The sequence below is a fragment of the Oncorhynchus mykiss genome, chromosome 23, assembly GCF_057628025.1.
Source record: "Oncorhynchus mykiss isolate SJ-2025 chromosome 23, ASM5762802v1, whole genome shotgun sequence".
NCBI classification, from domain to species: domain Eukaryota; kingdom Metazoa; phylum Chordata; class Actinopteri; order Salmoniformes; family Salmonidae; genus Oncorhynchus; species Oncorhynchus mykiss.
In genome coordinates this window covers 9549429-9621517 of record NC_143044.1, presented here as the reverse complement: position 1 = coordinate 9621517, position 72089 = coordinate 9549429, and the positions used below count along the sequence as shown (strand labels likewise).

The window sequence follows — 72089 nt, the reverse complement described above, 5'->3', positions numbered from 1 at the left end:
TTTTCTTCAGAATGTACAGTACCAGTCAAAAGTTTGGACACACCTACTCATTCAAGGATTTTCTTTATTTTTTATAATTATCTACATTGTAGAATAATAGTGAAGACTTCAAAACTATAAAACAACACATATGGAATCGTGTATCAACCAAAAAAAAGTGTTCAACAAATGAAAATATATATTAGATTATTCAAAGTAGCCACCCTTTGCCTTGATGACAGCTTTGCACACTCTTGACATTCTCTCTTGTTATTAAAAGGCACATTTTCAAGAAGGCATGTCTGAAAAAAAGCGGTAGTTCAAATGCCTCATGTGAAGCAGTGCCGTGTGTCATACGGTGAGCTTTCTGTAACGGAATGTACCACAGAATGTTGAGACAAGTATAGCTTAATATAGCTTGACTCAACCAAAGCCCAATTCAATAGAACGTTCTCAATGTCCACAGACATCTTGACAGCAGCAGCAACGAGAGACCTGATATCAATTCCCTCCAGCACAGAATCAAGGTACACACACACCAGGGTTTCCGTTAGCTGGTAATAGCCGGCTTTTGGCCAATGCAAAAAATGTACGGCAAATAAATAAAATTAGCGCTGGCCAATTGTCCGGGAGAAGAAAAAATATATACGTTTTTGGCTATTCATTGTTTGAAATACCAGTCGATAGCGCGAGAGCTGCTGCTACACTGTTCTAAATAACAGAGGTTCTAAATAACAGAGGTTCTAAATAACAGGGTAAAAACAGACGGACAACTATAAAAGCTCAAACCAAGTTTATTCACCCAATGGGTCAGACAGCTGAACAGACAAAGACATGTTCCCACCGCAACCATATACATTTCTCCTACAGATAACCTTTAACATCTGGTGTAGAAATCAGACTGTGGCCCTTCTCCTTTCCATAGGCCACCTGATGATTAACAATATTTCAAGTTTAGAAGTCAGAACCCATCACCACCAAGACTCTTCTTAGAGGTGCCTGCTCAGCCAAACTGAGCAATCAGGGGACAAGGGCCTTAGTCAGGGCGGTGACCAAGAACCCGATGGTCACGCTGACAGAGCTCCAGAGTTCCTCTATGGAGATGGGAGAACCTTCCAGAAGGACAACCATCTCTGCAGCACACTACCAATCAGGCCTTTATGGTAGAGTGGCCAGAGGGAAGCCACTCCTCAGTAAAAGGCACATGACAGCCCTACGGTGAAGCATGGTGGTTGCAGCATCATGCTGTGGGTATGTTTTTCAGCGGCAGGGACTGCGAGACTAGTCAGGATCAAGGGAAAGATGAACGGAGCAAAGTACAGATAGATCCTTGATGGAAACTTGCTCCAGAGCGCTCAAGACCTCAGACTGGGGCAAATGTTCACCTTCCAACAGGTACACAGCCAAGACAACGCAGGAGTGGCTTTGGGATAAGTCTCTGAATGTCCTTGAGTGGCCCAGCCAGAGCCTGGACTTGAACCTGATCGAACATCTCTGGAGAGACCTGGAAATATCTGTGCAGCGACGCTCACCATCCAACCTGACAGATCTTGAGAGGATCTGTAGAGAAGAATAGGAGAAACTCCCCAAATACAGGTGTGCCAAGCTTGTAGCGTCATACCCAAGAACACGCTGCCAAAGTTGCTTCAACAAAGTACTGAGTAAAGGGTCTGAATATGTTATATTTCCGTTTTATATTTTTAATACATTTCTAAACATTTCTAAAAACCTGGTATTGATTTGTTGTTATGGAGTATTATGTGTAGATTGATGAGGGAAAAAACTATTTAATCCATTTTAAAATGGCTCCCGATTGGCGCAGCGGTCTAAGGCACTGCATCTCAGTGCTAGAGGTGTCACTACACACCCTGGTTCGATCACAACCGGCCGTGATCGGGAGTCCCATAGGGCAGCGCACAATTGGCTCAGTGTCGTCCTTGTTAGGGGAGTGTTTGGCAGGGGTAGGCCGTCATTGTAAATAAGAATTTGTTCTTAACTGACTTGCCTAGTTAAATAAAGTAAAAAATATATAATAATAACGCTGTAACGTAACAAAATGTGGAAAAGGTCGAGGGGTCTGAATACTTTCCGAATGCACTGTATCTGCCAAATATATTTAAATGTATCAGTATATCTGTGTGTAACTTTTGAATAATGTTTGAAAGGGAGACAGTCCAGGTAAAAGTAGTCCTGCTGTTTGTCATTTACTGTAAAAGGGTTCTGAAGGGATGTGTTGATGTTGTATTTTATGTGCATTTCAAATGGCTGTGGTTCAATGACGTTGCATTAGTTCATGGCATGCTGCCTGAGTACCTACTGTATATCCAGAGACAATATCATGCATATGATTAAAACAAATGATTATTATTGTTATTGTTATTATAAAACTCATCAAATTGTAGGCATTATGTTGAGAGCTGGAAAAACATGGTATTGAAATGCATCAGCGCTTCCTCAAACCTGGATTAACTACTAGAAGTATTCAGCTGCGTTAATATATTTTTCTAAGAGGTAATTCTGCACTGAAAGAATCGTTTTCTTATTCCTGCAATAGTATAGGATTCCTGAGTATATCCGGCGTCTCTCTTTGGGCGTACAGTTGTGTACGAGTGTTTATGGTTGATGATGAGTCATCAACCATCAACCATAAAAACATAGCATGACTCAGAAACTGGTTCATGTTGCCCCAACCCAGTTTCCCTCGAATGGTTTGTTCCCACACTTGGGACTGACTCTCTATTGGTTACACAGATTTATGGCCTCCCATCCTATTCTAACCACCTCTCGTCGGCTATGTTATCTGATGAAATTGCTGTACAATATGATCTTGTTGCCATCTGATGCACATTCAGATGTCATAAATCAGCACTGCAGAGCTCTCCCTGTCCTGTGCCGTGCCTTGATTGTATTACTGTTGATGATGTCTGGAAATGTGCATGTACACCCTGGCCCATCTACAGTTGCTAGCCCCAATTCTGACTTGTGCTCTGATATCTGCTTCACTGATTTCTGCTCTTGTAAAAGCCTGGGTTCTCTGCACCTTAACACTAGAAGCTTATTACTTAAAATGGATCAGTTGAAAGTGTGGGTTCACAGCTCCAATTTCTAGATGTGTTGCTTATTACTGAGACGTGGTTAAGAAAGAGTGTTTTGAATGCTGATGTTAACCTTTCTGGTTATAACCTTTTTCGGCAAGACAGACCTTCCAAAGGTGTGGGAGTGGCAATCTTTGCCAAGGATCACCGTCAGTGCTCAGTTGCCTCCACCAAGTCTGTCTCCCAAAAATTAGATTTGCTGGTTTTAAGCAAATAGCTCTTTGTTGACTGTTGCTGGGTGCTATCGTCTTCCATCAGCACCGGCCTGTACCCTACCTGCCCTAAGCTCTCTCCTGGCCCCTTACACTAAGTCTGAATTTGTCCTGCTAGGTGACCTAACCTGGGACATGCTTAAACCACCTGACCAAGTCCTAAAGCAATGGGACTCCCTAAATATTTCTTAGATTATCACTAATCCCACAAGGCATGCCTCTAAACACCCAGAAAAGGGTAGGGGGCACTATTTTAGGGTAGGGGGCATTATTTTCACCTCTGGATGAAAAGTGTGCCCAAAGTAAACTGCCTGCTACTCAGGCCCAGAAGCTATGATATGCATATGATTTGTAGATATGGATAGAAAACACTCTAAAGTTTCCAAAACTGTTAAAATAATGTCTGTGAGAATAACAAGACTGATTTCGCAGGCGAAAACCTGAGAAAAATCCATCCAGCCATTACAGTATCCATTGACTTAGGACTCAAATTGCAGTTCCTATGCCTTCCACTAAATGTCAACAGTCTTTAGAAATTGTTTCAAGCTTGTATTCTGAAAAATGAGGGAGTAAGACCAGTCTGAATGACTGGACCCTAAAGTGTCAGAGAGCTTTTTCATGCGCAATCCTGAGAGCGAGCCTTTCTTGTTCACCTTTTATATTGACGATGTTATTGTCCGGTTGAAATATTATTGATTATTTAGGCTACAAACAACCTGAGGATTGAATATAAACATCACTTGACATGTTTCTATGAACTTTACAGATACAATTTTGATTTTTTTTCTGCCTGTTGTGACTGCATTTGAGCCTGTGGATTACTGAAGAAAACACGCAAACAAGGTTTTTGGATATAAAGAGAGACTTTATCGAACAAAACAAACATTTATTGAGTAAATTAATGTCTTCAAGACCTGGAGAATAAACCCTCCTCCTCACAGCTGCCGATGTCCCTTAATATTGATGATGTGGTTGTTACTGACAAAAAGCACATGGCTGAGCTTTTTAATCAGCACTTAATTAAGTAAGGATTCCTATTTGACTCAGCCATGCCTCCTTGCCCGTCCAACATTTCCTCATCTCCCACCCCTTCCAATGTGACTATCCCTGATGCTTCTCCCTCTTTTTCCCCTGCCCCACTACAAAGTTTCTCCCTGCAGGCAGTCACAGAGTCTGAGGTGCTAAAGGAGCTCCTTAAACTTGACCCCATCTGGGTCAGATGGTTTAGACCCTTTCTTCTTTAATGTTGCTGCCCCTATCATCGCCAAGCCTATCTACAACCTTTTTAACCTGTCTCTCCTTTCTAGGGAGGTTCCCGTTGCTTGGAAGGCAGCCACAGTTCATCCTTTATTTAAAGGGGGAGATCAAGCTGATCCTAACTGTTATAGGCCTATTTCTATTTTGCCCTGTTTATCAAAAGTGTTGGAAAAACTTGTCAACAATCAACTGACTTGCTTTTTTGATGTCAATTTATATTGTATTAATTAATTAATGCATTTTAATCCCAGGCCCCCGTCCCCGCAGGAGGCCTTTTGCCTTTTGGTAGGCCGTCATTGTAAATAAGAATTGCCTAGTTAAATAAAGGTTAAATAAAAAAATCAAATGAACTCCCTTAAGGTGTGTCAAAGGTTGTGCAAAGGTCTTACTATACAGAGTATGATATTTTTCCAAATTATTGGCTGTTTGTTTGTTTTCATAACTGTTACTGGACTCTTGTCCTACAACAGTGGTTCCCCAAAACATTTGGTTACTGTACCACCAACATAATTTTGCTCTGTCCGGAGTAACCCTAAAATACATCCTTGTGCATTTTACCAGTAGGTCTCATGAGTCTTCTCAAGTTCCCCCTTTGGGGTGGAAACCACTGTCCTCCAGTATGGAACTGGACAGACTCCCTCTACTGGAAGTGTGAAGACTGCCATTGACTCAAATGTTTAAATTCAGAGGTCCGTTTACCTTGAGGCGGATTTAGCTGCTGTGTAAAAGCACCGCTAACTGTGCCAATGAATGTAATGTTTTCCAAATTTAAGAATGATCATATTGTTTGTATGTTCTGAGTTTTTCAAAAGTTAGGAGACAGCTGTTTTTTTAAATTAATTGTAGAATGTGATAGACTTCCTACAAAAGAAAATGGATTTAATGCAATTTGTTTGTGCATGTTCTGCAGTTGCTGATTGTTTTTAAGTGTGTATTTTGATTCAGAGAATGTTAGTTTTACTGGGGAATATACATTTTGATGTTTAATAAAAACATATTGCTCTATCACAATAGGTTATATGCAATGTTCCCGTACTCTACACAGACCAGTGCGCCATAACCAATCAGAGCTGCAGTAGGCCTATATGCAAATAGACCATTGCCATATATGGATCTGTGCCATTCACTTTGAACTGGACTGTTTCTACAGCATGAGCGGTCATGAGTAGATGCGCTTGTTTTGAGATCAAAGCGAGAGCTACATGTAGCGACGTGTGCACATTTGTACTTATGTTCATATCCTTCGCTAGTTAGTGAGTTATTAGCCCAGTTATAGATCATTTGTAGTCAGCATTGGGGGAGTGATTGATTCCTACAAGAGCACAAAACGTATGCATTTCTAGATAAGCCAGTCAGGTAAATATTTTTTTTAGTCTTAAAGGGGCAGTGTTGTATTTTGAGACAGGTTTGAATAAGATAATTGGCCAATAGGCAGAGGGTAGCATAATCTGTCTGATGATCTGTAATAATGTTATGGAAATAATGATGCATTTTATTTTGAAAAGTGGTTTCGTGCATCAAACAACACAACATTTTCAGTCACCTCCTTGTCTGAAGGACAAGTGGATAAACAGGTTAATGTCAAGCTCTGTTTGTTTTTTTTCCAGTAGTCTCATGGAATGTATGCTTACACTGAACAACACACATTGGCTGCTACTGTAGGCTGAACGATAGAACAGCTATTTCAATGTTAAAATGTTATGGGATGCATTTCCTCCATTGTTTTTGATGGTAGGCCACACTGGTAGGCCTACATTATGATCAAATAGCCACAGTAGCCTACCTGACTAATGTTAAAACTCATTTAAAATGGGCACAGCCTCAGTATTCACAGAAAACGTGTGCCGGAAGTTGCACAGAATTTTCACAATGTTCAAGTTTGCGCTCAGCAGACCTGAAATTTATTCAGTGACGAAAAATGTTTGGTTATATCGTATGTCACACCTTTTACTCCATTGAGTAGCTTACAATATCATATTAAACTCTGCCAAACAGCAGGACTAGTCCAGACCCTATTCAGGTTCTGAGGTGACAGCAATCTCTGGGGTTATTGATTGTGGGAATGTGGCCAATGTATTAGGTACAACCATCTATTACTGTGTCAAACTCCCCTTTGTCTACAGAACAGCCTGAATTCTTCAGGGCATGGTTTCAACAAGGTGTCAGAAATGTTCGTTGCTCAATTATTTTCAAAGGACCTACCATCTGCCAGGAAAACATTCCCCACACCAGTACACCATCACGACCAGTCTGTACCGTTAAAACCAGTGCATCTGGGTCCCATGGACTCATGCTGCCTATGCCAAATGCTGACTCTGCCATCAACATGACGCAACAAGAACGAGGGATTCGTCGGACCAGGCAACATTTTTCTACTCCTCAATTGTCCAGTGTTCGTGATCGCATGCCCACTGGAGCCACTTCTTCTTGTTTTTAGCTGATATGAGTGGAACCCGTGTGGTAACCTGCCTAAATGATTATCGCCCAGGAGCACTCACATCGGTAGCCATGAAGTGGTTTGAAAGACTGGTCATGGCTCACATCAACACCATATTCCAGAAACCCTAGACCCACTCCAATTCGCATACCACCCCAACAGATCCACAGATGACGCAATCTCAATTGCACTCCACACTTCCCTTACCCACCTGGACAAAAGGAACACCTATGTGAGAATGCTGTTCATTGACTACAGCTCAGCGTTCAACACCATAGTGCTCAGAAAGCTCATCACTAAGCTAAGGACCCTGGGACTAAACACCTCCCTCGGCAACTGGATCCTGGACTTCCTGAAGGCCGCCCCAGTTGGTAAGGGTAAGCAACAACACATCTGCCACACTGAGCCCCATCACTGGGGCCCCTCAGGGGTGCATGTTTAGTCCTGTACTCCATATTCACCCACGACTGCGTGGCCACTTTAGCACCCTGCACATTGACTCGACACCGGTACCCCCTGTATATAGCCTCGTTATTGTTATGTACATTTATTGTGTTACTTTTTGATTGATTCTATATATTTTTTTACTTTAGTTAATTTAATAAAATATTTACTAACTCTATTTCTTGAACTGGATTGTTGGTTAAGTGCTTGTAGGTAAGCATTTCACGGTAAGGTCTGCATCTGTTGTATTCGGTGCATGTGACAAATACCATTTGATTTGAACACTCAATCGAACAGTAACAGAATGCCATCCACAAAGTTTTTAATGCTTATCAATTGCCTTGCACAAAGTATCAAAATACTACACAAGAATTTCATTTAAATGTTAATTGTATTTTTGGATTACAGAAACAATGAGAAAATATGGAAAAATAAATATTTAAATGTTAATTTTATAAAGCAGCCCGTGTAATCATCTGCCAGAGAGTAGCAACAATCGTCCCGAGACGCAAGTTGTCACGCCCTGACCTTAGAGAGCCTTTTTATGTCTCTATTTGGTTTGGTCAGGGTGTGATTTTGGGTGGGCATTCTATGTTTTGTTTTCTATGATTTTGTGTTTCTATGTTTTGGCCGGGTATCTCAATCAGGGACAGCTGTCTATCGTTGTCTCTGATTGGGAACCATACTTAGGTAGACCTTTTTCCCTCCTTTCGTTGTGCGTAGTTAACTTTGTTTGTGGCACTAATGCCCTGTAAGCTTCACTGTTGTTCCTTTCGTTTGTTGGCGACATTTTGAAATAAAAAGGACAATCACCACGCTGCACCTTGGTCTTCTTCCAGCAACGGCCGTGACAGCAAGTAATACATTTGGACCAGATAACTCACACCAGAATCGACCCGAGCCCCAAGTAATATATACAGTTGAGCCAGATAACTCTCATCGGAATCGGCCTGATTCTGAAGTAATACATCAGTAGCTGTATCGTAAATATATGTTTTTGGAGGCCTTAATTTAAGGTTAGGGTGTGTTTGAGGTTAGGGTTAAAATCACGTTTTAAGAAGAGAAATTGTAAAATATATATATATATATATATATATATATATATATATACTAGTGACGACTATTCTCCCTGGTGTTCATGAGCTGGCTGCTCATCCTAAATAGTATAATCTAACCTCTTCAAATCAGTGTCAGTGAGGAACACTCTCCCAAGTGGACTCGTTCGTTCATGAGCTGGCAGCTCATTCTAAATAGTATAATCTAACCTCTTCAAATCAGTGGCAGCATGTGCAGAAATGGTCATTCGGTTTTTGACATGCAAATGTGAAATATGTGTATTTGTTCAAATGCACAGATCGCTTTATACCCTGAGTGTACAAAACATTAGGAGCAACTTCCTAATACTGAAACAGCCTCAATTCGTCTGGGTATATAGACTATACAAGGTGTTGAAAGAGCTTCACAAAGATCCTGGCCCATGTTGACTGCAATGCTTCCCACAGTGGATGTCCTTTGGGTGGTGAAACATTCTTGAGACACACAGGAAACTGTTGAGCATGAATAACCTAGCAGGGTTGCAGTTCTTGACACACTCAAACCGGTGCGCCTGGCACCTACTACCATACACAGTTCAAAGACACTTAAATCTTTTGTCTTGCCCATTCACCCACTAAATGGCACACATACACAATCCATGTCTCAATTGTCTCAAGGCTTAAAAATCCTTCTTTATCCTGTCTCCTCTTTATCTACACTGATTGAAGTGGATTTAACATGTGACATCAATAAGGGATCATAACTTTCACCTGGTCAGTCTGTCATGAAAAGAGCTGGTGTTTGTAGTGTTCTGTATACTCAGTGTATATATTCAAAAAAACACACCAGTATTTCTAAAATATGGCATATTTCTGCTCCAACTGCCTCGTGCCCCAGGTATTCAGCCAATCAGCTACTTAAAGGGCAATTCTACCACCTCTTTGACCTCATATTCAAAATCTCCAGTATCATACCAGTGTTTACCTATGTGAAAATGGCACATTCCTATTATCTGTGGTTGAAAAGATAAGAAAGGTTCAATTCATTTTTAGCCAGGGGGAGGGTGTTTTCTTGCTTCCCACGTCACCGCGAATCTCAGTGTTGAAATATTTTAACTTTTAATGATGTCAACAGACACACACCAAATGTTGACTTTATACTTTTTGGTACAAAACATAGAAACGTGCAGTATTGTGCTGGAGGTAATGAATATCAGGTTGAAAGTGGTGGAATTGCACTATAACTAAACCGCTTGTATCTGTGGGGTGGAGCAACTAAAGTAACGTTAAAGGGAAACTTCACAATTTTTCAACTTCCTATTCATCCTCTCCAGCATCACCCCAACATCAACATATGTGAAAATGGTGCGTTTCCATGTTTTCTAGTAAAAAAGATAGATAAGTGTTTCCTTTGACATCATTGGTGTGCATTGTGTGATTTTGACCAGTTACTAGATGTCTACTAATTGTCTACTAATTGGTTGATGATGTCATTGAAATCAAATCACATTTTATTTGTCACATGAGCCGAATACAACAGGTGTAGACCTTAAAGTGAAATGCTTACTTACAAGCCCTTAACCAACAATGCAGTTTAAAGAAAATACCTACAAAAAAAGTAAGAAATTGGAATAACAAATAATTAAAGAGCAGCAGTAAATAACAATAGAAGGGCTATATACAGGAGGTACCGGTACAAAGTCAATGTGCGGTGGCACCGGTGTCGAGGTAATTGAGGTAATATGTACATGTAGGTAGAGTTATTAAAGTGACTATGCATAGATAATAACAGAGTAGCAGCAGCGTAGAAGAGGGGGGGGGGGGGGGGGGCAATGCAAATATTCCGGGTTGCCATTTGATTAGCTGTTCAGGATGGCTTGGGGGTAGAAGCTGTTTTAGAAGCCTCTTGGACCTAGACTTGGCGCTCCAGTACCACTTGCCATGCAGTAGCAGACAGAACAGACAGAATGACTAGGGTGGCTGGAGGCTTTGACAATTTTTAGGGCCTTCCTCTGACACCTCTGTCACCTCTGACACTTCTTCCTAGTGCCTTGCGGTCGGAGGCCGAGCAGTTGCCATAACAGGCAGTGATGCAACCCGTCAGGATGCTCTCGATGGTGCAGCTGTAAAACCTTTTGAGGATCTGAGGACGCATGACAAATCTTTTCAGTCTGAATAGGTTTTGTTGTGCCCTCTTCACGACTGTCTTGGTGTGCTTGGACCATGTTAGTTTGTTGGTGATGTGAATGCCAAGGAACTTGAAGCTCTCAACCTGCTCCACTAAGGCCCCATTTATGAGAATGGGGGCATGCTCGATCCTCCTTTTCCTTTAGTCCACGATCATCTTTTTTGTCTTGATCATGTTGAGGGAGAGGTTGTTGTCCTTGCACCACATGGTCAGGTCTCTGACCTGCTCCCTATAGGCTCTCTCATTGTTATTGGTGATGAGGCCTAACACTGTTGTGTCATCAGCAAACTTAATGATGGTGTTGGAGTCATTCCTGGCCGTGGAGTCATGAGTGAACAGGGAGTATAGGTGGGGACTAAGCACACACCACTGAGGGGCCCACGTGGTGAGGATCAGCATGGCGGATGTGTTGTTACCTACCCTTGCCACCTGGGGGTGGCCCGTCAGGAAGTCCAGGATCCAGTTGCAGAGGGAGGTGTTTAGTCCCAGGGTTTTTAGCTCAGTGATGAGCTTTGAGGGCACTATGGTGTTGAATGCTGACCTGTAATCAATGAATAGCATTCTCACATAGGTGTTCCTTTTGTCCAGTGGTGAAAGGGCAGTGTGGAGTGCAATAGAGATTGCGTCATCTGTGGATCTCTTGATGCGGTATGTAAATTGGAGTGGGTCTAGGGTTTCTGGGATAATGGTGTTGATGTGAGCCATGACCAGCCTTTCAAAGCATGTCATGGCTACAGACGTGAGTGCTACGGGTCGGTAGTCATTTAGGCAGGTTACCCTAGTGTTCTTGGGCACAGAGGCTATGATGGTCTGCTTGAAACATGTTGGAATTACAGACTCAGACAGGGAGAGGTTGAAAATGTCAGTGAAGACACTTGCCAGTTATTCAGTGCATGATCGGAAAACACATCCTGGTAATCTGTCTGGCACTGCGGCCTTGTGAATGTTGACCTGTTTAAAGGTCTTACTGACATCGACTGTGGAGAGGGTGATCACACAGTCGTCCGGGAACAGCTGATGCTCTCATTCATATTTCAGTGTTACTTGCCTCGAAGAGAGCGTAGAAGTTATTTAGCTCGTCTGGTAGGCTCATGTCACTGGGCAGCTCTCGGCTGTGCTTCCCTTTGTAGTCTGTAATAGTTGCAAGCCCTGCCACATCCGACGAGCGCCGGAGCCGTTGTAGTATGATTCGATCTTAGTCCTGTATTGACGTTTTGCCTGTTTGATGGTTTGTCGGAGGGCATAGCGGGATATCTTATAAGCTTCCGGGTTAGAGTCCCGCTCTTTGAAAGTGGCAGCTCTACCCTTTAGCTCAGTGCGAATGTTGCCTGTAATCCATGGTTTCTGGTCAGAGTATGTACGTACAGTCACTGTGGGGATGACGTCCTCGATGCACTTATTGATAAAGACAGTGACTGATGTGGTGTACTCCTCAATGCCATCGAAAGAATCCAGGAAAAGATTCCAGTCTGTGCTAGCAAAACTGTCCTGTAGTTTAGCATCTGCTTTATCTGACCACTTTTTTATAGACCGAGTCACTGGTGCTTCCTGCTTTAATTTTAGTTTGTCAGCAGGAATCGGGGGGATAGAATTATGGCCAGATTTGCCAAAAGGAGGGCGAGGGAGAACTGTGTGTGGAGTAAAGGTGGTCTAGAATTTTTTCTCTCGGTTGCACATTTAACATGCTGATAAAAATGAGGTAAAACTGATTTAAGTTTCCCTGCAATAAAGTCCCCAGCCACTAGGAGCACCGCCTCTGGATGAGCAGTTTCCTGTTTGCTTATGGCGGTATATAGCTCATTGAGTGTGGTTTCAGTGCCTGCATCGGTCTGTGGTGGTATGTAGACAGCTACGAAAAATACAGATGAAAACTCTCTAGGTAGATAGTGTGGTCTACAGCTTATCATGAGATTTTACATTTTACCTCAGGCGAGTAAAACCTTGAGACTTCCTTTGATATCGTGCACCAGCTTTTGTTTACATATATGCATAGGCCCCCGCCCTGTGTCTTCCTAGAGGCTGCTGTTCTAACCTGCCGATAGAGTGTATAACCCGCCAGCTGTATGTTCATAATGTCGTCGTTCAGACACGACTCGGTGAAACATAAGAAATTACAGTTTTTAATGTCCCGTTGGTAGGATATACGTGCTTTCAGTTGTTCCCATTTATTTTCCAGGGATTGAACATTAGCTAGCAGGACGGAAGGCAAAGGCAGATTAGCCACTCGTCACCTGATCCTCACAAGGCACCCTGATCTTTTTCTTCATCAAGTCGAACGCAGACTGCGCATCTCGCCCACTTGACAAATCAAAGTAGCTCAAGAAACGTTCCTGAATAAAGCCCTGATCATCCACATACCTGACGATAACTGACAACTGCGAGCAGACTGGTGGCACCATAGGTCCCAGAGCGGTGGGGCAATTTTTACCCTCTGGGGCCTGAACTAGGAAAACTCTGGACCCTATAAGGAATGACAGTCATTAATCAGTTGTAAAAAGGTTTCATATTGGCTATGATGGGACCAGTTTTTCCTAATCAAGTCACATGGTTTTAAAAAACTCCTGTGTACACATGTGTCACGGCTGGGGTCCGCCCCTATATATAGACCCCATGGCCGCGACACACGTTCTCTTTCATTTTCTAGGCGGACGTCCGTATGGTTTGAGGTACAAACTTTCTGAAGTTCGCTTGGTAAGTCACTGATAAGTGCAATATATTGCATGGACGTATACTCACTGGCTGTTTGCAGCCTGGAGCAGCCGGCCACAAGGCCAGCCCCTCCTTTTGGGTTCTCCACTTGCTGCAAGGGGTTGACCTGTATCTTCTGTCCGTGAAACATAACGAAGGTTACGTATGTAACCACGATTATGTGAGCTTTATGGATCACTCCAAACCTCTACGGTGCTAGAGGTGCCTCAAAAATTATGTAGAGAACTTGTGTCCTTGCCATATGGTCTATATATAGGGGCAAACCCCAGCCATGACACAGGTGTACACAGGAGTAAATCTGTAAACCCTCACCTTGGATGTATCCCTCCGCTGCGGAGTGATACCAATATATTGGAGTGATCCATATAGCTCACATAACCGTGATTACATAATCAACCTTCATTATCATCTTTGCTAAATAAATACCGGAGGAAAGTGCAAAGTCTACTTGAGCGCATGCAAAAAAAATGTGCTGCGTAAACCTCTCTTTAATATAACCTTTATGTGATGGAAGCTATCAAATCATTCTGAATTGTTTTCGACATCCCAGAAAATATGTTCAGCATGTAAAGAGTCTTAACGTGCAATTACAGGCGGCTTGATGATAGGCTCCCTGTTAACCAGCTATATATTTGATACCAGTTGGTATTAAAAGCCCTCACCTTTTCATCCTTCTTCATGAAACTGATCTCAGGCAGAGGTCGACCCTCGCTTTTAATTCATCACCTTTTCCGTGTACCCCAGAGAATGAAAGGGGTTCTTCAACAAAAAGTCCAAAACATTTCCAGCAGCGTTGGCCATTCTACCATTCTGGCGGAGAGAAATGCACACTCGCGCTGGTAGCTAGCCAAGCTACTGAAGTTAGCTAGGCAAATTTAAATAATTGCACTAACTGGACACAAAAATAAAGTTCTAAACCCAAGAAAACAATGTATAATATACCTCCTCCATCTCCTGTAATTTGAAAAAACTCATTTGAATTGAATAATGTCCCAAAAATACTCAACTATCACTCTTAATCTCTATCCAACAATGTCACCAAGCTTCTCAACACATAGAACCCCATAATGCTCTGTGGCACAATCCCAATACAACACACTAGGTTAATTCTCTGATCCTACATCTATGATTGGATGAACATGTCAGTTCATACTGCAAAAGCTTTGATTGGTTGGAGGACGTTCTCTGGAAGTGGTCACAATTACCATGTATGTCTATGGAAGGGGGTGAGGCCTACCAGCCTCCTACGTTTTGCATTGAAGTCAATGTAGCCAGAGGAGGATGAAAGCTAGCTGTCCTCGGGAGGACACCATGTTACTAGCCCAGACAGTGCTGTTGAAGTTACTGTGGACCTTCATTGCAAAACAGTGTATTTTAACCAATTATTTAGTGACATATGAATATATTTAATATCGTTTTATCTAAAAAAATATAACTTTTTTAATGCTTCACTATTTTTATTTTCATGGATGGTCGTCCCCTTTATTTTTATGGATGGTCCTCCCCTTTATTTTTATGGATGGTCCTCCCCTTCCTCCTCTGAGGAGCCTCCACTGGTGTGTGCCTTTCCAAATCATGTCCAATGAATTGCATTTACTACAGGGGGACTCCAATCAAGTTGTAGAAACATCTCAAGGATGATCAATGAAAACAGGATTTACCTGAGCTCAATTTTGATGCTCATAGCAAATAGTCTGAATACCTTTGTAAATTATGATTTTAATGTAAAAACATTTTATTTATAAACTCAGCAAAAAAGAAACGTCCCTTTTTCTGGACCCTGTCTTTCAAAGATAATTCATAAAAATCCAACTAACTTCACAGATCTTCATTGTAAAGGGTTTAAAGTTTCCCACAATTCATGAACATGCACCTGTGGAACGGTCATTAAGACACAAACAGCTTACAGACGATAGGCAATTAAGGTCACTGTTATGAAAACTTAAGACACTAAAGACGCCTTTCTACTGACTCTGAAAAACACCAAAAGAAAGATGCCCAGGGTCCCTGCTCATCTGTGTAAATGTGCCTTAGGCATGCTGCAAGGAGGCATGAGGACTGCAGATGTGGCCAGGGCAATAAATTGCAATGTCCGTACTGTGAGACGCCTAAGACAGTGCTACAGGGAGACAGGACAGACATATGATCGTCCTCGCAGTGGCAGACCACGTGTAACAACACCTGCACAGGGTCGGTACATCCGAACATCACACCTGCGGGACAGGGACAAGATGGCAACTACAACTGACAGAGTTACACCAGGAATGCACATTCCCTCCATCAGGGAGGGAATGTCTGCAATCTCAGACTGTCTGCAATAGGCTGAGAGAGGCTGGACTGAGGGCTTGTAGGCCTGTTGAAAGGCAGGTCCTCACCAGACATCACCGGCAACATCGTCGCCTATGGGCACAAACCCACCATCGCTGGACCAGAGAGAACTGGCAAAAAATGTTCTTCACTGATGAGTCGCAGTTTTGTCTCACTAGGGGTGATGGTCGGATTCGCTTTTATCATTGAAGGAATGAGCATTACACCGAGGCCTATACTCTGATGTGGGATCGATTTGGAGGTGGAGTGTATGTCATGGTCTGGGGCAGTGTGTCACAGCATCATCGGACTGAGCTTGTCATTGCAGGCAATCTCTTGTTCAATTTATGTCTCAGTTGTTGAATCTTGTTATGTTCATACAAATGTTTACACATGTTAAGTTTGCTGAAAATAAACACAGTTTAGAGGACGTTTATTTTTTTGTTTAATAGTTTAATATCCAGATTTTGTTTTGTCATCATGGGGTATTGTGTATAGATTGATGAGGGAAAAAAAATATTTCATCAATCAAATGTATTTATAAAGACCTTTTTTACATCAGATGTCACAAAGTCCTACCCTAAAACCTCAGACAGTAAACAATACAGATGTAGAAGCACGGTGGCTAGAAAAAACTCCCTAGAAAGGCAAGGACCTAGGAAGAAACCTAGGGAAGAACCAGGCTCTGAGGGGTGGCCAGTCCTCTTCTGGCTGTGCCGGGTGGAGGTTATAAGAATACATGGCAATTAAGAACAGATTGTTCTTCAAGATTTTTAAACGTTCATAGATGACCAGCAGGGTCAAATAATAATTACAGTGGTTGTAGAGGGTGCAACAGATCAGTACCTCAGGAGTAAATGTCAGTTGGCTTTTCATAGTAGAGCATTCAGAGGTCGAGACAGCGGGTGCGGTAGAAAGAGAGTGAGAGAAAGACAGCAGGTCCGGGACAAGGTAGTACGTCCGGTGAACAGGTCAGGGTTCCATAGCCGCAGGCAGAACAGTTGAAACTGGAGCAGCAGCACGACCAGGTGGACTGGGGACAGCCAGGAGTCATCAGGCCAGGTAGTCCTGAGGCAATATCCTAGGGCTCAGATCCTCCGGGAGGGGAGGGACAGAGAGAATTAGAGGGAGCATACACCAGACATAACAAATTACACCAGATATAACAAACTGACCCTCGGCCCACAGCACATAGACTATTGCAGCATAGATTTCCATTTTAGAATAAAAACTCAAGGGGTCTGAAAACCTTCCTAATGCACTGTATTTAGTTGGGCCAACTTTTTGAATGTATAATATTGGATGTTTCTGGTTGTGGTACACTATAGCTTTGTTTAGACAGGCAGCCCAAATCTGATATTTTTTCCACTAATTGGTATTTTGACCATTCACATCAGATCTTTCACATTATATCTTTTCCAGATTTGATTGGTGAAAAGACCAATTAGTGAGCTGTGTCAGACACGGGATGTGTCGGTCAGGGTGTGTGTGTGTGTGATCAATGAATTCAGCTAATTAAAAGCACATTTTCTCCATTACAAAGTTCTACCATTGTCCCAAATGATACCAAATTCCCTACATAGGGCACTGCTTTTGACCTGGCCAATAGGGAATAGGCTGCCCATTTAATAACGCCATAGTGAATTCGAGGGGTAGCTCTGACTAGGACTCAAACGCGTGTCCAGCGACTGACATCACAACACCTTAGCAGTTACACTGAGAGAATTGGCTAAGGTCACTACACTCCCTCCTTCTGTCACGTTCTGACCTCTATTTCCTTTGTTTTGTATGTAGTTAGTATGGTCAGGGCGTGAGTTGGGTGGGCAGTCTATGTTTGTTTTTCTATGATTTGGGTATTTCTATGTTTCGGCCTAGTATGGTTCTCAATCAGAGGCAGGTGTCATTAGTTGTCTCTGATTGAGAATCATACTTAGGTAGCCTGGGTGTCACTGTGTGTTTGTGGGTGATTGTTCCTGTCACTGTGTTTGTTGTCACAGGATAGGCTGTATAGGTTTTTCACGTTCCGTTTGTTGTTTTGTAGATTTAATTTCATGTATCGTTCATTTTCCATTAAAGAACATGAGTAACCACCACGCTGCTTTTTGGTCCGCTTCTCCTTCTACAGACGAACGTTGTTACACCTTCCTTCTGAAGAGCACTACCTCCTTCCTCCTTAAGTGTACACGCCTCTCCGATGGCCTTATGGGCGCCCTCCCACCACTGACACGAATAGCGAAAAAAATGTATGAAAAAAAAATAGGAATTTATTACTCCTGTATTAGCAGATAAAAATACTCCTCAGCACCCCCAAACCAAAACATCTTCCCGCTGCCATGCTTCCACCATATAGTGCTTTCAAACCCAAGGAGGAGCTGAGTGAAGGCATGAGGAAGTCCAGAAAGCACAGGAGAATGCAAACTACTGCAGTGAAGGTTAAAATGTCCCATCCACAAACTGCACCTCAGCTTCCCTTGTGGTCCAGCCTTCTGTTTCGGATGCAGTCTCACCTTACGGAGCAAAGGACCAGATTGATGTTCACCTAAGAGACCTTTTCTGATGTAATAAATTGGTCTCATTACTTGCCTATTTATTTTGTAGCTTATTTATTTTCCACCGATGAATGACTCAAAAACTGTGTGTGACAAAATACAGAAATCTGACCAGTATGATGCATTTTGCATCATATTATGTAATTTTGCATCATATGATGTAATTTGCATCATATAGGCCACATTTTGGTATTTTGAAAGTTACATATCTTGAAAACGTGATTGCTGACAGGCAAAATATTTTGGGACTATATCAACAATGGACTAATGAAACAAATACTGTACCAAAAAATAGTTTTCGGGTGGAGTTTTCCATTAAGTTTAGTTTTTGCTTTAATTTCGGTTTCGTACACCAGCTTCAAAAGGCTGAAAATACAATATTTTTGCTTCGGAAAAATATATTTCACTTTGGTTTAGATGGTAAAATGATTCTCTACACTATACTTGTTTTGTCACATACTCTGAAAATAGGCAAACTATTCGAATTTTTGCAACTAGGAAATGGTGGTTTAAAACTTTCTTTAAAACTTTCTCGATACCTGTAGAATAGTTGTATCAGAGTAGATAGCTGTAAACTTTCCTTTGGTTATATCTATATTGTTTATTACATATTTATTATAATATTAGGCATATATGTTGTTATTAATAATAATATATTGAACTTTCATACAGAATCTCAAAGTCGCTTTTCAAAAAGCTGGCAGTTCAAGGGAGACTGTCTTCCACAGCTAGATTATACAAAGAAACAAATGTCAGAGAGAATAGAAAACCTTATGATAACCCTATAACCTTATTTAACTTCCCTGGCCGGCCCTGTCCACCACACGTTTTCATTGGCTGAGGCGCATTCGCATACTCGAGTTGGTATTCATGTCATAAGAAGGAATTCCCCCCGACCATGCCCATAAATTGGGGAAAACAAACATTATTTCCCATTGACCCCCATCGTAAAAGAGCAAACTTCGTTGTCTATTTTTTCTCATACAATTTACTTTTTAAATGCTGAAAAGCTGCTCTGTTGTTCAATGCACATGTAACCAGGTCAACATGCTCCCACGTAGGGAAATGGAGCCTTCGAGAAGAGCTCTGTGGCTTCAAGCTATTCGGCGTGGGAGAGTGGGAAATGTGGGGAACCAGTGTCCAAGTAGGCTCCATGTAGCTGTGTGTGGAAAACATTTTATGAATGGAGTTTAGGGTTAATTTCTGGATGACTTGATTGAGATTGATTCCATATCTCATTATCCTGGAATCTATAGGAAGTGTATACTGGATGATGATCAATAGCTGGAGAAGACAAAATAGTGCACTTCTAGGAACATGATAAAGGCAATACATTAATGTGATATTGTACAAAAAAACAAGAAAGCCCTACATGCTTGTTATAGAAATGAAATGTGGATCTCTTCCTCTCTTTTCCTCTGTCCCCACTCTCTCTTTCCCACCCTCACTCATTTTCTTTCTCCCGCCCTAGTTCCCTCTCTTTCTCCCTTTCTTTCTCTCTCTCTACCTCCATCCATCTTCCTCTCCCTCTCCCTCTCCTTCGCTCTATCCCTCTCTCTGCGCTTGGTGGTTTCCTTTCCTCAGGGGAAGCCCTTTGAACCTTTCAGCCCAGTTAAAGGGAACAAAAGCAAACAAATCACATTGTTCTTTCAGGAATTTTTCTTGTTCACTGCCTTTCATTGCCTCTTTTTTTAGGCACTTCTCTCATTCATATCCCAGAAGTCAATGGTTCCTTACATCCCAGCTTGACAAGTCAGGAGGATACAAGCTAATCCCCTTAATCTGGTTTTTCTCCCGCGCGCAGCCACAGGGAGAGAGGGACCACAGAGAGTAATCCTATAGAGGACACAATAGGATTAGGCTGTGACTCTCAGAGTGACAATCAGGTATCTACTGACTGATCTGCAAAGTAGGGCCGACTTTCTTAAATTTTACTTATTTTGGCGGGGGGGGGGGGGGGGGAGTGGGGGGTTCTTTCTTTGAGGGCTGCTGGAGGTCCCTCTGACAGGCCTGTGTTCCTCAGCCCAGGGACCCGTGGATGACTGACAGGTGATGAGGGTGTGTGGGGTGGATGGAGGGGTTGTATGTATGTGAGTGGGGTGGGGGGGGGGGTGGGGGTAATGGTTGCCTTTCTTCATTCACATTCTGGTACAAACAGCGGTAAAACACACACATACATTCACAATTAACACAATTAGCTCAATCTTGCTGTGTTGCAGCTTTTTGGTCTTCAGCTGAGACAATTTCACAATCACAAAGTTAGACAAATAATACCGAAATGTTCTAAATAAAAATAAAAAATAAATATACAATCCCAATAAGCTAAATTACGCTAAAAAGTATTTTCCAGACGTTGACATCAAGTGGATTTCAGGTGCTGAATGAAAGGTTATAAGACATCTTTTTCCGACGTCGAAAATATGTACAGTATATCACAAAAGTGAGTACACCCCTCACATTTTTGTAAATATTTGAGTATATATTTTCATGTGACAACACTGAAGAAATGACACTTTTCTACAATGTAAAGTAGTGAGTGTACAGCTTGTATAACAGTGTAAATTTGCTGTCCCCTCAAAATAACTCAACACACAGCCATTAATGTCTAAACCGCTGGCAACAAAAGTGAGTACACCCCTAAGTGAAAATGTCCAAATTGGGCCCAATTAGCCATTTTCCCTCCCCGGTGTCATGTGACTTGTTAGTGTTAAAAGGTCTCAGGTGTGAATGGGTAACAGGTGTGTTAAATTTGGTGTCATCGCTCTCACACTCCCTCATACTGACTGGTCACTGGAAGTTCAACATGGCACCTCATGGCAAAGAACTATCTGAGGATTTGAATTTTTTACAATTGTTGCTCTACATAAAGATGGCCTGGGCTATAAGAAGATTACCAAGACCCTGACACTGAGCTGCAGCACGGTGGCCAAGACCATACAGCGGTTTAACTGGACAGGTTCCACTCAGAACAGGCCTCGCCATGGTCGACCAAAGAAGTTGAGTGCAGGTGCTAAGAGTCATATCCAGAGGTTGTCTTTGGGAAATAGACGTACGAGTGCTGCCAGCATTGCTGTAGATGTTGAAGGGTTCTGGGGTCAGACTGTCAGTGCTCAGACCATACGCCGTACACTGCATCAAATTAGTCTGCATGGCTGTCGTCCCAGAAGGAAGCCTCTTCTAAAGATGATGCACAAGAAAGCCCACAAACAGTTTGCTGAAGACAAGCAGACTAAGGACATGGATTACTGGAACCATGTCCTGTGGTCTGATGAGACCAAGATAAACTTATTTGGTTCAGATGGTGTCAAGCGTGTGTGGCGGCAACCAGGTGAGGAGTACAAAGACAAGTGTTTCTTGCCTACAGTCAAGCATGGTGGTGGAAGTGTCATGGTCTGGGGCTGCATGAGTGCTGCCGGCACTGGGGAGCCATTGAGGGAACCATGAATGCCAACATGTACTGTGACATACTGAAGCAGAGCATGATCCCCTCCCTTCGGAGACTGGGCCGCAGGGCAGTATTCCAACATGATAACGACCCCAAATACACCTCCAAGACGACCACTGCCTTGCTAAAGAAGCTGAGGGTAAAGGTGATGGACTGGCCAAGCATGTCTCCAGACCTAAACCCTATTGAGCATCTGTGGGGCATCCTCAAATGGAAGGTGGAGGAGTGCAAGGTCTCTAACATCCACCAGCTCCGTGATGTCGTCATGGAGGAGTGGAAGAGGACTCCAGTGGCAACCTGTGAAGCTCTGGTGAACTCCATGCCCAAGAGGGTTAAGGCAGTGCTGGAAAATGATGGTGGCCACACAAAATATTGACACTTTGGGCCCAATTTGGACATTTTCACTTAGGGGTCTACTCACTTTTGTTGCCAGCGGTTTAGACATTAATGGCTGTATGTTGAGTTATTTTGTGGGGACAGCAAATTTACACTGTTATACAAGCTGTACACTCACTACTTTACATTGTAGCAAAGTGTCATTTCTTCAGTGTTGTCACATGGAAAGATATACTCAAATATTTCCAGAAATGTGAGGGGTGTACTCACTTTTGTGATATACTGTATATTCAGAACATTGTAAACACGTATTTTCTGGACGTCGAAGCAATGTCTTATGCGGACTTTGAAAATTAGTCTTATGCGGACGTTGAAAATAAGTCTTATATGGACGTTGAAAATAAGTCTTATGCGGATGTTGAAAATAAGTCTTATGCGGATGTTGAAAATAAGTCTTATGAGGACGTTGAAAATAAGTCTTATGCGGATGTTGAAAATAAGTCTTATGCGGACGTTGAAAATAAGTCTTATATGAACGTTGAAAATAAGTCTTATGCGGACGTTGAAAATAAGTCTTATGCGGACGTTGAAAATAAGTCTTATATGGACGTTGAAAATAAGTCTAATATGGACGTTGAAAATAAGTCTTATGCGGACGTTGAAAATAAGTCTTATATGGACGTTGAAAATAAGTCTTATATGGACGTTGAAAATAAGTCTTATATGGACGTTGAAAATAAGTCTTATGCGGACGTTGAAAATATCTATTTTTTTGGTCATCGACTCGATGGAGAAATTTCAACTGCACATACATTCTCAATGAAGTAAGCATTATATCACAATAATATAGGAAAGAGGAGTCAACTGAAGATTGCAACAGATTATGTATTATTGCTCCTATCTGTCACATTCAAAAGCTTTAAAACTGGCAGTGATGACGTTTAAAGTAGTCCAACCTACAGAATAAGCCAACAGACCACTTTGAACAACAATACGATTTGCAGTAAAGGACAGTTACAGATTTGTTTATTATCTTGCTACGATTGTGATTTGTTGTTGTTGACCGACCTTAGTTGAATGCACTGTCAGTCGCTCTGGATAAGAGTGTCTGCTGAATGACCTAAATGTAAAAACAAACACTCGCAAAGCACGCTGTGTATTATTCTAATGAGCTCTGCACCCAAACAAGTACATATTTGGCCAGTGTGGACCAGGTCCTAATCTGAATGAATCATAGGCCATGTTTCACAAGTTTGAACATCACAAACAATTATCACAGTAGAGTACTGTACAGTACGGTACAGGACAGTAGAGTTTAATTCAGTATAGTACAGTACATTACACTGTACTCTAAACTTGTGAAACATAGACGTCTATGATTAGTTCAGATTTGGTCTGATCCGGACCAAAATTAAACTTCTGTAGACATTGAAATGAAGGCTGGTTTGGGCTCCACCCCCCCCAAAAACAGAAAAACAGACAGCTAGTCTGGGGGATATCTTTTGATGCAGTTTTCCTCCATTACTTCAGTGTTTTGGGAAAACATGCATATGCTTTTTTTTATTTTAAAAGGTGGAAGTTTGTGTGAAAATAAAATAAATGGAGATATTTTCATCGTGTCAATATACAGGTAACTGCCCACCCCAAAAAACACTCGAGTAAATGAGCGATAAAAAGTATATTGAAAGCAGGTGCTTCCATAGGTGTGGTTCATGAGATCATTAAACAATTAACATCCCATAATGCTTAGGGTCATACATAAAAATGCCCAGCTGCTCATTATTTTGGCTACCATGGCTAGAAGAAAAGATTTCAGTGACTTTGAAAGAGGGGTCCCAAAGGAGCATAGTGTGTGTGTCTCAGTCACCAGATCTCAATTGATTCTGGAGCGGAAGCTGAGACAGAGTTTTTCACCACAATCAACAAAACACAAAATGATGGAATTTTTCAAAATGATGGAGTCCCAGACACGTGCCTTATTAAGATACTTTATGTTGGTGTTTCCTTTATTTTTGGCACTTACCTGTATTTTGTCTGCAACCAATGGTGGCAGATGTGAGTGGTAGTGGCAGTCTGGTAGTGGTGTCTTGCATGCATTTACTCTCATCATCTGTAGATGGCAGCATTGGTACAAGAATTCAAAGATCCAGCACCTTTTGGCACATAACTGCACACTGGTAAATCAGTGTAAAAACCTGCCAGCTCATTTATAACACAGTTCAACCACCTCCCCAAAACCAATCTCAACCCTGGTATGATGCTCTGATGCTCAGCCCAGCATTGCTCTGATATCTGATCCTCTCTATAGTTGTACCACAGCCCACTGAGTCCACGGAAACAGGGCTCACCTCCACTGAAAGGGAAGCCCTTCCTTCCATTCAAGTCCAATGAACTTGGCCAAAGAAAACACTGTGTGATTCTTCACATGTTCTCATGTTACTCTGCTAGTCTTGCTAAGTGCTAAGGGTAAATTACAGGTTATCCATTGTGAGAGAAGTCCAGGGATGGTGGATTGCTCTGAGACAGGTGCCAGTGGGTTACTCTGTTGATCTCGTGTGAACAGTAACAGTAGTGGTACGGAAATGACAATTCTAATTGGCCAAATCATATTGTGTTGAAAACAGTTAACCACTATTCCTTCACACACACAGCCTGGTTTGTTCCATCAGCTGTCATCTGCTAACACGTTTTGGCATAAAGCTAATGCATTTTGGTGCGAGTCATGCTCCACTGCAAGATTGCGGCAGTATCAGACACCTTTATTTCCTCATCCATCATCTGCATGATCCAAGTGTGTGTGATTTACGTCTTAAACCAGGTCGCCACTAACCCAGACGCACCCCGATGCTCTTCACATGGTTCCCTCAGCTAAATATACCCTGCGTGTCTCAGCTGGCTGTGTTTCAGTTGAGATCACGATGGTTTGCCCACTTCACACTTGCTACATGCCATATTTAGCCGCTGACTCTTCATTTAGAGATCCGGATAAACAAACAAAAAGCCACCAATGCCAGAACATTTAGCTGAATCTAATAGACCTGGCATGACAAGAACAAACCATTGATTTCATTATTTACGTCTGCATGTCTGACACGGGAATCATATTAATGATGTAACCGAGTTAATGTCACAAGAATGAAGGTATTGTGGCAGAGGGTGAGGTGAAATCCTTTGTCCCCCTGCTAAGCTCACCGTCACCTGTGTGACAGAGAGGTTTGTACAGGTGCCCTCTGCACCCCCCTCCTTCTTCCTCATCCGTTCCCTCCAAACTGACACTACTGAGGGAGAAGGGCAGGTACAGGCAAGGCCCACATCACTCACTCCTGAGTCTGTGAGACGATGGTGTGTGCAAGTGTTACTAGGTGAGTGTGGTGTGTGAGTGGGCTCTTTAGGTGTGACGAGAGGCACCACAAATACCCTTCTTGCAACCCTCAACCCAGCCCCCCCTCCACCACTTCTGTCCCAAATGGAAGTCTTAATTTAATTTCAGCCTTTTCCTGAGAGGGAGTTAGTTGGTTGGTGGGGTTGTGTGATTCACTGTGTTGACCTTGTGACAGAACCTCAGACAACAGCACTACTTGGTACCAAGTAGTGTGGCCTGATGACACTTCAGTCTGTGGCATCCTCAGTGTGTGCGTGTGTGATTCCTTACACCTGCAAGGTCAGGCATTTCATACAAAGCCACACAGCAGGTGAAGAACGACGTTCTACACAATCAAATCATCATCCGTGCACAACCCGTATTTCAGTCTACTGCGTTACAGATAACAAAATACTGGCCACACGACTGAACAGCTTCTGTGGGGCCCCTCCCTGGGTCCATATGATTAATTCAACTCTGCACAGTCCCTGGGGGCCACATCTCCTGCATGGTTGTGCAATGTCTTTACGCAGTGTGGCCATTCCTCTTATCTGCTACCGTAATATTAGCTAATGGGAATATGATCTAATATATGCCATTAATGGCAAGCAGGGAGGGTCTCCGGGAATTCACAATGGAACCAAATGCACACACCACAACCCCCAAACCACCCTCCCTCACAACCCCAAGCACAACACAGAATAAACGCCCAACTATCTCTCCCCACTGACCAAATGAATGCGAGGAAAACGTCAAAATGAGACCCGGTTATATCTACAGTGTATGACGCACCGCCAGGGGTAAGTGGGGTTTGGATATGCGTCTAGAACTTTGATATGCCAGATGTGAGTATATTTTATCTTTGTCCGTCAAATGATCCTCACATTATAATGTGGATTTTCAAAGGTTAAACACTTCAATCCTGACTGACTGCAGGTGTTGAGGTCAAATGAATGGAAACCCCAAACACTGTTTTCCTATGTTACTGTCAGTGGCTAATATGGTTTTATCCCCTCAAAGCATCCGACAGAGCCCATAGTCACTCAAAGTGTGAGGTGGAAACACCTCCCTGTGTGTTCTTCAATGGAAGCGTTATCTAGGCTTTGTCGTGTGTGTGTGTGTGTGTGTGTGTGTGTGTGAGAGAGAGAGCCTCCAGGCCACTGGATTAGTCCTGTAACAACATGTTCTTGCATGCCCTCTAGTCCAGGATCTGTGTTGCCCTGGCAGAGGTTTCCATGTTGGTTTCAGGGTGTAGTATCCGCATATACAGTACCAGTCAAAAGTTTGGACACACCTGCTCATTCCAGGGTTTTTTCCTTATTTTTACATTGTTTAATAATAGTGAAGGCATCAAAACTACGAAACAACACATATGGAATTATGTAGTAACCAAAAAAGTGTTAAACAAATCAAAATATATTTCATATTTGAGATTCTTCAAAGTAGCCACCCTTTGCCTTGATGACAGCTTTGCACACTCTTGGTATTCTCTCATCCAGTCACCTGGAATGCATTTCAATTAACAGGTGTGCCTTGATAAAAGTTAATTCCTTCTTAATGTGTTTGACCCAATCAGTTGTGCTGTGACAAGATATGACTATCTTCTGTATACCATCCCTATCTGGAAAGAGACCAAGTCCATATTATGGCAAGAACAGCTCAAATAGCAGGTGTGATGGGCTCTCATGAAGACCCAGAGTTAGCTCTGCTGCAGAGGATAAGTTCATTAGAGTTACCAGACTCAGAAATTGCTGCCCAAATAAATGCTTCACAGAGTTCAAATAACAGACACATCTCAACATCAACTGTTCAGAGGAGACTGCGTGAATCAGGTCTTCATGGTCGAATTGCTGCAAAGAAACCACTACTAAAGGACACCAATAAGAAGAAGAGACTTGCTTGGGCCAAGAAACACGAGCAATGGACATTAGACCGGTGGAAATCTGTCCTTTGTTCTGATCAGTCCAAATTTGAGATTTTTGGTTCCAACCGCCGTGTCTTTGTGAGACGCAGAGTAGGTGAACAGATGATCTCCGCGTGTGTGGTTCCCACCATGAAGCATGGAAGAGGAGGTGTGATGGTGTGAGGGTGCTTTGCTGCTGACACTGTCTGTGATTTTTTTTTAGGATTCAAGACACACTTAACCAGCATGGCTACCACAGAATTCGCAAGCGATACGCCATCCCATCTGGTTAGTGGGATTATCATTTGTTTTTCAACAGGACAATGACCCAACACACCTCCAGGCTGTGTAAGGACTATTTGACCAAGAAGAAGAGTGATGGAGTGCTGCATCAGGTGACCACACTGGGCTGCTCACAGCGGAGGATAGCTGAAACATCTGTGGCAAGGAAAACAACAGTCATAAATGGCCGTCACCCACACACAAATAGATTTTACACACACGTACCTCTACGCAGCGGGTCTGCCACTTATCCCACATCCGTATGACGCCGTCGTATGAGGAGCCACTGGCAATCATGTGATTCCCGTCCGTCTGGATGCAGTAGAGGGCACTGTCGTGAGGCTCCTCCCACTCTATGACACACTTCCTGTTGGACAGGAGGATGTGTGTGAAAAAGTAGACATCTGTTTCATTTGAAATACTATGAATTGCAGGAGGTGAAATAGTCCAAAACGACAGCGTTACAGCATTCATTAGGTTCAACTTACTTTGATGACCTAGGCGAGGACCACTACTTCACAGTACAGAATGTGACTGGAATTTGGAGAGTGTACTTTGAAGAATTTTAAGAAGGCAAATGTGTGTGTGCATGAGTAAGTTAGATTGTGTATGTTGGTGTGTGTTTTGAGTACGGTGTATGTTGTGAGGTTTGTGTGCGAGTTTTCTGAGGATGCTGAAACTTCATCTGTTGTTTACGGAAAGGCGCTGGGGTGTTGGGAGTGCTGGCTGGGTTTGCGGTGGGGAAGGAGGTGGTGGTAGGGGAAATATTTTAGGAGTTCTGCCAATGGAGATCGATCATCCATTAGAGCCTCATCAATAAGTGATGCACAGGGACCGGGTGCAGACAGCAGGGCAACAGAGGCGTCTGGAGTCAGTCTCACACACAAACACACACACAGGCGTGCACACACACACAGGCACACACCGTTTCTTCGTCCTAATTTTAGCAATCCAATGAGCACGAGGTCAAATCACTGTCATTGGGTCCTAAAGTGTTGAGAGACACCAGATATATCCACATATAGCCCTGATTCGACCAGACTCAAAGGAGTGTCCCTGTCACCAGACCACTTTACCTGTCTTGGCAACTGAGGTTAAAGTCAAGCAGTAACTTACTATTGTGTGTCTCTGAGAGAGTTTGGGCTGTGTCGGTTGCTTGGAGTGTGTTTTTCTGGGACAATGTGAGTCAAGAGTGCATGAGGTAGACAAGGCCCATTGGGCTGACTTCTCTTTCTCTCTCGTTTCCCCCCTCTCTGCCAAACCTATAGCCGACATGGTGAGAATGCAGCAGAGTTTGTAAAGAGAATGCATACACACTCTGACCATCTCACCCAGAGAATGTCACAGCCACGACACAAAAACCGACATCTCTACATAAAACTAAATAAAACAATACCACATCAGATGAGAAAACTATTACAACTACATTACCCAATTATAACTACATTACCCAATTCCAAAAAAAAAACATATTATAAATATAAAGAAATAACCCCAAAAATATGATGAAACAACGTGATACACAAAACGTACATATTCAACAAGACCATGAGATGATAGATCAATCTGATAAAATACACCACAACACTACACAACATGAACCCATAACAAGAGATAGGTGCTTCACAACACCAAGACAACAGTGTATATCAGACAGAGAATGAGCTGTGTGTGTGTTGCTGTCCGCTGGTCGGATACCCTCCAGGCATCGGCTTTCAGCGGGAACCCAACGTCCAGACACCCCGCGCCTCCTCACCGTCCCAGGGAGGCTCCCTGGGGGTGCTGTGTGTGGTGTGAATTATTGATGTCTAAAGAGGGACCCCCATCCCAGCCCAACTCTCCACTCAACTCCCCAGAGCTAGCTGACAATCAGCTTTTATTTGTGTTACTTGACTGGACCCCTCCCCACAAAAACACCTCACACACACACACCACCCAAATCAAATGGCCCCGTCTCCTTTGATAGCAGGACCAGGTTTGTTGTGGAAATCTGCAACGCTCCGCATCAATACGGGCACCGCCCAGTGCGGACTGGATAGTAACATACTGCACTCTTTCTCTTTGGAAGATGGAGGGGAGGCAGAATGACTAGACTGTGTTGCTAGTGCTCTTATGTGTGCTGTGCTGACTCATAGCACGTGTATTGAAGTGTATGATGTAGCCGTGACGTTAATTCTCATTTTGGCACGGCTCAGAACGCTTCTTTGCAAGTCATAATGCTTGGCCGGAATGAACAGTTTTATAATGTATATTGATGCATGTGCTATATTGGTGGCGGTACATTTTGCCATACAATATGAGCCACAGTACATTGACAATTTATACATACGTGAATACGAAGGAGAAAAAAAAGTATTGATTGACAGCTTGCTTGATGGACGGACGGCGTACCTGAGGGCTGAGGCGGAGGTCCCAAGAGTGGATATAGGCGTCGTAGCCACAGGTGAGCTGCTGGAAGGGCGACTCATAATCTATATCCACCACACCTGCATCCCTCTGGGACTCTGAACCTAGACAACACAGCAACTCACACCTGAGAGACAGTGAGAGGGAGGAGGGAGAAATAGAGAGAAAGTAGGAAAAAGAAGAAAGATGAAGAGAGAGACAGTTCAGTTCCTGCACCTAAGATCACAGACATGTTACATGTACACTCTATCCTCTGTATCAATAAATGCCCGCTGGCTACTTTTCGTCGAATACAGGAGGTCCATAGTGCTTCAAATGAGGATGTACAGTGTTCACTTACACCCATAAGCAACCACGAATAATCAATGGAGTCCCTACTAGGTATAACTCATCTTATCTCAAAGTGAGAGGAAGACAACACACTTTTGTCACCGATCTAAGTCTTCCTTGGAGTTGATCCTTGATTCACCCCTAAGCTCTCTGTGTATATCTTCATATTCCCACAGACAGCCCTCTCTCTCCATCTCTATATTCCCAATTCCACCGGCTCCAGACCACCCAGAGGAGATCAAAGTCAACACCTCTCTTATCTGGGAGAGGGCTCTGAGGCCGATTACAGGGATCCTCCCACGCTACGACACTGTGCGGGATGGAGGTGTGTGTGTGTGTGTGTGTGAGAGAGAGAGAGAGAGAGAGAGAGAGAGAGAGAGAGAGAAAACGGCGTGGTGTGTAAAACATATATATTTGTGTGTATGGGTACACAAAGGACGTGTATGGGTGGGTGTGTGTATGAGCAGTACCATGCTCTTGTGATCACAGTCCTCTGTTGGCTGCCCCCTCAGCGGCTCTGATTATTGGAGAATAACTTGCCCTCCACAGTGCGGATTATTGCAGAATAACTGTCTCTTTGTTGCTGTTTAATTCCTCCATGACCGTGACTGTGTGCGAATCGCAGACCTTTGATACCTGCTCCCTAGCAACCATTTAAAGGTGCCCGCTGGCCCTGGTGACCGCACTCCCTCCCCCTCCTCGCTCGTGCCCCCACTGCCCCAAACACCAGGGGCAGACTGGTAATCCGCCAGCCTCACCCCAGGGGGCCATCTTATTGGACGAGGGCTTTCCTCACGGGGCGTCTTATTGGATGAGAGCTTTCTCAGCCCTGGGGTCTAAGCCTGGCCAATGGGGAGTCTGTGATGAGGCTCTCTCTCTGGGCTATGTGTCTGTGTGGGGTACCGACCTCTCATTTTCTTTTTACTGCTAAAACCCAGGGCTTAATGCATGCCAGACAAAGAACACCTATACCACTCAAGCCACACGTGAATAATTGACTCATAACTCAAACGTGTCTTATAGAGAGCCCCCTATATCCCTCAACCCACAAGGACATAGGCCATTCAATTCATAGCCTGAATACAACGTCTCACAGACACAATTGAGCTGATTGCACTTGAAGGTCTTCGTGGCCCTCTGAAACGCCCGGCACCAAGGTGAGAAGATAAAAACCCGAATCCATGAAAGCGCTCTTCACATCTGCGTCAATATATTAAAGCCCGTAATAGCACTGTGTGACGGATGGCGAGCAGCAAAACGGGATTCTCAAATTCTTAGGTCACCACTTTTATGAGCCTAGGAAAAGATTACAGGACGGAGCATAACCATATAATCTGTCAGAAGGACTGTATCTGCATGTGGGGCTGCCACTTGCCTTTGAGAGCTGCGGCTTGATTGTGTGATCTGACCATCTCATGTCTGGTTCCACACCGTCACATACCTGAGTCTGGCCCAAAGCATGCCTGAGTGGAAAGACACATGGTTGAGTCGATAAAATAATACTGACGAGTCATTACCGTCACATAACAGAGTCTGTCGGGCCCATGCAGTGAGTGAGTGCCTTTGATATACAGTACCAGTCGAAGGTTTGGACACACCTTCTCATTCAAGGGTTTTTCTTTATTGTTTGTATTTTATACATTGTATGATAATAGTGAAGACGTTAAAACTATGAAAAAAAAACACATATGGAATCATGTACAGTAGTAACCAAATAAGTATTTATATTTTTGATTCTTCAAAGTAGCCACCCTTTGCCTTGGGACTCCCGAGTGGTGCAGCGGTGTAAGGCACTGCATCTCAGTGCAAGAGGTGTCACTACAGTCCCTGGTTTGAATCCAGGCTGTATCACATCTGGCCGTGATTGGGAGTCCCATTGAGCGGCGCACAATCGGCGCAGCGTCGTCAGGGTTTGGCCGGAGTAACCCGTCATTGTAAATAATATTTTTTTCTTAACTGACTTGCCTGGTTAAATTAAGGTTTAAAAAAATGTAATGACAGCTTTGCACACTCTTGGCATTCTCTCAACCAGCTTCATGAGAAATGCTTTTCCAACCGTCTTGAAGGAGTTCCCACATATGCTGAGCATTTGTTGGCTGCTTTTCCTTCACTCTGCGGTCCAACTCATCCCAAACCATCTCAATTGGGTTGATGTCGGATGATTGTGGATGCCAGGTCATCTGATGCAGCACTCAATCACTCTCCTTGGTTAAATATCACTTACACAGCCTAGAGGTGTGTTTTGGGTCCTTGTCCTGTTGAAAAACAAATTATAGTCCCACTAAGAGCAAAACAGATGGGATGGCGTATTGCTGCAGAATGCTGTGGTAGCCTGCTGGTTAAGTGTGCCTTGAATTCTAAATAAATCACCAACAGCGTCAACAGCAAAGCACCTCCACAGCATCACACCTCCTCCATGCTTCATGGTGGAAACCACACATGCAGACATCATCCGTTCACCTACTCTGCGCCTCACAAAAACACGGCAGTTAGAACTAAAAATCTCAAATTTGGACTCATCAGACGAAAAGACAGATTTCCACCAGTCTAATGTCCATTGCTCATGTGTATTGACCCAGGCAAGTCTCTTCTTCCTATTGGTGTCCTTTAGTACTGGTTTCTTTGCAGCAATTTGAACACAGAGGCCTTTGTAGCAGGCCACTGTGTTCTTTGGGAACGTCAATGCTGCAGTAATTTTTTGGAACCCTTCCCCAGATCTGTGCCTCGACACAATCCTGTCTCGGAGCTCTACGGACTATTTCTTTGACCTCATGGCTTGGTTGTTGCTCTGACATGCACTGTCAACTATGGGACCTTATATAGACAGGTGTGTGCCTTTCCAAATCATGTCCAATCAATTGAATTTACCACAGGTGGACTGCAATCAAGTTGTAGAAACATCTCAAGGATGATCAATTAAAACAGGATGCACCTGAGCTCAATTTCAAGTCTAATAGCAAAGGGTGTGAATACTTATGTAAATAAGGTATTTCTGTTTTTATTTTTAATAAATTTGCACCCCAAAAAATGTTAATCGCTTTGTCATTATGGGGTATTGTGTGTAGATTGATGAGGGACACTTTTTTTGAATACATTTTGAATAAGGCTGTAACGCAACAAAATGTAGAAAAGGGGAAGGGGTCTGATTATTTGTAATTACACTCCGGCCCCCCAACCATCCGCTCATCTAGTTGATGATCCCTGCCCTAGACCCACTACAATTTGCATACCGCCCCCAATAGATCCACGGACGACGCAATAGTCATTGCACTGCACACTGCTCTATCACACCTGGACAAGAGTAACACCAATGTGAGAATGCTGTTCATCGACTACACTCAGCCTTCAACCCCATAGTTCCCTCCAGGCTCATCACTAAGCTCAGGGCCCTTGGTCTGAACCCCTCCATGCTTAACTGGGTCCTAGACTTCCTGACGGGCTGACCCCAGGTGTTGAAGGTAGGCACATGGATCCTCAACAGGGGGGACCCACAGGGGTGCATGCTCAGCTCAGCCCCTCATGTACTCCATTTTCACTCATGAATGTGTGGCTCTGTAAGTCTCTAACTCAATCATTAAGTTTGCTGACGACACAACAGTGGTAGGCCTGATTACCAACAACGACGAGACAGCCTACAGGGAGGAGGGGAGAGCCCTGGCGGAGAGGAGCAAGGAAAATAACTTCTCCCTCAACGACAACAAAACAAAGGAGCTGATCGTGGACTACAGGAGACCGTAGAGAGAGCACGCCCCCATCCACATCAATGGGGCCTAAGTGGAGAAGGTTAAAAGCTTCAAGTTCCTCTGCGTGCACATCACTGAGGATTTGAAATGGTCCCTCCACAACGACACTGTGGTGAAGAAGGCGCAACAGCATCTCTTCAACCGAGAGCATTCTGTCAGGCTGTATCACCACCTGCTACAACAACTACACCGCTTGCAACCGCAAGGCTCTCCAGAGGGTGGTGCGGTCAGCCCAATACATCACCGGGGGCACAATGCCTGCCCTCCAAGACATCAGCACCCGGTGCCACAGGAAGGCCAAGAAGATCATCAAGGACATCAGCCACCTGAGCCACAGCCAGTTCACCCTTCTACCATCTAGACAGTACAGGAGCATCAAAGCAGGGACAGAAAATTGAAGATGGCTTCTATCTCCAGGTCATCAGACTGTTAACCAGTCATCACTGGCCGGCCTCCGCTCGGTACCCTTTCCTGCACCTTAGATACTGTCACTAGCCAGCTACCACCTGGTAATCTACCCTGCACCTTAGAGACTGATGCCCTAGGTACAGTGCCTTCAGAAATTATTCACACCCCTTGACATTTGCCACATTTTGTTGTGTTACAGCCTGAATTTAAAATTGATTAAATTTAACAGAAATTGTCACTGGACTAGAGACAATACCTCATAATGTCAAAGTGGAATTATGTTTTACTTATTTATTTTTTTACAAATTCATAAACAAATTCATAAAAAGTTCAAACCTGAAATATCTTGAGTCAATAAGTATTGTTATGGTAAACCTAAATACAAATTTGAGAGTAGGGAGTAAAAATTTGGTTAACAAGTCACATAAGTTGCATGGACTCGTGTTCAATAATAGTTCAATAATAGTGTTAAACATTATTATTGAATGACTACCTCACCACACACATACAATTATCTGGAAGGTCCCTCAGCTGAAAAGTGAATTTCAAACACAGATTCAGCCACAAAGACCAGGGAGGTTTTCCGATGCCTCGAAAAGAAGGACAGCTATTGGTAGATGGTAAAAAAAAAGCAGACATTGAATGTCCCTTTGAGCATGGTGATTTTTTATATATTTTTTCAAACTTTTATTTAACTAGGTAAGTCAATTAAGAACACATTCTTATTTACAATGATGGCCTACCAAGAGGCAAAAGGCCTCCTGCGAGGATGGGGGCTGGCATTAGACATAAAAATGTAGGACAAAACACATCATGACAAGAGAGACACCACAACACTACATAAAGAGAGACCTAAGACAACAACACAGCATGGTAGCAACACGACATGACAACAACACGGTAGCAACACATGGCAGCAGCATAACATGGTAGCAGCACAAACATGGTACAGACAACAGCACAAAGGGACAAAAAGGTAGAGACAACGATACATCACGCGAAGCAGCCACAAGTGTCAGTAAGTGTCCATGATTTAGTCTTTGAATGTAAAGACGGAGATAAAACTGTCCAGTGTGAGCGTTTTTTACAACTTGTTCCAGTCGTTGGCTGCAGCGAACTGAAAAGAGGAGTGACCCAGAGATGTGTGTGCTTTGGGGACCTTTAACAGAATGTGACTGGCAGAATGGGTGTTGTATGTGGAGGATGAGGGTTGCAGTAGGCATCTCAGATAGAGGTCTTGCGCTGGGTATACAGAGATGGCCAGTTTACAGAGAAGTATAGAGTGCAGTGATGTGTCCTATAAGGAGCATTGGTGGCAAATCTGATAGCCGAATCGTAAAGTACATCTAGCCACTCGAGAGCACCCTTACCTGCCGATCTATAAATTAAGTCTCCGTAATCGAGCATGTGTAGGATGATCATCTGAATCAGGGTTAGTTTTGCAGTTGGGGTGATAGAGGACCGATTACGATAGAGGAAACCAAGTCTTTATTTAACCTTAGCCTGCAGCTTGGATATGTGCTGAGAGAAGGACAGTGTACCATCTAGCCATACTCCCAAGTACTTGTATGAGGTGACTACCTCAAGCTCTAAACCCTCCGAGGTAATCACACCAGTGGGGTGAGGGGGGAACCACATGACCTTTGTTTTGGAGATGTTCAGAGCAAGTTTAGAGAAAGCTTGTTAGGCACTAAGAAAATGTTGTTGTAAAGTGTTTAACACAACATCTGTTGAGGGGCCATAAGACTGTATCATCTGCATATAAATGGATGAGAGAGCCTCCTACTGCCTGAGCTATGTTGTTGATGTAAATTGAGAAGACCGTGGGGCCTAGGATCGAGCCTTGGGGTACTCCCTTGGTGACAGGCAGTGACTGAGACAGTACATTTGCTGACGATACACATTGCACTCTTTGAGAGAGGTAGTTAGCAAACCAGGCCAAAGACCCCTCAGAGACACCAATACTCCTTAGGTGACACACAAGAATTGAATGGTCTACCTCAACAAGTTATTAATTACACTTTGGATGATGTACCAATACACCAAGTCACTACAAAGACACAGGCATCCTTCCTAACTCAGTTGCCAGAGAGGTAGGAAACCAGTCAGGGATTTCACCATGAGGCCAATGGTGACTTTAAATCAGTTACAGAGTTTAATGGTTGTGATAGGAGAAAACTGAGGATGGATCAACAATATTGTAGTTACCCCACAATACTAACCTAACTGACAAAGTGCAAAGAAGGAAGCCTGTATAGAATAAAAAAATATTCCAAAACATGCATCATGTTTGCAACAAGGCAATAAAGTAATATTGCAAAAATGGGCAAAGCAATTCACTTTTTGTCCTGAATACAACATATTACGTTTGGGGCAAATCTAATACAACACAGTTACTGAGTACCACTCTACACATTTTCAAGCATAGTGGTGGCTACATCATATTATGGGTTGGCTTGTAAACATTAAGGATTGGGGAGTTTTTTAGGATTAAAAATAAAATGTAATGGAGCTAAGCACAGGCAAAATCCTAGAGGAAAACCTGGTTCAGTCTGCTTTCCACCAGACACTGGATGATGAATTCACCTTCACGCATCGCACCGACAGAAACAAACATCTCTCTGGAAAGAAAAAGGGCGGGGGGGGGGGGGTATGCCTTATGATTAACAAGTCGTGGTGTGGTCATAACAACATACACAAACTCAAGTCCTTTTGTTCGCCTCACCTAGAATTCCTTACAATAAAATGCCGACCGCATTATCTACCAAGAGAATTCTCTTTGATTATAATCACAGCCATGTATATCCCCCCCAACCAGACACCTCGACGGCCCTGAAAGAACTCTATGTAAACTGGAAACCACATATCCTGAGGCTGCATTTATTGTAGCTGGGGATTTTAACAAGGCTCATCTGAAAACAAGACTCCCTAAATTGTATCAGCTCGTCGACTGCGCGACCCGGGCTGGAAAAATTCTCGATCATTGCTACTCTAACTTCCGCTACGCATACAAAGCTCTCCCTCACCCTCCTTTCGGCAAATCTGACCACAACTCCATTTTGTTGCTCCCAGCCTATAGACAGAAACTAAAACAGGAAACACCGGTGCTTAGGTCTGTTCAACGCTGGTCCGACCAATCTGATTCCACGCTTAAAGATTGCTTCGATCACGTGGACTGGGATATGTTTCGAATAGCATCGGACAACAACATTGATGTACACGCTGATTCGGTGAGTGAGTTTTTAGCAAGTGCATCGGTGATGTTGTACCCACGGTGACAATTAAAACCTTCCCCAACCAGAAACCATGGATTAATGGCAGCATTTGCTCAAAACTGAAAGCGCGAACCACTGCTTTTAATCATGGCAAGGAGACCGGAAACATGACCGAATACAAACAGTGTAGCTATTCCCTCCGCCTTGGCAATCAAACAAGCTAAGCGTCAGTATAGAGACAAAGTAGAGTCACAATTCAACGGCTCTAGACATGAGACGTATGTGCCAGGGTCTACAGACAATCACGGATTACAAAAAGAAAACCAGCCCTGTCGTGGACACTGATGTCTTGCTCACAGAAAAACTAAACAACTTCTTTGCTCGCTTTGAGGACAATACAGTGCCACTGACACAGCCCGCTACCAAAACCTGTGGGCTCTAATTCACCACAGCCAACGTGAGTAATACATTTAAACGTGTTAACCCTCGCAAGGCTGCCGGCCCAGATGGCATCCCTCACTGCGTCCTCAGAGCATGTGCAGACCAGCTGGCTGCTGTGTTTATGGACATATTCAATCAAGCCCTATCCCAATCTGCTGTTCCCACATGCTTCAAGATGACCACCATTTTTCCTGTTCCCAAGAAAGCTAAGGTAACTGAGCTAAATCACTCACTTCTGTCATCATGAAGTGCTTTGTGAGACTAGTCAAGGATCATATCACCTTCACCCTACCTGACACCCTAGACGCACTCCAATTTGCTTACGGCCCCGATAGGTCCACAGACGACGCAATCGCAATCACACTGCACACTGCACACTGCCCTTACCCATCTAGACAAGAGGAATACCTATGTAAGAATGCTGTTCATCGAACAGCTCAGCATTTAACACCATAGTACCCTCCAACCTCGTCATTAAGCTTGAGACCCTGGGTCTCAACCCCGCCCTGTGCATCTGGGTCCTGGACTTTCTGACGGGCTGCCCCCAGGTGGTGAGGTTAGGAAACATCATCTCCACCCCACCCCGCTGATCATCAACACTGGGGCCCCACAAGGGTGTGTTCTCAGCCCTCTCCTGTACTCCTTGTTCACCCATGACTGCGTGGCCATGCACGCCTCCAACTCAATCATCAAGTTTGCAGATGACACTACAGTGCTAGGCTTGATTACCAACAACGACGAGACGGCCTACAGGGATGAGGTGAGGGCCCTCGGAGTGTGGTGTCAGGAAAACAACCTCACACTCAACAAAACAAAACAAAGGAGATGATCGTGGACTTCAGGAAACAGCAAAGGGAGCACCCCCCTATCCACATCGACGGGACAGTAGTGGAGAAGGTGGAAAGTTTTAAGTTCCTCAGCGTACACATCACGTACAAACTAAAATGGTCCACCCACACAGACAGTGTGGTGAAGAAGGCGCAACAGCGCCTCTTTAACCTCAGGAGGCTGAAGAAATTTGGCTTGTCACCAAAAGCACTCATAACTTTTACAGATGCACAATCGAGAGCATCCTGTCGGGCTGTATCAACTGCCCGACGGCAACTGCTCCACCCACAACCATAAGGCTCTCCAGAGGGTAGTGAGGTCTGCACAACGTATCACCGGGGGCAAACTACCTGCCCTCCAGGACACCTACACTACCTGATGTCACAGGAAGGCAAAAAAGATCATCAAGGACAACAACCACCCAAGCCACTGCCTGTTCACCCCGCTATCACCCAGAAGGCGAGGTCAGTACAGGTGCATCAAAGCTGGGACCGAGAGACTGAAAAACAGCTTCTATCTCAAGGTCATCAGACTGTTAAATAGCCATCACTAACATTGAGTGTCTGCTGCCAACATACCGACTCAAATCTCTAGACACTTTAATAATTAAAAATTGGATGTAATAAATGTATCACTAGTCACTTTAAAAACAATGCCACTTTATATCATGTTTACATACCCTACATTACTCATCTCATATGTATATATTGTACTCTATACCATCTACTGCATCTTGCCTATGCTGTACGGCCATCGCTCATCCATATGTACATATTCATATTCATTCCTTTACACTTGTGTGTATAAGGTAGTTGTTGTGAAGTTGTTCGATTACTTGTTAGATATTACTGCATGGTCGGAACTAGAAGCACAAGCATTTCGCTACACTCACATTAAGATCTGCTAACCATGTGCATGTGACCAATAAAATTTGATTTTATTTGACCTTTCAGCAGGACAATAACCTAAAACACAAGGTCAAATCTAAACTGGAGTTGCTTACAAAGAAGACAGTGAATGTTCCTGAGTGGCGAGTTACAGTTTTGACTTAAATCTATGGCAAGATCTGAAAATGGTTGTTTAGCAATGATCAACAACATATTTTGACAGAGCTTGAAGAATGTTGAAAAGAATGATGGGCAAATGTTGCACAATCCTGGTGTGGAAAGCTCTGAGACTTACCAAGAAAGACTCACAGCTGCCAAAGGTGCTTCTACAAGTATTGACTCAGGGGTGTGAATACTTATGTAAATTAGACATTTCTGTATTTGAATTTCAATACATTTGCTAAAATTGTGTCATTATGGGGTATTGTATGTAGATGGGTGACATTTGAATTCAGGCTGTAACACAACTAAATTTGAAATAAGTCAAGGGGTATGAATTCTTTCTGAAGGCATTGAGCACTGGTAACATTAATGTTTACATAATGTTTATTGTTGTGAAATAGTTTATTTAGTTAGAAACGGATAAGGTTAGCATTCCTGCAACATAATTCTGCTGAAACATAGTTGGATTTAACTACACTGAACAAAAATATAAATGCAATATGCAATCATTTCTACGATATTACTGAGTTACAGTTCATATAAGGAAATCAGTCAATGGAAATAAATGACATAGGCCCTAATCTATGTATTTCACATGGCTGGGAATACAGATACGCATTTGTTGGTCACAGATACAGTGCCTTGCGAAAGTATTCGGCCCCCTTGAACTTTGCGACCTTTTGCCATATTTCAGGCTTCAAACATAAAGATATAAAACTGTATTTTTTTGTGAAGAATCAACAACAAGTGGGACACAATCATGAAGTGGAACGACATTTATTGGATATTTCAAACTTTTTTAACAAATCAAAAACTGAAAAATTGGGCGTGCAAAATTATTCAGCCCCTTTACTTTCAGTGCAGCAAACTCTCTCCAGAAGTTCAGTGAGGATCTCTGAATGATCCAATGTTGACCTAAATGACTAATGATGATAAATACAATCCACCTGTGTGTAATTAAGTCTCCGTATAAATGCACCTGCACTGTGATAGTCTCAGAGGTCCGTTAAAAGCGCAGAGAGCATCACGAAGAACAAGGAACACACCAGGCAGGTCCGAGATACTGTTGTGAAGAAGTTTAAAGCCGGATTTGGATACAAAACGATTTCCCAAGCTTTAAACATCCCAAGGAGCACTGTGCAAGCTAAGATAATATTGAAATGGAAGGAGTATCAGACCACTGCAAATCTACCAAGACCTGGCCGTCCCTCTAAACTTTCAGCTCATACAAGGAGAAGACTGATCAGAGATGCAGCCAAGAGGCCCATGATCACTCTGGATGAACTGCAGAGATCTACAGCTGAGGTGGAAGACTCTGTCCATAGGACAACAATCAGTCGTATATTGCACAAATCTGGCCTTTATGGAAGAGTGGCAAGAAGAAAGCCATTTCTTAAAGATATCCATAAAAAGTGTCGTTTAAAGTTTGCCACAAGCCACCTGGGAGACACACCAAACATGTGGAAGAAGGTGCAGATGAAACCAAAATTTAACTTTTTGGCAACAATGCAAAACGTTATGTTTGGCGTAAAAGCAACACAGCTCATCACCCTGAAGACACCATACCCACTGTCAAACATGGTGGTGGCAGCATCATGGTTTGGGCCTGCTTTTCTTCAGCAGGAACAGGGAAGATGGTTAAAATTGATGGGAAGATGGATGGAGCCAAATACAGGACCATTCTGGAAGAAAACCTGATGGAGTCTGCAAAAGACCTGAGACTGGGACGGAGATTTGTCTTCCAACAAGACAATGATCCAAAACATAAAGCAAAATCTACAATGGAATGGTTCAAAAATAAACATATCCAGGTGTTAGAATGGCCAAGTCAAAGTCCAGACCTGAATCCAATCGAGAATATGTGGAAAGAACTGAAAACTGCTGTTCACAAATGCTCTCCATCCAACCTCACTGAGCTCGAGCTGTTTTGCAAGGAGGAATGGGAAAAAATGTCAGTCTCTCGATGTGCAAAACTGATAGAGACATACCCCAAGCGACTTACAGCTGTAATCGCAGCAAAAGGTGGCGCTACAAAGTATTAACTTAAGGGGGCTGAATAATTTTGCACGCCCAATTTTTCAGTTTTTGATTTGTTAAAAAAGTTTGTCTGTGAAATCACAAGGTGAGTCATTATAGCATGCCACCACGGATGGTGTCTTACATTTGGACTGGGTTTGGACACATGGGAGATCAGAGATCAGTAAGGGACACTTGGGAGGCATGCAACCTGCAAAAGAGATCGCATGGGCAGTATACCCCAGAAAGATAAGAGGGACGTGCTGCTCTCAAACCAATGTTCTGTGACTGTGACCCTACTCAAAACCTACAGAGCAGCTTGTGCTACTGACCTTGGTTTTTGAGTCAATACAAAAAATGAAGGCCAACAGTGCAGTTATTTTGAGAGGTGAGTTGACTGTCCACCATAGGGGGGAGTGACTGATTGTTATGAGACGGTAGTGACTGTCTGTAGTAGAGGGTCTCACACTTACTAGACTTTTCACAGAAATACCCTCGGCTACACATATTACTGCAATGTAAACTTGTGAACTTGTCACGTCTGGAGTAGCGCATAGACCGATAGTTGCCCCCCTCTAAGCAGGGCAGAGTAAACAGACTTGTCTCGTTGAGACAACACTCTTACAGTTAATACCAGAGCAATGTTTTTGAAATAGCTGAAATGTACAGACATTCTTCTTTATTTTTTAGACTTGTTTTATAGATTTTTTTTAACCTGAAATTGTAGTAAACGCCCGTCGCCGTAGCTTCAAATCTCCCCAGGGAATTACCATGATTTACAGTCACAATTTGCTTTGACCTAATATAATGACTTCCATGATATTGATAAATTGAAGCCTGGTTTGTTCTAAGGTAACTTTAATACACTAGTTTAAGCCTAAGAGCTCCTATTTAGCTAGCTATGGTTCAGCTAAACATCAGCATTCAGATAACAGCCAGCACGTTGATGTGAGGATGCAGAAATTGTGTTTAGCTAGTTAGCTAGCTTGCTAGTTAACGTTACCTAGCTGTGTAGCCTATATTATAATATGAATGACACTGTATGATATCGTTTTTACTGTACTTTTATATTCGTATTGGAGGGGTAAACGTTCATTATTTATACTCTAACGTTACTTGATCCTGAAGCATGTTGCTAGTTAGCTAGCTAGCTAGCTAGCGGGAGTTATCTGTGTATTGTCAGCTAATTTAATGTGTATGGACAAGAAAATAAACACTTTAATTGTCTGCACATACTTGTGAATTCTTCCATTATTAAAGAGTGTAATATGGTTTGGTTGTATTATTCAATAGTGTAATATGTTTTAGAAGAAAAGTTGGTTGGATTGTTAAATAGTTTGTGCATAATGGCTTGTGCTCACTTTGATATTTACGGACAATTTGAGCTACGGACCAAGAATGTAGCATTGCCAGCCACAACGAAAGGTAAGGCAAAGATGTAATATGAATTGAAAAGTAAAAATCTCTTTTGCCACTCCTCAGACTCTCCTTCATTTTTCTTAGAAGGAATAGGGCCTGTATGGTCTCACTGCAGGAGTCAGGTTGGCTTTAGGGCCACACACACTCACACACATACACACACCCAGTGTGTGAAAGGAACCATTAATGAATTGACAGACTTTTAAAAGGGAGAAGCTAAGGGCATTCTCTCTTGGTGTCGGGGGACTATTGAAAAGCAGTATGGGTGGGGGGGGGGGGGGGGGGGGGGGGGCTCTTGTAAGGTTAAGTCTGGAGTCTAAACTGGGCCTGGGGACGTCCGCGCTGGGAAACAGCCACTCCTCTGAAAGGACGTCAGACAGGTAGAGAAAGAGTCCTGCTGGGGTTTTCAAGCCCTAAAACAAACAGAGGGGACTCAGGGAGCCACGCAACCCGCTGCACGTCCACCTAATTTAGCCCCGGAGCTGGGAGAACCGTGGGGCACAGAACTGGGCAGGAATGTACGGGTCGAACAATAGCCACCTTTAAATGTCACACGCGTTCTCTCCAAAAACAATGCCCGTGCAATTTGTATGACAGACCGACCTCCCAACGCAGACATTTAACCCCCTCTTTTCAGAGCGGAATGCCAGGAATCAGCCAGGCGATTGTGGGGCTCCTTTGACGGGAATCTCGGAGGGATGGTTGGGATCCTTTGATGCTTTTTCCCTGTTTATCCATGAGAGAAGGCACCATGAAAAGTTGGGGTGCGCTCGGAAGCGCCACTTGTGTGGGATCCATCTGTATGGCTGATCATAGGCTTTGTGCCATTGAGATGAAAAAGACACAGAATTAATTGCAATGGGTGATAAAAGAAACGTGTTAAATTAAATTAAAATCAAAGCCACGATGGGTGACCGGTCAAGGTTCCTTTGCCCCAGGTTCCTTTGTTCCTTTGCCCCACTTCTAGTGGCAACACTAGACGTATCAAGAAAGAGGAACTGATTCAAGAAAGAGGAACTGATTTTAATGAGACTGTTATATAATCAAGGCATGTATCTGTCATAAAAAGGTCCTGATTTCTTGAAAAACAAAGGGTACAATTCTTGATTTCTGAACAAATCAGACCTACCATTGTAATAGACAGAACAAATTGCTCCCTCTCTTCTTCCCCCGGTCTCACTCTCTCTTCTGTCCCCTTTCCTCTCACCTTTTTTCTCCCTCCTATCTCTCACCCTTTCCCTGCATCTATATTTCTTCACCTCTTTCCCTCTCTTAAAAAACTGTGGCAGCCCATGACTTGAGCATCAGCATATTTGATCTCGGTCACATCCTGTGCCACTATTTTCCACCATCGGAAGACAAGTCATTCCTGGAATCAGCAGTATATTTTGGTTCCTTTCTTGTTCAGATCCTGATGCACCAGCTGCTTTACTGGCTATGTTTGGTGCTGCAGGTGTAACATTGTCTTAGTTATGATGTTTTCTCTCTGATGTGTCTACTGTCAAAGGGAGTGTGGTCACGCTAATGCACAGGGTTGGGGTGGGCTGATGCTGGTAGTCTTAGTTTGGGGTGGAGGAGGGGGGTGGATAGTTATGGTTGTGTGTCTGGAGAGGTTGAAGGTGTTTTGTATGTGTGGGAGGGGATTATCACGGTCTGGGTGGGGGGGGGGGGGGGTGTGTGTGTGTGTGTGTGTGTGTGTGTGTGTGTGTGTGTGTGTGTATGTGTGTGTGTGTGTGTGTGTGTGTGTGTGTGTGAAAGCATCTGAGATATGGGAAATAAAAGACAGTTGCAGATACACAAAGTGCCACCATAACCCTCACCCTGCCCTCTCCCAGACTGCTTTGTGTACCTCAGCTGATTACCAGACAGGAAGTAACAATGGGGGACACAGATCAGCCAGGCCACTGGTGCCAGTCATCACACTACAGTAAAAACATCATATTTTTCAGGACTGGGATCTTTACTCCTCCGCTGAGAGAAAAACACAAACCACAAAACAAAAGAACTGAATACTATACTACATGTATGTACTACACAAAGGCATGTTGTTCATGTTGTCTAGTACACCTTGTAACCGTGTCAATATACAGTACCAATCAAGTTTGGACACACCTACTCATTCCAGAGTTTTTCTATAGTTTTACTATTTCATACATTGTAGAATAAAAGTGAATACATCAAATCCACAAAATAACACATACGGAATCATGTAGTAACCAAAAAAGTGTTAAACAAATCCAAATATATTTGAGATTCTTCAAAGTAGCCACCCTTCACCGTGATGACAGCTTTGCACACTCTTGGCATTCTCTCAACCAGCTTCATGAGTTAGTCACCTGGAATGCATTTCATTTTTTACATTTTATTTAACCTTTATTTAACTTGGCAAGTCAGTTAAGAACAAATTCTTATTTAAAATGGCGGCCTACAACGGCCAAAGGGACTGCAGTGACGCCTCTTGCACTGAGATGCAGTGCCTTAGACCGCTGCGCCACTCGGGAGCCCACAATTAACAGGTGTGCCTTGTTAAAAAATGTATTTGTGGAATTTCTTTCCTTCTTAATGCATTTGAGCCAATCAGTTGTGTTGTACAAGGTAGGGTTGGTATACAGAAGATAGCCCTATTTGGTAAAAGACCAAGTCCATATTATGGCAAGACCAACTCAAATAAGCAAAAAGAAACGACAGTCCATCATTACTTTGAAAGTTTCTTCAAGTGCAGTTGCTAAAACCATCAAGCACTATGATGAAACTGGCTCTTCAGGAAGACCCAGAGTTACCTCTGCTGCAGAAGATATTGGAGTTAACTGCACCTCAGATTGCAGCCCAATAAATGCTTCACTGAGTTCAACAGACACATCTCAACATCAATCGTTCAGAGGAGACTACGTGAATCAGGCCTTCATGGTGGAATTGCTGCAAAGAAACCACTACTAAAGGACACCAATAAGAAGAGACTTGCTTGGGCCAAAAAACACGCGCAATGGACATTAGACTGGTGGAAATCTGTCCTTTGGTCTGATGAGTCCAAATTGGAGATTTTTGGTTCTAACTGCCGTGTCTTTGTGAGACGCCGAGTAGGTGAACGGATGATCTCCGTGTGTGTAGTTCCCACCGTGAAGCATGGAGGAGGAGGTCTGATGGTTTATTGTTTCAGTGGGGAAGAAAAAAATGGAAAAACTAAAATACATGTGCTCCTTTGATTGGATTGACAGGTCGGAATTAGTGGCCTAGGTATGCATGGTGATGCATGGGAGGGACAGGGGTGAAAGGAGAGGAGAGGGGGGTGGAGGGGTGTAGTAGGGTCTGTGTAGAGGGTGGGGTGGATCCAAGGGGAGAGGGCCGGTAGGGGGGCTTCTGTTGGGCTCTGCCCAGGTCTCAGGCTTAGGGCCTCCTGCAGATTTGACTGACAGGGGGAGGTCCAACACCCTGGGGCACAACTACCATTTGATTATCTTTTTTCTTTCTTTTGTACAACTAATTAATTTACTATTTTTCCATTTTACTTCACAGTTTCAGAATCAACTGCTTTGGCATACAATGTCAAACTAAACGCGGCAGATCTCAAATGAAAAACAATGAGACAGAATAGCCAGAGAGAAGGAGAGATGGACAGAGAAGTTGACAGATAACTGTGCTGATGCAACGTTAGGTGGTTTGGTTGGCGTTTCTTCCTCTTGACGGCTGGGTGGGTTGGCAACAAGCCCCCAGTGTCCGGTCTGGGGCGTGAAGTCACTAGCTCTGCTGGTCAGCTACTACGTAGCAACCTAGCGGTGCCAAAAGCCCTTGTCTGCCCTAGAAAGCCAATGTAAATTACGATTGCCAGAACGGCCCCCCCTAAAAAATGTAGATGACCGTTTTGGGCTCAAAATGTTGTTTTTTATAATCGCTACTGTGAATTATTTTAAAGTTCACTACAAATTGTGATATTGAATTAAATAGTGTTCCATTTCCGACTACTACATTTGTCGTCACAGAGGACCACGTGCTGACACAGACCAATCATGGGCCGGCAGGCAACGAGGAGGTTCGCACCCTCATGCACAGATCTTTGCACGTGCACTTAAGGGGGTGTGGTGTGCTATCCAGATGACAGCGCAGAGTCAACGAGCCTGTCAAGTGGAGATGGAGGGGCTTGACCAATGTCTACGGGGCTGACAGAGGATGACAGAGGATGACAGAACAGAGAACAGAAGATGGACATGGAGATGGAGGATTGTCCTCACACTATGTTCGAAATATCAATTTGGTATGCAATTATAATTGAATAAGTCAATTATATATCAATTCCAAAACTACATTGTATGTCCAAGGTTATTTTTTATGATGACAAAATGATGCAGTTGCACAAATGATAAAGATAGTCTATAATCATATAAAAATAGAGATAAAATAATATAGTCCACTTTTTTCTCATTGGGTAATCCAATCTAGCCTAACCGAGTTGTGATCGGTTGTTGTGTTTTCAGGTGGAACAATCATGGTCATATGATATCCAGACTAGATAAGGTACTCGCGCGCACTTCACTTTAGTTAATTTGAGTCTGATTTTACAAAGAGAGTGACCATGCCGGCATGTTCTGTATTTAACTGTACTAATCGTCACTCGAAAGAGTCTAATCTTCATTGACTCTCTCCGGCAGGATGAAAATGACTACATCGACCATGATCCTTTGCTAGTTAAGGCCACTTTCATCATGAACCTTAGCAATTTTTTGGTGCCGCTTAGCTCCATTCAGCAATATGGCACGCTTCAAATTCAAATACTTCCGGCTTCATATGCCATCGGAAGTTTTCTTTAGGATGACGCCAGCGCTATCACTATCTGCTGGTTTTAATGTCTAATGGTTTGGCGTTGAGACAGGGGCGTAGCATGGGGGGGTACTGAGGAACTGGGGCAGCTGTCAGGCCCGTTAAGTGGAGCGGTCCGTTAGCGAAGCCCATGTTAATTAGTGTTGGGTAAACTAATTTGGTCCAATCAGGGTGGCGGGCCCTCAGCGAGTATGACCTCTGACCCCTGGTGACACAGGATACAATAGGGTTAAGGTCACACTCGCTGGCTGGCCCTTATTACTCTCCATTACTCAGATTACTCACCACTCACTGGGCTCTGCTCTGCTGGGGCAGGAAGGGGGGGACAAACAGCACAGACTTACAATGAACCGGTTCTGTCCCTCCGAGCACTGCCCTGATGTAGGGTCAGACCACTCACTGATATTATAGCTGCTAAGGTCAAAGCCTCTCTCACCTGATGTGAGACAGGAGCCCCCTCCTTAAAACCCCTCAATCCCCAATCACCTCCCTGAGCTGCTACTACCACTCCATCCTGAAATCATCACATAGCCCGCCCCCATCTCTGTGGCCCCCAACCCTTCTCCCTTTCCTTCCCAGTCCACTCCTCATCATTAGGACATGCTGGGTCTCCGCTGCCGTTTGGGTAGACTCATCAACTGGCTGAATTATCTAAGGACCTGTGTGGAGGGGTCACACAAACTAACTCAGCTCCTGCTGGGAACTCAGCCAAACTAATATACACACACACAATCACACGGTCAAGCATACACGCACATAATTACCAAAAAAATACACAGAGGCATGCACATGTGCACATTGCCACAAGCATGCATGCACTCGCACAGGCACACGCGTGCTCTCCTACTGGGAGACGATCCCAACAGTACCAACAATGTTAGCTCCAAATCAACAAGCTGACTGCACAGGGCGCTCCACCCCTTCCTAAGACCACCGCAAAAGCTCCACTTGTGGTAACCCATCCCCATTCTTAGCCACAACATCACTTTCATTTTCCCTAACAAAAAACTGGACAAAATCCTGGTCTAGGAATCTATTCAAACAAATGAAACGTTATATGAGAATTATTTCTCAGTTAATAGGGGATTCTCCGATTCCCCCCCCCGGAAATAAAAAAAGTTACCTATTTGAACCCGCTTTGAGTCAAAATACAGGAAATCTAAATGGAGTCTGAAAGTCAAACACATCAAAATGTAAACTTTGTGTCAAACACCATAAAGTCAATGTATGGACTTAGGGAGCAGCATTTCATCTATTCACCCTCTGGTCTCTGGCTCAGTGACTCAGTGTTCTAATGACATATCCATTCTACATCGCTGTGGGTTAGTGGTGTTCTTTGGTGTCAGGCTGCACATTCTAAGCCACCAGCGTGGCTTTAGCATTTGGCTTGCATCACAAGTCACTACAAAAGTATACCGTTTTCATGTGTATGACTTTCAGCTTACTACCTAAACCTTCTGAGAGATGGGCTACAAGGGAAACAGATGGACACATTTTATCCTTCGCAGTATTGTAGCTTATGGGCAAAATAAAAAAGTGAAGCTTCATGCAAAATAAATCAAATTAAACGTATAGTTTAAAATGGTATGTGGCTTTCTGACAGCAAAATCAAAGGTTACATTTGACTTGACTCCAATCCTTATTGCCAAAGATGTAAAGGACTGGCACCACTTCTTTGAAATTCAAAGAATGCCACACAAACCTATCACATGAAAAGGAATACTCCAAACAAAACTAGTAAGTCACCATTTATTTAAACTAAGCCCTAGCCAATTACAGAAGAATAGGCTAAATAGTAGAGACGAACACAGACCCATGCAGGCGCTGGGAATGTAGAGGCATGGCGATGGACTCCAGGGGCAATTTAGCTATGCCCCCTGCCCCCCTCTTCCTCCCTCCTCTAGCCAAAAGAGGTTGTTAATTTGTTGCGCTTGACCCCCGGCATTGTGCCCACTGTGTATCTAGTTTGTAAAAAAGTGCTTTTATCTGCTCTCTAAATATGTCTGAGCTCAAAGGGTTATGATGCTTTTATATCAGCCGGGAGGGGGACAATGGCAGGGGCTCGCCCTGACCCACCCCACACCCCCCTCTGCTCTCTCTCTCTCTCACACACACACACACACACACACACACACACACACACACACACACACACACACACACACACACTGTCCCCAAGCACCCCTCCCCACCCCCCATACCCCCCTCTTGGCCCTTTTGGCTTCTGTTTGTGTCCCCTCTGTCTGAGGTCACCAGGACAGCACCAGGACATTCCACACCCAGCCCCTCTGCTCTGCTCTGCTCAGCCAGCTGGAACGGAACAGAACAGCCCGCCACCATGTATTGAAAACACAAAACACCATCCAGTCTCGCTATAGTAACGGCTATCCTCTAACTAACAACAGCTCAGCATTTCATTTCAGATTATGCCGATTATGAGCAAAGTGGATTTCTATAATGGATTACAACAATAGACTATGCCATTTAGCAGATTCTTTTATCCAAAGTGACTTACAGTCATCGTACATATATTTTACACATGGGTGGTCCCGGGAATAGAACCCACTATCAAATAGAACAACACCTCACATCAAAACTCCCCTATCTGACCTAAATAACTTGTATGCATATGTATCTGTACTGGTGTATGTATGTTTTTAACTGAAAGATGCTACTGAATGTAAATGAAATATATGAACATGGAAATGTAGTATATGAACGTATTTGGATGGAGGCCTAAAGTAATGGGTCTCTCTTGTTTTTCTCAGTGTTTGTGTCACTAGAACCTGTTTAGGTTATGTTTGTTCTTATTAAAAATGTGTGTAGTTCAGTCCTTGAGCTATTCTTGTCTATTGACTTTCTGTTTTATGTCATGCTGCATGTTTTGTGTGGACCCCAGGAAGAGTAGCTGCTGCTTTGGGAACAGCTAATGGGGATCCTTATAAAATACGAAATGCTATCCGGGCGCTGCAAGTGCCAAGCTCTACCAACTAGGCTTTTTCCACATTTTGTTAGGTTACAGCCTTATTCTAAAATGTATTAAATTGTTGTTGTTTTCCTCATCAATCTACACACAATACCCCATAATGACAAAGCAAAAAAAAGTTTTTTTTAGAAACGTTTGCACATTTATTAAAAAAATGAAAAATGGAAATATACATTTACATAAGTATTCAGACCCTCTACTCAGTACTTTGTTAAAGCACCTTTGGCAGCGATTACAGCCTTGAGTCTTCTTTGGTATGACGCTACAAACTTGGCACACCAATATTTGGGGAGTTTATCTCATTCTTCTCTGCAGATTCTCTCAAGCTCTGTCAGGTTGGATGGGGAGCGTCGCTGCACAGCTATTTTCAGGTCTCTCCAGAGATGTTCGATCGGGCTCTGGCTGGGCCACTCAAGGACATTCAGAGACTTGTCTCGAAGCCACTCCTGCGTTGTCTTGGCTGTGTGCTTAGGGTCGTTGTCCTGTTGGAAGGTGAACCTTCACCCCAGTCTGAGGTCTTGTGTGCTCTGGAGCAGGTTTTCATCAACGATCTCTCTATAGTTTGCTTCATTTATCTTTCCCTTGATCCTGACTAGTCTCCCAGTCCCTGTAGCTGAAAAACACCATGCTCTCTCATGCCGTCCCTGGAAGAGGTGCGTCACCTGAGTGGGTTGATTTACTGATGTGGTCATCCTGTCTGGGTTGGCGCCCCCCCTTGGGTTGTGCCATGGCGGAGATCTTTGTGGGCTATACTCAGCCTTGTCTCAGGATGGTAGGTTGGTGGTTAAAGATATCCCTCTAGTGGTGTGGGGGCTGTGCTTTTGGCAAAGTGGGTGGGGTTATATCCTTCCTGTTTGGCCCTGTCCGGGGGTGTCCTCGGATGGGGCCACAGTGTCTCCTGACCCCTCCTGTCACAGCCTCCAGTATTTATGCTGCAGTAGTTTATGTGTCGGGGGGCTAGGGTCAGTTTGTTATATCTGGAGTACTTCTCCTGCCCTATTTGGTGTCCTGTGTGAATCTAAGTGTGCGTTCTCTAATTCTCTCCTTCTCTCTTTCTTTCTCTCTCTCTGAGGACCTGAGCCCTAGGACCATGCCCCAGGACTACCTGACATGATGACTCCTTGCTGTCCCCAGTCCACCTGACCGTGCTGCTGCTCCAGTTTCAACTGTTCTGCCTTATTATTATTCGACCATGCTGGTCATTTATGAACATTTTAACATCTTGGCCATGTTCTGTTATAATCTCCACCCGGCACAGCCAGAAGAGGACTGGCTACCCCACATAGCCTGGTTCCTCTCTAGGTTTCTTCCTAGGTTGTGGCCTTTCTAGGGAGTTTTTCCTAGCCACCGTGCTTCTACACCTGCATTGCTTGCTGTTTGGGGTTTTAGGCTGGGTTTCTGTACAGCACTTTGAGATATCAGCTGATGTACGAAGGGCTATATAAAAAATAAAAAATAAAAAAAGGTTAAAAAATGCTTCACCTTAGGGATGGTGCCAGGTTCCCTCCAGAAGTGATGCTTGGCATTCAGGCCAAAGAGCTCAATCTTGGTTTCATCAGACCAGAGAATCTTGTTTCTCATGGTTTGAGAGTCCTTTAGGTGCCTTTTGGGAAACTCCAAGCGGGCTGTCATATGACTTTTATTGAGGAGTGGCTTTCGTCTAGCCACTCTACCATAAAAGCCTGATTGGTGGAGTGCTGCAGAGATGGTTGTCCTTCTGAAAGGTCCTCCCATCTCCACAGAGGAACTCTGGAGCTCTGTCAGAGTGACCATCGGGTCCATGGTCACCTCCCCCGATTGTTCATTCGGCCAGGTGGCCAGCTCTAGGAAGAGTCTTGGTGGTTCCAAACCATTTAAGAATGATGGAGGCCACTGTGTTCTTGGGGACCTTCAATGCTGCAGAAAAGTTTTGGTACCCTTCCCCAGATCTGTGCCTCGACACAATCCTGTCTCGGAGCTCTACGGACAATTCCTTTGACCTCAAGGCTTGGTTTATGCTCTGACAAACCATTTCTGTGCACAGGGCATTGTCATGCTGAAACAGGAAAGGTCCTTCCCTAAACTGTTGCCACGAAGTTGGAAGCACAGAACCATCTAGAATGTCACTGTATGCTGTAGCGTTAAGATTTCCCTTCACTGGAACTAAGGGCCCTAGCCCGAACCATGAAAAACAGCCCCAGACCATTATTCCATTAGACTGCCAGATGGTGAAGCGTGATTCACATATATACGGTGTACCATCCCATGTTCACTGGGCAGTTGTATCAATGACCAAATGTATGCTATGATGTAGACCACAAGTAGTGTTGTATCCATTCTGTACATTGAACAGCAGGCCTTGTCTCTCAGGTAGAGCAAGTGAACACCAGGAACACCTGTATGAGGTGTTGTGTAATGAGAGACCTGTGAGATGTGTGTTTGTGAGGTACGTATGAGTTGTGTGCATGGGTGTGTGTTTGAAGTAGCTTAGGAGTGTGTAAATTTGAGGTACCATATGTCTGTGGGTGTTAGGTGTGTATGTGAAATGTGAGTATGTGAGTTATGTATGTAAATGTGTGTGTGTGTGTGTGTGTGTGTATGTGTGTGTGTGTGTGTGTGTGTGTGTGTGCGTGCGTGCGTGCGTGCGTGTGTGTGTGTATGTGTGTAATGAGTGGTTCAGAGGAGCTGTGATTATTCTCGCCTCCTGCAGTGCGGGTCCTCCGGCTCTGTGGGCCCTAGAGAAAGCGCCCTGTATTTAGCGTGTGGGAACGCACATTCTGCCCCTTATCGCTGCATTGTTGCAGTCTCTCTCTTTTCTTCTCTTTTTTTAACTAATTGAATTCTTGACTCCTGAGCCACAGGCCCAGCCTGAGAGAGACAGAAGAGAAAGACATGAATTTCAGGCTTTTTCTTGCGGTTGAGTGGGGCAGAGCAGTGGGGGTGAAATTGGAGTGGGGGGGCTGGAGGGGGCGTCTCCCTGTACTTTGATACTAGAGGTCAGAGGTCAGCCTCCCTCCGTGGTGAGAAAGTGGCGAATCGGGGCGGTTTATCCAACAATCATTTTCTTTGGAAACTTTCAAAGGCATTGCCCCTGCAACATCTTTGTAGTTGTGCTTGAGGAATTCTAGACAAAACAAACCCCAAAAAAGCGCCCCTTTCTCACCTCTCCTCAGGGTAGCTTCTCCCTCCAGTGGCTTCCAGCCCCCTCTCCTTTACGAGTGGTCAGTGTAACCCCCCCTCCCTCCCCCACCCCCTAGTCTTCCCGACATACATTGTGTGCCTGCATTTTGGCGCTGAGAAATGGATTGATCTCATTGGCTCTTTGACACTGAGCGTCAAACCCTAATTGGTCCTTTGAAGTAGTCTGTTATTGGCTATCCCTTGCTGCTCACCCTGTAACACATGCACACAGGTGATTCTCTGGGTGTGTGAGTGACAGCTTTTGTGGTGACTCTCTCATGGACACACAGTTATCTGATTAACTGAACACCAGAGTTCCAATCAATCAATTTATCAAATTGTATTTGTATGGCTGAAGTTTTTCAAATAAGCCTATATTTGTGACAAAGTGTCCGACTTAAACCCACAATGAAAGAGCCAAGGTGACAATGGCAAGAATTCCCTAGGAGGGATAAACCTAGCTTTCATTCCATTGGTCCTAGACCATTTCCTTACTCTTCCTACAGAGCAACACAGCAGCAGTAAACAGCACCACAACTCAATGCAACAACCTATGGTAGGAAATCCAATCAGCTGTGACGCCATGCTCTCTCCCGTTGAATAGTGACCTGCCTCGGCAGCTCCAGCGCCCAAGACTCAACCTGTTCGTTCTTGTTGGCCCAAGCCTGTCTGCAGGAAACACCTCAGTCAACTATTAACCACCTGCCCCGCTTCCTTATAATTCAAAAGCACATCACCAAGAGTGGAAAGTGAGGGTGAGAAGTGGAAAGAGAGAGGAAAAGAGGGAGACAGAGAGTGAGAAGACCAGTAACTGAACCCATTTTCACCCTCATCCTCTGTCACTAATACAGCAAGTCCTCATATCTAATGTGTAGTACGGGGTTGGGGAGTAGGTCTGTCCCTGATCATGTCAGAGTCAAGTCCAAGACCCGATTCGACCCCTTTTACTCAATTGCTGATCGATGACAGAAAACCTCTTGGACATGGACCCAACAGAGCCCAGGCCTATTCCAGTAACCACGTGCCATATGAGGTGGGCCTCTGGACACATACAGTATCCCACAGCGTGGTGTGGAAAGATACACTTGATTGAGAAAAGCAATCTGAGAGAAAAGGCCAGGGCCAGATTTACTGCTGGGATCAATCTCGTCCAGCGCAGGCAGGGACAACACGGAGCCGCATCAGCCTTGGCATTTCACTGTGGCCACAATACACCTCTCTGTAATCCTCTAACAGACCTTGAGGTGATTTTCACTGTAAAACGAGAGAGAGGGAGATGGAAAACAAGGGACACCGAGAGAGGAAGATTACACAGAGAAAGGGGGAGCGGGGAGGATGAAGAGAGGGAGAGGGAAACATTTCAAAGCCCCCAGCCTGAACACTAGGGTCAATATAAAAAGAGCAGTGGCAGTGTAGCGGAGCGGAGGGATGACCATTGGGTAATAGCAGTATAGAAGTGGTACTATTGACAACAGAATATGGATATGACCATTGTTGGTTAGCATTCACTCAATGGCATGACAGCATAACAGATACTGTGGGAAAGCAGCTCTAGAGGAGTAGTGAAGCTACAGTACGGTAGCATCGCTACAGCAAGGCATAGCCACGTTAGCAATAGTATGGCAACCCCCTGTCTCCTCCTACCCCCTCTCTCTCTACTCTTTAGATTTCTTCCTTTTTGAAATGTATTTAACCTTTATTTAACTAGGCAAGTCAGTTAAGATCAGATTGTTATTTACAATGACGGCCTACCCCAGCCAGCCCAAACCCAGACGATGTTGGGCCAATTGTGCGCCGCTCTATGGGACTCCCAATCACGGCCGGTTGTGATACAGCCTGGAATCAAACCAGGGTCTGTAGTGACGTCTCTAGCACTGAGATGCAGTGCCGTAGACCGCTGCGTCACTCGGGAGCAGGGACAATTACATTGACAACACAAGGGGCTCCCTCTCTCTCCCTACAACACCAAATCAAAAACATGGCACCACCACCCCGTCGCTTTCGACTGTCCTTTAAAACAACATTAAACCAACTTTAAATTCCATGGTTAAACCATGTCATGCAACACAGTTGGAAGAGTGGAAAGCTGTACAAAAAAAAGAGTTGTTTATCAGATTTATTTTGAGCCATGTTCTTATTGACAAGACCTGTGTCATGCAATCACTTAAAATGTATTGGCGGTACCATCACATCACTGACTCTGGCTATGACATCTCTCTCCATGTATCCCCCTAGCTCTAGGAGTGATCAGTTTGAAGGGGTAGGTGAGTTTATAGGTTTATCAGTGAGTTGACACCTTGATTCCAAGGGGCCTTTTAATTAACCAGGTCATTGGCCAGTGTGTGGAAGGAGCAGATCCATTATCAGGGGGCAGCAGGCTGAGGCACGGCTGCTATTTCAGCCAGCAAATTGGAGAATTAATGAAGTGGATAATCGCCCCGTACTCTCAGAGCTGACGTCCTGGCTGAGCAGACAAGGCCACCGGTGCTCAGCGTGAGTGTGTGTCAGTGTGAGAGTAATATATACTGAAGGAGTGTGTATGACAGAGAGAGCGAGTGAGTTCATATTGTCCGTGACCCTGTCTGTGTGTCTCTAAAATAAAAGTGTGTTTGTGAAGTTGAGTTTCTGTACTGAATGAATGTATGGCTGAGGGGACAGGGGTCAATGAGCGGACACAGCCAGTCTCACTACAGTATCACAGTCTTCCAGGTCTATCCCATTTCTATTCCAGTCAATGAATGGAAATGGAATGCATGAATCTGAACAATCCACCCAGAAGATGATGGGTGTCTCTGATCACCTGAATTGAACGGAGTTGACCCAGGGCCTGTTATCCGAGGGGAGCTGCTCTCTGTGATCGTGACTCATGGTGTTTCCACTCTGCTGCGGCTTTAAGGCCAGTTTGACGGATCAGCTGCCTGCCGGTCTGGGGCAAGTGGTGAAGCAGGGATACTGTTACAACCTTGTGCGTCTGTGTGTCATTAAGGGTGTCTGTTTCGGTGTGTGTGTGTGTGTGTGTGTGTGTGTGTGTGTGCGTGCGTGCGTGTGTGCGCGAGCAACATTAAGTGTGTGGGTGTGTACATGGCTGAGCAATCAAAGGGCCTATGAAGGCAACCCCGCTTTGCCTTGATATCCTGTTTTTTCACCTCTCTCGATCCCTCTTTCACTGTTCCCCAGACCACCTGAGGGAAAGAAATATCGTCCTATGCAGTAAAAGAGGACAATGAACCCACTGCTAGGGTTCATCTAGCCCCAACCTCGACCATCACCTAAACCAGCCAGTGTTGTACTGGACCATGGGGCTTGTCCTGAGGGGGCAGGACTCTCATATATGATGTTAATGTAGCTGTCCGACTATGTTGGAACATTCTAGGCATGTACGTACCTCAATGTGGGACTAATAGCCACAGACCACACCTTGTCATTCATGGGGATAGTGCCTCTGGGGCAGTTGGAAGACAAAGTCCAAATCTAAAAGAAAACATTAGGAAAATACTAACATTAAAAACATTGTAAATGCGATAAAACCATAGTTGTCTGTGGTTGACAGTTAATATGCTAATATGCCACAGGGTGGAACACACAGAGTTTCTGATGGCAATTTATTCGCCCAGCTTGCATTTGACACACACTCTTGGGTTGCCACCCAATGGGACACTGCAGTAGAGCTCTGTCAGCCAGAATCGTTTTAAAGAAACTGACACATTATGTGCTAGCACACTAGTGTGTGTCTTACCCGGGCTGTTCTGTCTCTGGAGCCGCAGACCATCAGTCCTTCTATGCAGCCCAGGCAGTTCACCTCCTGCTTGTGACCTGAGTACTCTACAGAGAACCCATTCCTTCTGTGGTGCACCAGGATCTTACCATCTCTGTAAGAGACAGATAATAGTTCATCATAACAGACGTGAGTGTGCTTCTATGGCCGTGGGTCTGCAGTAGTGATGATGCTTCTATTTTCGTTAGTCTAAATATGTTCACAGCAGGAATGGCATATGATTACTGAAGCAAAATGCTGGACTGAACTTCAACCACTGATAATATTCCTTCCAGGAATTTGGGTCAAGGCGATTATTGCTTGTTTACCTTCCTCCACTAACGAGGTGCACACTCCGATGTCTGCAGCCTGAGACAGATACAGCACATCCCCATCGAGGCTGTATCCATGGCAACAAGCTGTGGGGGGAACACACAATCGAAACATTTGTTTTTCTACACCTCGCTTCAGACTTCACGGATTGAGGTGACACGATGATTAAAAGGAGATAATGATCATCCCTTTAGTTGAAACCTTGTCAATTGCACAACCAGAAGGGAACACTTTTTAAAGTCATCTAAGGATGGACAGTAAGCCAACCATTGACTCTCTGGATAGGGCATAGCAGTACTCCTAATGAGCTTCTCAGCCCCAACATCGAGAACTATAAGCTATTCAGCAACCATTTTTCAAAGACATTAACACCTAAATATCTAATACCATTTACTTGTACACAGCTTTATGAAAACATACTAACAATAGCGCTACAGGAACTCATTGTCAATTATTTCTCCCTAACCCTTCACCTTGCCAATCCCTGTCGTGTGTTCATTGGGGCTAGAGATGAGATGGATTAGGATAACTTCTGAATCTACACTATGTCACCATGAGGCCAAAACTCACAAACACACTCACTTAATCCTCCATTTGAGCGTGACTTCCTTTCTGCAGATCCCATGGCTCCAGTTCTGAGATACCTTCACTCTGTCCTTCAGCGGGATGTGGAGATACCTGTAACACGGACAGTGATGTGATAACACAATTATAACCCCCGAAGAATAACAAATAAACATAACCGCCGAACAGACGACGCTCACAAACAATTCCCTAAAAAGGCTTAGAATTACAACATTGCATGACATGAATATCACACGGCATAGTGGGACACCTCAAACAGAACAATATTGTTTATATGCATGTTGCAATTAGGATCTAGAGGGGATAAGAGCAGCTAGAAAGATACAAGACTGGTCAGACCTCAACTCAACAACGTCATCCAGGTCTGGGTTCCCAAAAGCATCGTAGCAATAAGATCATCTTAATTCCATTTACACTAAATGGACGAAAGATTATCTTAGTGCTACAACGTTTTTGGGAAAACCCAGTCCAGAAAAGTAGCATATGTATTCACATGTGTTCAGGAGGCTGTGCCAGAGGGGGTGGATACGGGCTGGAGGAAACAGCCTGCTCCTCTCACAGAGCTGAGGGATGTGGTATCCTGTAGCTCTCAGCAGGAATGCCAAGTTCATTTACACTGGCGTTAGGCTGCATCTCAAAGGAGACCCATGGTTCGATTAGAGTGGCTGTCACTGTGGCACATGGAGCTGTGCTGGGGGGAAGAGGCAGTGATGCCAGGATGGCTCAGGTCCAATTCACAATGTTAGGTTCTCTAGACCAGTCAGTCAGACTCCACAGCGGCAAGTGGGAATAAATAGGGTATTTCTTACAGTGAATGTGTCATGAAATACAGTGTCGCCATGTCAACGTAACTACAGTCAATGACCGAGTATTTTATTCTCAGCATTATGTAGCAGCATGACTGTGCGCAATAAGGAATGTGTTATTATGCAGCTATAACTGATTTATAAACGCTGTAAGTCATATCTATAGCATGTAACCACCAGGCTATCTGCATACATTTTTACAAAGAAACAGAAACGTATTCCTGGGGCACCATACTGAAGCATTGTAGCGCATGCACTACATGCTACAGTGTTGCATAATTTTGCATCAAGGAGGACAAGCGGTGTGACAGACTGTAGCAAGCCGGGAAAAGATGTAAACAACGCTTGGGAATTCATGATGCTTACTTATCATGAAACGACCACTGTAGCCTACTGTACGAATAACAAATGTATTTCTTACACATGCGCTTCTTGTCATGACATTCCAGTGTTTATGAACTCTTTCTCTATCTTCCTCCTTACTGCGTCCCGATTAGCAAATTGGTAAACAGTTTTGCAAACTTGAGAAAGGCGACTCAAAGACTTGTATTCCAAATTTGACATGATGTGGTAGAGCACATCATCTGGTAACTGGAATAAGAACATTTTAAGTTCTTATTGAAGAAGGTTTCTCTTTTCCGTTTCTGTGTTGCCCTGTATATTTCTCTATGAGGTGTATTGCTTATTCTGTGGTAGTAAAAAATAAAGTTCTAATAATAGCGGTAAACAGTATTCCGTGTTTTCAGAGCGCGTTCAATAGAGAAGACACAAGAAGCCATTCCAAAACAGTAACAGCAGAGCACGCGATGACGTCATGCGACGTAATGACGTCATACACCTATAACCTGTTGCCCTGTCAGGGTACATGTATAACGTAGCAGGCGGGAAAGAAACGCATGAAACTAGATCGCCTACGTACTGGTTTTGACGAGCAGGGGGGAAAATACTGTCGGGGAAGTTCTGTTCTGCATGTTCAACCAATCCAGTAAACGTTAATAAGGATGGAGTGTTGCCTTGTTAAAGTCCAAAGGAAGTCCTGTCAAAGGCTCTTTCCATTTATCCTGAAAATCGGAACATCCGGCTGTTGGGGACATAGCAAAGTCTAGGGTATATGAAATTAAATGTCTCACTCTCCAATTATTATATTGCTTGTATTTGCAACAGTATAAGCAACAGTTACATGTATTGCTTTGCTATACTGTGGCATTTTGAGGTGTTGAAAACCTACACACACTTTCCACAGTGCTCTATAGCTAACTGCTGTAATGTTTTGTTTTATTCTGCAGCTTTATTTACTAACTCTGAGTTTAAGCTCGTCATTGCTTGGCCGGGTGGCCTCTTTGGCTGTTTCTCCTTGTCTTCACTGTTTTCTATTGGCTATTCTGGCATGGGCATGAGTTCCCCGGCAGCAGACATGCTCTGTGGCTTGTGGAATGCCCCTCAGTCCTTCTGAGGGGCTGAGGCATATTGACTGACCCAGTCTCTCTGATGTTTTTGTTGTGGGGTTTTTTTGTATGGCGAGCTTCTTGTCATTGCTGGCGGACCCCCATCTTGTCAGTATTTAAAGCTGTCATTGTCTGACATGTTTTTCTATTACAGCCACAATGGGCCCGTTTGATCAAGGGTTATGGTATGTGATAGGCTGTTTGATCAGAGGTCATGGTGTGTGATTTGCAGCTTCTAGGTGGCGCTTTCTATTTAGACCAAAGTGGCAGCGTAACCTTAGCTCATTCCGCGTTGTGACTGTGTTGCTCATAGAGAGGTGACGGAACTGAAACCAAGTTCCCTGCAACAACTGGATGGCGACCAGGTCAGACTCAGGTGACCAGGTCAAACCACTATAGGACCATAGGAACCACATCCCACATCAACATTATGATTTAGAAAACATTGTGATTTAAAAAACAATATCATTGACTCTCTGTATGTATCTGACGAATACTGTTTCTAAGCAAAAAGCACCTGCGGTTCTTGGGATGATGCCAGCTGTGAAATACTAGAATACTGTGAAAAAGAGTACTGTGGAAAAGGCTTTATAATGCAAGGACAATGGTTTCAAAAATGTTCCAAAGTGTTTTATTTTCTCTGGACAAGTTTGTATGCATTGTAAATCATGTGAGAACCACATATGTTAAATCTCTCTGCATGCAAAATATTGCTCCTTTTCACCTGCAGTTCTAATCTATGTCCAGAATTGAAGGTTATTCACCAAAAGCAATAAAGTACCAAAAGTTGTACAGTGGTGAAATTACTACTAATATCGACCATTCAACTGTCGCAAAGCTCAACAGTTTCGTGTCACTAGCATCCATTTGTGCACATTCACATCACAAGGGTGCTCTAGCCTTCAGTTACAACAGGCAGCCCCAAAAGTCCTTGATCAGCTGTGCATAACGGCACATCACTGAAATATGCAGATCGTTTCTTAGAGACGTGTCCTCTGTTGAAAGCTGCACACACTGAAAGGCCATGTCCCAAACACTGGGACATCTAAAAAAAATCATTTATGGGTCGGGTCTCCAGCTGAACTGACATGGCTAAAAGGAAATGAAGAGGTTGGGAGGAGAGAGCTGGGGAGCAGAGGGGTACGCGGGGGGGGGGGGGGTGGTATTCCCTTTTGATCTTTTTAAGGCAGAGAGGGGGGACTCTCCCTGAGCAGGCAAACACATTTAACTGGTAATTGTTCAGATCATTCTGACAATCAGTCTTGGAAATGCATGGACAAACAAAAGTTTACAGCTCCAATTGGAAAAGTCAACAGGTCTCCCGGTAAGGCCCATATAAACAAATGAAACGTATGAGTTGGAGCTCCACTTTGATCAGTGTTTGCGTTTCAATTATTCAGCTTGGTTTGGCTGCTGGCTCTTCCCTAACATTGAAGGAAGAATAGGGACATGGATTTAAGGGGGATCTCTGTCACATGGAAGGAAAATCAATACAACTAGTATTCTAGGCTCCAAGAATGAAATGAAGAAAACGGGAGTTAACTGTGCACTATTTCTGGACAGTGTCAAACACACAGAAACCTCAAACCCACTTGGTCATTGATTGCTGCTTATTGTGGTTTTCCTGTTGTTTTTTGTAATATTCTCTATATTGAGAAAAGTAGATGGTAAACATACCTGAGACCTCAGTATGAGTCTCCTGATCAGGAAAATAATAAAGGAAAGTTTGTGGTATTTGATCTCACACAAAAGTTTTACTTTTTTTAAATTAAGATATATTTAGATGTTATGAGTTTTTTTATCAGGGCAGTTTGCATCAGTTTGCAGCAGTTCTGCATAGGGAGGCAGGGTCGTGCTCCTTGCTCACCCCTGCTATTCTCCTGTCTCAGCGGGGGGGGTGGGGCTAAATTGCTCCCTAAGCAAATGAAGAAGGTAGCTCTTGTTTATCTGGGGTGAAGGACGATGGTTGTGGCTCAATAAAAAACGAAAGAAAGCAATTTTAACCCCTGTTTCTGCAGCAGAATTGCTCTGCATTTGCAAGGCTTCACAGGCTACACAGAAGGTGCGACTTTTCCCACAACGTACTCCTTCCCCAGTGTCTTCTGGGACTTTAGAGTCATAGGACCAACACGGAGCTGTAACAGAGTGGGCAGACTAGGGAGTCACTACAGAGAGCCCAGGGGGACAGAAACCCTGTTAATCCATCATGGAAGGACTCAATCAGATTAATGTCAGGTTTTGTGAATAGACCTTTTAATTCAGTCTTCAAGTATGGAAGAGCATTTCAACTCCTAAGCACTGACTTAACAATTAAGATGTGAGGTTAGATACGGTAAGATATAGTAAGAAAGGAAGGGTGGGGGGGGGGGGGGTAAGATCATGACCATAGAATAAAAAAGGCATTTGGGATAATGATCCTCCCCAAGACAACAGAATTCAGTCAACATTGAAAAATAGTTGTATGTTTTTATACCTTTAGGCAAGTCAATTAAGAACAAATTCTTATTTCCAATGACGGCCTAGGAACAGGGGGTTAACTGCCTGTTCAGGGGGAGAACAACAGATTTGTACCTTGTCAGCTCCGGGATTTGAACTTGCAACCTTTCGGTTACTAGTCCAATGCTCTAACCACTAGGCAATCCCGACTCCCCAGAATCATATACATAAATGCTCTGGACTTTCAAAGAAGGGACATTACCAATTTGAATCTACAATGAACAGACTCCTTGAAGTATAAATTGCCAGTGAAGCCTGCCATGCTGCTCTTCACTGAGTTCCATAATTAGACTTTGCTCTGGCATACAGAGCTCAACCAGAAGGCCTTACTATGCCTTAAGTAGAACACACACCAGAACGATGGACGGCCGAGTGCAACCGAGGGCCTCTAACCAGAATACCGGACGTCATTTTCTGTTCATTTTTCGAAGATTCTACACCGTCGGTAGGTGGTCCCTGTAACACACAGTGGCCATATCAAGATACTGAATAGCTGCCTGCTGCGCTTGGCTGCCCCTCATTCTGATATGTGTGGGGTTTTTACAGAGATGCATCACCAGGTCTTGTTCTGCCATGCAGAGCTGCATCAAGAGACCCTTCTGTAGCAAGATAGTTCTGCTTAGTCTGATATGGGGGAGCAAGAGAAGCAGAAGGGTTCAGAAGACATCTTGGAAAGAAATGAATCCCTGGAGACACTGTGGCCAAGGAGTTGTCAGAACCCAACCTCCCTCACTCAGCACAGCTCTCCACCCATGAGGACACCGTCCACAAACAAACACACACACACACCGGGGCTGTCCAATCAGATTATAAACACACACAACGGGGCTGTCCAATCAGATTAAGCCCTGAGGTGTTAAAGGAGTGAGATGAAAGAAAAACAGCCGTCTGCACACAAAGAGACACAGACAGTTACTGAACCTGGAGAAACCAAAGCCTTAAACAAACACATTGCTATCATCTCTGAGACAGTTACTGAACCTGGAGAAACCAAAGCCTTAAACAAACAGATTGATATCATCTCAGGAGGACCAAGCAGAAGAAGACCAACACACTTCTTCTATATGCTAAAGGGCTCCAACATCAGTGACCTGCTGTAGTCTTACACTGCTTGCTATAGACTGCTGCTTGGCCTTCTAGGGGGATAAGAGTAGCATTTCAAACAGAGCGAAGCAGGAGGGAATCTCTTTATCAAACATTACAGATAGATATTTGTCTACTGCATGGTTGGAGGACGAAAACATTTCCCACTTTAAAGTTGACATTTCTAAGATCAACTCAGAGAAACTGCAAATAGAAAGACATCTCTGTTAACAACAGAGTTCAAGGGTTGTAGATGTATGCATAAAGGGTTTGAAGGCTGGGAAGGGATGACCTTCTGTGTTACGTATCATCAGAATGCTTTTGTGATCCAAGTGACCTGTGCGTGTGCGCGTGGAGTGACTTAAGCCATCTCCAGTGTGTGCTTAATGACACTTCCACTTTCCAAGGCGGTTCAATGAGTGTACAACAACCACTTAACCAACAAGAGTTTAATATCAGTATTCTAATGTACATTTATTACACATTTTAAATAAATATCCCGTCATTAAAATTATTTGCACACATCCTCAAATAAAAATAGATTTATATATGTATAAAAACAGACAAACCAAAGGGCAACAAAATCAAAGGGAGTTTCCTACATGTCGATGCATTTTTACACCTCTAATTTAGTTAGAACTATAGCAAGAAACCTGTGATTATCAATGTAGCTGCCACATGTTCCATTGTGTGTCCTTAAAGCTCTGTTTGCTTTAACTGTGTTTGTCTGTATAGAATTCCAGACGTAGCAGGGGCACACCACAGTGTTCAAAGCAGAGGTGCCGTGGCTGTGTGTAAGACTGAACGCGACATTACCCAATACTGAGCTCCTGAACGCAGCATTTATGCTTTGTGTGTGTGTGTGTGTGTGTGTGTGTGTGTGTGTGTGTGTGTGTGTGTGTGTGTGTGTGTGTGTGTGTGTGTGTGTGTGTGTGTGTGTGTGTGTGTGTGTAATGTGTGCGTATGTGGGGTGGGGGTGTACTGTATGTGTCGCTGAACACAGCATATTCTGGCAGTGCGGTCGATCAGGGCCCTTCAAGTCTCTTGGAGCAGCAAGTGTGAGTCCAAACAACTCTGAACCGTCAAACAAAAGTAAAAACACAACCTAAATTACAGAGATGATAAAAAGTCCACTCTCTACGAAGAAAGGTCAGCACCCCAAATGTCCGATGAGTTATGTGCATCTAGAAACAACTTAACATAGGTCAGTACTAAAAGTCTCAAGTACAAAAATAGACTTCTTATTTGTTTCTGTTTTCTTTACTTTCTGAAAAAAATTGTAAAAACTACATGTTAGATATAGTAATGTTCAGTACAAAAAAAGAATGTCTCTAGAGGTTTTGGACAGAGGAGTTCATTTCAGCTTCAGTCAGTTTTTCCTCCTCCTCTTTTCCTCCCTCTCTGACCCCCCTCAGCGTTCGGCTGAGAAGCGTGTGCGTTTAGTCCTGGGGCTGAAGGGGTAGTGGACGAAGTCAAAGGGCTTGTGCTGGGCCGGATGGGTGGGATGGGATCCCAGAGGCAATCGTTTCATAAAATGGACCTCGCGTTGGTGCTGCCGCGTTCGCGAGCCTTTCCGAGGGCGTCCACGTCTAGTGAAACCCATGTACCAGCCCTCGTAGCGTGCGTTCCTCAGCGCCGTGTAGTTATTCTCCAGGACAATCTCTGAGAAGATGCAGTCGTGGCCTTGCCCATTTCTCTGTGAAAGACAAACACGCACACACACACATACATACCAGGTCAGTCTGAGGTTCTGAAGGAGCTTTCAATGAAGATTTACAGATGGAAAATATCAGATGTATGAAGGCTACCCCGAACAGTATGTCCCTGCACACACACACACAAATACACATGCGTGCAGCCCTCCCCACACACATGAAGCATATGCTACAACCATTACAGGCCCAGATCAGAGAGGGGGGATGACAGTAAGCGATGAGTCTCCCCCCTCAGTAAACACAGAGACGCAGGCAGTGCACCAAGGACCACTCACGGGTCAGCAGCCTAAGACACCATCATAGGAGAAATACCTCAGGAGTTCAAATTCTTTATCAGCTTCATGTGTGGATAAACTAGACTAGTCTCCCTTCGGTACAATCAAATACATGGTTGACTAGCATCCATTCTATCTATCTCTACGTTTTGAGAAATGGTCCGACAGGGTGGATTTTTTATTTTCCTGCTGGCTTCTACAGTGAGAGCGAAGGGAGTTTGTGCTCTTGTATTGTGAGCAGTAGCTAGGCCCTGCGTCCTCCCACAACCCCTCCAGCCCAAAATCCACTGGACTGTGACACGTCACACACCGGCAACAGTAACTTAGCTCAACGAGCTCAACCTAGATGGACAAAATGGGCTGTTAAAAATAAATCTAGCATTCATGCAGCCAGCTAGCAAGTGCAAAATACACAAATATACACATAGTAATTTAAACACACACACACACACACACACACACACACAGGCTGTTGCTGGGCCGGTATGGCAGAGAGAGGCAGCTCAGGGCAGATGGTGCACCTGGCAGGGTTCTGTGGGGGGGCGGAGATGGCAGCCCTGTTTATTAGCCAGCACAGCGAGAGAGGAGCAGAGACACCCTCGGACCCACAACACGTTACACAGAGGAGGAGACTTCCAACAACATACAACGACCCCTCTCACATGCAGAACCTACCAGAGGTGGACGGTTCTGGAGCCTAGCTCTAGAGAACCAACAAACAGAACCACGGCCACACTGAACTATGGTAAGAACTGTTGCAGACTGGCCATACAAAATCCACTGGTCTTAGAACCCCCAAACAGTTCTACAATATAATCAAACAGCGGAACCACCGACGAAGAACCTCGAAAGCCTGAGCCAATGGAAAATGATCATAACCCTCAGTGGAGTGCTCAGAGGAACTGTTCTCTCTACCTTTCCGACCAGCTTCCCCCTCTTGTTCATGCAGATGTAGAGTCCTGTCTCTGCTCCTTTGATCCGCACGCGACTTCCAAACGTGTCCGTCTCTACGACGAGTTTGGCTGAGGAAACAAAGGAGTTTTGTTATCAACCAGGCGTTGCCACTATTAGTAATGGCACGTTACTCGAAGACATCGTTTGGTTGATTCAGTTTATACTTTTATACGAGAAAACTCTATATATCATCAGACACACACACACACACACACACACACGCACAAAACCTGTGGGGACCATTCCTGAGGATTTACGCAAGCTTAAATTCTTGCAGAATGACAAAAACATGTGTACCACAATTCTTTGAAAACTGAAGAGGCCATCCTGGAAGGACTATCAACTTAAAAATAAATAAAAAACTTTACATTTCTACTCACTTCACACATAAGCACCACATTCATAGATCACGCTTGGAATCAGAAGAAAGAAAACACATAAACAGAAGTGTGTTCAATGGTTTATCTATGTGTCTATGTGTACTGTAAGTCTCACAACTGCTTCTATGGTTGTAAAATAAGGAGGCGTGGGTTTATCAAACTCAAATGTGTTTATCTATGTTGTTGTGGCCTTCCACGGAGGCACGCCATGTCGACAAAGCCGTTATAAATCAACTTTTCATAGGCTTACAAACAGTTGTTATTAGCACCCCCCTACCTACATGACGATGACACACACATTCATAGACCAACATTGGGAGAAATAAATAACCCATGGTGCATCTGGTAGTTTTACTGCTCAGCCTCTATTCTTGTTAAAACAGATCAGAATTCAACAAATAGGACTACGGACATTTCAAAATGTTAGCCACATGTATGTCCCTTATTAGAGATTCTAACCCCTCTTTGATTCGTGCACACTGTGGTCATTGAGTTACAGTTATAATCAGATGGTTGGACTAAACAATAAAAGCCACAGCTGCAGACCCACACATGCAAGCTGCTACCAGGGTAAAGGTGCCACTGGCACAGGTGACCGGAGCACCTCCACACCCCCTGGTGCAAACCACAAACACACACACACACTCAATAAACCACATTAGACAGGATACACACAGAGCCAAAGGTCCAGTTTGCTGCCAAATTATATTTAATTCTAAAACCATTCAATGGCAATAAAAAAATAAAACGTTTTATTTTAAAATAGAAATTCCAAGTCTAAACAAAATATCCATCTTTGTGAATATGCAAAGATGATTAGATAAATGTAGCCTGGCTGTCCAAGGGAAACGTAAAATGCAAGCGGGCTAGTTGGAATTTCACCGCGGTCTATTTTTCTTAGTAAGCTGGTCAGAGTAAAGAGAGAGAGAGAGCTATGCAGGAAATGTTCAGAATGTTAAGGTAAAATTATTTATAATGGCTCTTCCAGGCATGCATTTCTCTGGAGAATCACCTTCAGCACAATATTCAATCCAATTTAAATTTGAGGTCCGCGGCCTCATCTCAACAATACCTGATAGATACCGTGGCGTGTTATTTACCGTAAAAAATAGAGAAAAACAACTTATGTTTAATGTAGTCGCTGTATTGGGTTACTAACCTCCCACTGTGCATAGATGTCAGTTCAATGTCTAGTTTGTATTTAGGCCTACATTTAGTTGAGTTGTCAACGTGAAATCAACTAAAATGTCACCATGTCATTGGATTTATGTTAAAAGTTGGGTGAAAAATATATGAAATGCCCTTACATTGATTCGTTTTTCACGTTGATTCAACGTCATCACATAGATTTTTTGGGGTTGAAATGATGATCCAACCAGATTTTACCCAGTGGGTTCTTGCACATGATTGTAATACAAAGAACATGGGCCTTTAGACCCTATATGCCTATATGCATAGCCCACCACTGTTATATTCATAGGGCCTACGTTAATTTTAGTAAGTTAGTTTAGAGTTTTAAACTTAATGCATTTTGGCTAGTTAAAACTGAGAAAAAGTGTGAGGAACTTGAAACAAGTACACAAAGTTTGTTTATTGGGCTTACCGTATACGTCTCCATCGTCTGCCATGGCGTTGATCTTCTTGTTGGGCAGAACCTGTACGTGCTTCCCGCTGGTTCGGCTGTAAAGCTGGTAGGTCCGAATTAACCTGCGGCTCACACGGTCCGTCACCTTGCTCTGTTCGCTTACATGCTGCGTGAAATTAGGCGAGGACTGATTGGTTACCTGTCAGAAATTAAATGTCATCACAATCAGTATTTTGAAAAAAATGGCCTCAAAGTAGGCTTTTACAGTTGCCTATGTTTTAAGCAACAATATCCTAATTTTGCTCTAAAACCAAAAGAAGCCAATTTGGAAATATGTTTCCATTTTTCTTTAGGCCTAATAACGCATCACTTGATAAAATGCAATAGACCATAATGATTTAATCCTAATGCCAAGGCCAACAGTTCCTTAAATGATGTATGCATCATTTGTAATGTAGGAAAACCTTGAACTGAAAAAGTGGGCGCAAGGTGCAACAGCGTGTGCGTAAAAGTGAGTGTAGGCAGATAGCGTGGTGTTAGATAGATACTAACATGTCTAAAATATCAAATAGGCTATACATAATAAATGTTTAATATTTCACTCACAATAAAATGGAGCAAGTGGGCATATTAATGACTATATTAAACGTGTCCCTATTTGACACTTAGCCATACGCCCTCGTGTCTGTTTCAAGAAACGACAGCTAAGGAACAATGATGGAAACTTCTGGCCCTAATATTTGAACCCCAATAGATTTTTCAGACTTGCCTTTCCCCACGCGATGCCCCTTCTGTGCCCACGCATCCTGCGCGAGGGAAGTATGTTCGCAAGATACCTGCCAAGCTGTGACGCGGGCGGCATGCAGCGCGCCCGCTGCCCCTTGCGCCTTGGGGCCCAGCTGATATGTTATATCACAAATGATATGACGATCCATCACCTCTCTCTCCCTCACTGCTCGCTATTATTACCCCGTGCTTTCAGTCCCAGAAACCATATGTTTTAACAATTTACATTTGATGTTCTACGAATTTTCAAGATGCTAAAATAACGACATGTCGTCCAATGAGATTTACAGTTTTATCCAATAATGAATAAATCCACTGAGACTGAACCGTTTGTAAATTATTGGTAAATGAATCGAAAACGCGGGAGATATTTAAAATCATAATCAATCATTAAAATAAATGTTACATTTCAAATCACATGCATATGGACATACCTGAGCATAGTAGCAGAATGCAAAGAAGTGTAGGAACCTGAAAAAGAGAAACATAAATGAGTTATTATACATTAGGGCACGTAAATCACACATTAATCAACAGAAGGAGAATTGAGAGTTGCAGGAAATACTCACAGATAACTCAACTGGGATGGGAGGCGTCGCATGTTGATTGTGTTGATTGTTCCTTCGATAAATGCAGCTGACAGGGCTTGCAGTGTTTCAAAATCGAGGTTATTTGGTAAAGATAGGCTTTGTGAAACACTGGTTTCGGTTGCAATCCTTGCTCTTCAAAGACTTCATTAAAATCCCAAACGACCAAGGCTGGAGGACGTGGTTATTTTTTTTGTCGTTGTAAAAAATGGGTTACATTTCACGTCAAATAAATGTCCATAGCCTGTTTTGAAAAGACGGAGGGCTCACGAATTATCGTCAACCTTGACAGTGAAATGCTAAACTGAAAATGATCATTGATAACAATGATGAATGATTATTGATAAGTGTCTGTCTGTCGGTCAGGCGGCCCTCTAGTTTACCAACGATTAAGTGCACTTAGAAAAGGTGCATTCAAGTTTTGTCAAAAGCGCTGGTGAGTTTTCTAATAATAAGAATACAATTGCAAAAGCAAACAAGGTCATCCTATGCCAATGAAGATGACAGTTCATTCGCTGTAATATTTATCTCTTTGTAATTCCTTCAGAGAATCCTCAGTAGCTATCTTCCAGTTTAGCCGGTTGTAGAGAGTTTATATATCGGGCTTCTCGGTGGTGGATAACGTGCGCGTCCCTTGCGTTCAGAACGGGTGATGTTGCCTCATTGATCGGTAGTGCAGGACTGGCGACTCTCCAGTCTCCCCTCCTCTCCTCCCATCGCAGGCTCCAATGTCAACCCCTTGTTCGCACTCACACCCCTGGTTAAAATGGAAGGACGATCTGCGAGGAACAAGCCCCCTTTTTCTGCAGAACAAAAGCCACCCCCCTCCCCCTGCATTTAAAACATATATTCACCTGAGGAAAAGTCAACACTTGCGAGGAGAAGCAGGAGGAGTCTTAACATACCCAGTGCGCAATGACGCTTCTGCGCCGAATTACCGAATTACCGAAGGAAT

General features: G+C 43.7%; 2 protein-coding genes across 2 annotated transcripts; both read right to left on the bottom strand.

Annotated features, from left to right (window-relative positions):
- Positions 1 to 26662: 26662 nt before the first annotated feature.
- Positions 26663 to 60639, bottom strand: LOC110502399 (F-box/WD repeat-containing protein 4-like). The gene is made up of 8 exons (XM_090217991.1): positions 60250 to 60639; positions 59020 to 59115; positions 58434 to 58523; positions 58087 to 58219; positions 57736 to 57821; positions 29930 to 30071; positions 27764 to 27905; positions 26663 to 27694 (listed from the first exon to the last, which is right to left on the bottom strand). Exons 4-7 carry the CDS (start codon positions 58117 to 58119, stop codon positions 27786 to 27788), a joined length of 381 nt encoding a protein of 126 aa, XP_090074117.1. The 5' UTR covers positions 58120 to 58219; positions 58434 to 58523; positions 59020 to 59115; positions 60250 to 60639; the 3' UTR covers positions 26663 to 27694; positions 27764 to 27785.
- A 4647-nt stretch (positions 60640 to 65286) lies between these two features.
- Positions 65287 to 72008, bottom strand: LOC110502398 (fibroblast growth factor 8). Its single transcript, XM_021580389.3, has 5 exons — positions 71117 to 72008; positions 70982 to 71018; positions 69780 to 69960; positions 67758 to 67864; positions 65287 to 66548 (listed from the first exon to the last, which is right to left on the bottom strand). The coding sequence occupies exons 1-5, from the start codon at positions 71146 to 71148 to the stop codon at positions 66264 to 66266; spliced, it is 642 nt and encodes a 213-aa protein (XP_021436064.1). The 5' UTR covers positions 71149 to 72008; the 3' UTR covers positions 65287 to 66263.
- Between the last annotated feature and the right edge of the window lie 81 nt (positions 72009 to 72089).

Excerpts from the sequence above, each read along its gene's own strand:
- LOC110502398 (XM_021580389.3), bottom strand. The coding sequence starts at position 71,148 with ATGCGACGCCTCCCATCCCAGTTGAGTTATCT. Across the intron at positions 69,961-70,981 it reads CATTCTGCTACTATGCTCAG|GTAACCAATCAGTCCTCGCC; the intron begins GTATGTCCATAT and ends AATTTCTGACAG. Across the intron at positions 66,549-67,757 it reads GGGGGAAGCTGGTCGGAAAG|AGAAATGGGCAAGGCCACGA; the intron begins GTAGAGAGAACA and ends TGTCTTTCACAG.
- LOC110502399 (XM_090217991.1), bottom strand. The coding sequence starts at position 58,119 with ATGGTCTGCGGCTCCAGAGACAGAACAGCCCGG. Across the intron at positions 57,822-58,086 it reads CCAGAGACAGAACAGCCCGG|ATTTGGACTTTGTCTTCCAA; the intron begins GTAAGACACACA and ends GTTTTCTTTTAG. Across the intron at positions 30,072-57,735 it reads GCTATTAGTCCCACATTGAG|GTGTGAGTTGCTGTGTTGTC; the intron begins GTACGTACATGC and ends ACTGTCTCTCAG.